The sequence below is a fragment of the Amblyomma maculatum genome, chromosome 2, assembly GCF_055883805.1.
Source record: "Amblyomma maculatum isolate TAMU_Amacu chromosome 2, ASM5588380v1, whole genome shotgun sequence".
NCBI lineage: Eukaryota > Metazoa > Arthropoda > Arachnida > Ixodida > Ixodidae > Amblyomma > Amblyomma maculatum.
Genome location: NC_139345.1, coordinates 117,539,270 through 117,611,358, shown reverse-complemented (window position 1 = coordinate 117,611,358; position 72,089 = coordinate 117,539,270). Strand labels below are relative to the sequence as shown.

The 72,089-nt window shown below is 46.3% G+C and overlaps 2 protein-coding genes across 2 annotated transcripts in view; both read left to right on the top strand.

Moving 5' to 3' along the window:
* The window catches only part of LOC146199662 (disintegrin and metalloproteinase domain-containing protein 10-like), a 7,011-nt gene extending 2,657 nt beyond the window's left edge, over nt 1-4,354 (top strand). Inside the window, exons 2-4 of the mRNA XM_084592169.1 lie at nt 487-698; nt 1,775-1,936; nt 4,298-4,354. Coding sequence (XP_084448295.1) covers nt 487-698; nt 1,775-1,936; nt 4,298-4,354 — 431 coding nt within the window. The remainder of the gene's footprint in view (nt 1-486; nt 699-1,774; nt 1,937-4,297) is intronic.
* Nucleotides 4,355-16,809: 12,455 nt separating this feature from the next.
* Nucleotides 16,810-66,116, top strand: LOC146199661 (solute carrier organic anion transporter family member 74D-like). Its single transcript, XM_084595173.1, has 9 exons — nt 16,810-17,963; nt 44,279-44,365; nt 47,294-47,485; nt 48,258-48,440; nt 48,980-49,181; nt 54,086-54,218; nt 57,665-57,894; nt 58,920-58,984; nt 63,235-66,116. The coding sequence occupies exons 1-9, from the start codon at nt 17,321-17,323 to the stop codon at nt 63,678-63,680; spliced, it is 2,181 nt and encodes a 726-aa protein (XP_084451299.1). The 5' UTR covers nt 16,810-17,320; the 3' UTR covers nt 63,681-66,116.
* Nucleotides 66,117-72,089: the final 5,973 nt, after the last annotated feature.

Below are 72,089 nucleotides of genomic sequence, written 5' to 3'. Positions count from 1 at the left end.
AAGACTATATACAGCAGGCTCACCCGCAATACTTGCATGGAATATTTTTATGCTTTAAGAGTATTATTTTAAGCTATACTAAATTACTAAGCAATCGCCCGTATCTATACATCCATGCACTGAAACTGTATAAGTTTCTCTTTGGCGCTGGGGAAAAGGGGCGCTACAACTACGTGGACACAGTTTCCACTGAAGATGGCATCGTCGATAGTGCCGCGACGCTAACCGTATCATGGCATCGCCCGAAATATAGAGTCTCGCAATCTCTGTCATGTTATGCTACAATTGAAACCTCTACCGTCTAAGTCACTCTGGACAGAGAGGTGGACCCTTTCTCGAATAGGTGCCGCAATCACGATAAACGAGAATGTCATAGGATTCCCTAAGACAAGAGACCAACGTTACTTAGTTTTCCTCTCTCTTGCATTAACATATTACACTCGGGCTTGGGATAAAGGCGCGCTACTCTGGCGTTCCCGTTCGCAGGCTCGTCGCAGTGCAAGGTGGCGTGCGATTTCTCGGAAATGAAGTCTCATTGCGGCGCCAAACTGCAGCCTGGCTCCCCTTGCGACTCCTTGCGTGGATACTGTGACGTCTTCTTCAAATGCCGAAGCGTCAAACAGCAATCATTCTTGACGAGCCCGAGCGGCTTCTTCTTGGGCGGAGAGCCGTTCACTCTTCTCTATGAATTCATCGCGGTACGAATCTGTCGCTGGACTAGCTGGTATTTATACTTAAGGATGTACTTTACCGCCAACTGTGGAACGAACACACAAAACCTACCATGCTTTTCACCGCTACAAAAATGGCAGCCTTTATTTCCACTAAACGTATCGGAAATAAGGTCACTGTCTTTGTGGTATGCACTGTATTTTGCCAAAAACATTTATGCCTTTGTCAACGTATGCATCAGATGAACAAGTTCTCAACAAGGTTGACGACTGGTCGAGCAAGGGTTCTTACTTTGCCATGGTCTCCGAGGATCTTGTTCCTTCTCTTCCGAACCTCACAGTAGAGGAGCAGGGGGTTGCATTCAGAAGAGATCTATTTTACATGAGTAGCTGGGAGAAGAAAGAAAAATCCCATTCAGTGAGTCTCCTGGCCAGTATTAATGTCCGTCTCAGGGCATTCTGCTTCTTTGATGATCGCCAATAGCGCGAAGCCCGCCCACAAAAGGCGTAACCTCCACGCCCTCGCAGGCCTCCTGGCAGCGATGAAGCTAATTTCATATAGTGCTCCTACTATCCCTCATTGATGACAAAATCTCCGACACCGAGTAAGATTATGTGCTTTGATTTATATACACGTGGCAACGCCGGCGGCATTGTTCGGTGCAGTGCAGTTCCTCATCGAGCCCAACACCTTCCATCGTGCTAGCTTATAACTGATAGCAAAGCGAATTCAAGCTTTTGCCGAAACAAATCTGTAAAGGAAAGAAACTGTCGTATACTCAACATACTCAATTTCACTGAACATATAGCAGTTCCCTCAACGATGGACATTGGGTTGCTTTTAAGCTTAATTATCAACATTACATTTTGTTACATAAAATTCTAACCTACGACCCTTTGTCTATTCATATTAACCTCTACCGATTTCCGGAGACGGTGGTTCACAACTTCTCTAAAGTCTAAATTTCGAAATGAACCTTGTTCAAGGTGTAGCCCATTATGCTATGAGGTACAGTGGGCTCACCTGGACCCAAGTTATTCAACTTTAATCTAGCCTATTACAACCATGAATAAGCTCAGCACATGTTTCCGTGCGCTCGCAGCATCACCCTTTTTCGGCCGGCCTCGTGATCTTGGGATCATCGTGGCTGACGCTGTTCGTAATCCGCTGCTTCGCCCTTCACACGCCCAGCAACAACCCAACGAAGAAAGCGGCCCTCAGGCTCAAAGATACTCTCCAGAACCCAATGAAAGCCTTGGTCAATGTAAGACTAACTGCGAATAACGGAATCACTTGCGTGTCCTATGTGGGAACCGTTGCGGGTAGTTTTTTTTTTTTTTTTTTTTTTCGCCAATCTGAACCAGTCCAGGCTATCTTTCAATAATCGTTCGAGATAGGGCTTTAACAATTGGTTTCGCCTCACTCACCTTAGTCTTACCAGGTGTTCATCATTAGGCCATGGCTTAAGTACACAAAATCGATGCCCTTACGTAATAGCTTGTCATTTCAGCAGAGGTAGCTGCATTAGCGCTTTTCCGCTGACACTTCAGCGCCACCGTTATCATTGGTATATTTTTGACTGCTACTGCCTAACTCTACCGCAGTGAGATTCTTGATCAAGAGAATGTCTTCAACGTTGGCTTTGAGCATATGTTTTGTTGTGCAATACGGGCAACGAGGTCTCTTCGATGGGATGTCGTCCCTGACCAAGGTGTCAATAGGAGGCGGCGCACTTGTGGAATAGATGAAAATGGGGGAGGGGAAGCATAGCTGCCACATCTCTGCAACAGAGGCGAAGTCAGGCGAACCTTATTTATTGCACTATTATGGGCTACAACTGGTTCTGCCATCGGAGGAGCATGCATGACGTTTTGTTGCATTAGTATAGATTGTATCATTGTTCTTTTCGAAGCTAAACGGAGCATGGAGAAGAATTGAATTCACCTATAAAATTTGTAATGAAAGATTGGCTACTTTAAATGAAAACCACGCTTTTAAACTCTTTTACAAGAAAGAAAAGGCAAACAAAGTTTATTCATAGAATCCTGTTCTTCAAGTCAGAAGTTTACATTTCGAGTTCCATGAAGTTTCAATTCAGTGGGGGGAACGAAATTTTTCTATTGTAAGTCCACATTGTAACAAAAAATGCGCGTTTTGCTCTCAAGCATAAACATAGCAATAAAGAGCCATGCAACACGTTTTTGCTAACACTAAAATGGGCTGTAGTTGCCTTTATTAATGCTCAAGCATTAGGTAGGTACGTCTGTAGGTTTGTGTCATGACAAGTTTCTTCATACGATTACGTTCGAACGAATGAGTTTATGAGAAAAAGGATCGTTGCATCAGGTATAGAATAAAAATTTCGTACGAACGAACGAAATTTTGCTTAGGGAAGGGAATACAAATAAAATAAAAACAAAAATTGCCGATATAGATAGGACTGTTACACGTGAGAATGAGAAACCACAATAATGATCACAAGTATTGACTATGCCTAATGTTCAGTCACAGTTAAATCTGCCTTAGAGTATGTTAGTCATCAAGTTCTGAGTTGTGCTGCGTTACACTACCTATATGAGTCAGAGCTATATGAGAAGGTTACATTTACCCATTCTATGGTGACTATACAGACGATCTTGCTAACGCTGTGGCACACTACAGCCGCGTAGCGACATCATCAGGATTCCATGTTATTCGACTTTCGTGTTGTAGACACGATCGCTGCCATGCCGTCTGATACCCATGCCGAAATCGTGCTCGTGAGCAGCACCCCGAAGAATGCTGCCCAAGTTGGCAAGAGCGACATAGACGTAAAGCCCCGCTTTAACCAAGCCTATACTAACGTGCCTCCGTGGTCTACGAGTAACCTCTCTGGCTCGGGATCCAAGAGTTACATTGGGTTTGATTCCCACAACAAACGTACATGCTGCCCAAGGCCACCGCCCCGGCGAATTCGGCCAAGGCATATGGTCACGTGGCGTTACACAAAGAGCCAAGTATTCAGTGCCGTGCACTGTCATTTATCAGATGCATGCTTGTGAAGAGTGCCGAACAGAGAGACACGCAAACATGACACATCTGAGCGTGTAGTATATGTCAGAGGACAACAGCACCTGTCTTAGGAATGCTCGCGAGGTTTTGCACAGTCATCCAAGCACGTCGACGTCTTTTTTAATGCTTCGCATTTTATATAAGGTAGCTGAAAACTCGTTTACGGAAACTTTGGCTCTTACGCCAGTGTGCTGGCTGTTCAGAGCCTTTGGAGCATGACGAACGAATACGGCTCTACGAAATTATACGAGATAACATGCCTTCTGGGAATCATATTTCCACAACGATGTCAAATGCAAAAGCCCAAACGAGCATCTAGTGTTTGAGTACGCACTGGTATAAAGGGAACGCTGTCAACGGTTACCGACTGCCTTTGATTTGACTCGCCATTCTTCTCTTTCTTTTTTCCTTCACAGAACTAAGAGAACTGGGCGACTACCTGGCGGAACCAGCATTCACCCGAACTTCTTGTCGGAGTGAAATATTGCTTCTTAATCTGCTTTAAATGAACAGCGAACATGACGGCAAAAGAGTCCCAGTGACTGTGCCCCTTTTCAATACTTGTTGTTTTCAGCAAGCTGCATTTGGCTATAATTTGCCCGTGCTTATAATGGACGTTGCAGATATCTGAGCTACCCGCAGCATCAGCTGACAACCATTTGCGCCGCGTTAAAACATAAAAATACGCAATATACTAGAAGCAATCACGAAAATTAACTCGATGTTTAACTCAGTAGGCATCAACATTCGCGTTAAATGCGTATCCCCTGGTAAAGGTTCTTAGGAAGTTTCTTCGTTTTCTTATTTTCGACTTAGCCTTGCGACGTTCAGTGTGACAGGGAAACGAAGGAGGATGCACTTGGGGGACAACAAACTAAACTAAACTTTAAACAAACAACCAAACAGTACAAAAGCATATATACAAAAGATAACACTTCATATTCAGTTACAAAAACTGAACTGAAGCTCTGCAAAGCTGTACAAACTGGCACACTACGCAACCGTTGAGCTCACAGCTCTCTCATCATAGCTTCTCCAAAGCAGGGGCCTACTTGTCGGGATCTGCCCGCATCCTCTGTGGTAGCCTGACCAGGAAAGGGGGAGATGCTGCCCATGGAAGCATCCATCCAAGGGAAGTAGTAGCCAGGGTGTAAGGTCATTAGACAGCGCTCGCGCCAAGGATACCGTCTACGCACTTATTTGTGCGTTCCTTCTCGCGTTCACGCATCAGTACATACGTGGAGGTGCGGACCACCCACATTGGCTTCGTGTGCGGACGGGCATCATCCGCACGTTCTCTACAGTTCGTGGTGCTTCTGCGCTCGACGGCACCGCCCCTGCGCCCGCAACGCCGCGCTGACAGGCGTGTTGTCTTAAACGAGTGCATTCTTAGAGTAAGTTACTTCTGTCAGCAACTTGACATCAACCGCTGAAGTCCGATTCGAAGCATCTTTCAGTACGGGTCTCGAGTGTTACACGCCGATTAACTGTCAACCCCTGCGACTTCTGCGGTCGTGTTCGTGCTTTCCCGTTAACACGTCTAAGCACTTAAATGTTTCTACCAAACTGGTTGGAAGCTATACTGTCCGCGCGCTACCTCTTCAGGGGTGCGATGACAGAAGAAGGCCGTAACCGTGCAGTGGGACGCGGTAGACTGTTCCCTCTACCCATTTTCCGGAACGTTATCCTGGCTTATAGAATGGTCAGTGTACAGAGCACCTCGCACCCGGGTTGAGGGGGGGGGGGGGGGGGAGGGGGGGGTCTGCGCTGCATTCGTATGCATTCGTCGTTTTCGTCGACGGTCGAGCCGCAACGGCTCTAAAATGGCCACCGCGGCCTTACACGCCCCACAATAAAATGATTGTTGCGATTTCTGCCTAGACAATATTCACATCTCCACGCAATTGATGGTTAAACATGCCTCAAAATATTTTCGTAAATTCAGTACTTTTTCCTGATATCCTAACAGATTTTGATCTCGGATATATTTTTGTAAGTTTCTTTGCCTTCTGAGCAACATATAAAGAAATATAAACGACTTCTGGGAAAATATAAAAAATTATATTTCAAAATTCCACCTATAGGTACCGTCTTCCGTGGTTGTTATTTAAACAAAAATAAAACAAATTCAGGTCAGTTTATTGGATATAGAAGTTTAATGTACTTTAACTCTGCGAAATATGTGTCATAGTGATGCATAAAAAGCATTAGAGTGTTCCTTAAATGTCTCTTAAAAGGAGAAGGGCGAAAACCTAGTCATTTAATGCCTAGTTTTGTAGTCATGATGAGTAATGCTTAGACATTATAGTTATTACCCCTCATAGCTAAACATTTATACTCATTTCCAATCAGTTGCGGTCATTGCAAGCTGTGGCTTCGGTCGTTCGTAGTCGTTAGCATCATGATCAGTCCTGCCTGGTTATTGTAGTCACTATTACTCATCGCTAAGCAGTTTTACTCATTTCCACTCAGTTGCAGTCATACAAGTCTTAGTTTGACATATTGGTCATTATAAGTAATTTTAGTCATTAGAGAGAGAGAGAGAGACTCTTTAATGGAAAAACAAAGAATTTTGCCGGCGTTTAGATTTCGCTGGCATGCTACTCTGTGTGGGTAGGGGAATTCGGGAGGGAAAGATTGAAAAAAGAATGGTGAGGGAATTAATAGAATGGAAGGGGGAAATAAAACACGGCCATTAAATACGGGTTAATGTTCTTCGTGGAGTAATGATACAAAATCAAATAATGAAATGCATGATCCGACAAATGTGCTTATAGAGCTCACAGCTTGCAAAATGCCTGAGGGAAACATGCGAGATGAATTTAGAGTTTGTCATTAGCATTAGTCATTAACTCTATCGATGCCTATAACTTCTATTCATTACCTATCACCGTCAATCGTTTCTTTCTTAATCTCCCTTCTCACAAGCCCGTTATTTGCGAGTGGCGCATCAGCGCACAGATGCGACTCTCAGCTCCAGCGCAGATTTTCGCTCCATAAGCCTAGAAAGCCTTTCGCTTTAAAAGTACTAGTTACAGTTATTGTATGACTGCGTTGGCTACCACCTGTGCACCTGCAAACATGAGATGACGGCCACGGCAAGAAAAATATGTTTCGCGAATTATGAGCTGGGTCAATGTTCTTCACAATGACGCAATAAGCCGTTTATTTGAAAAAAATCGAAGATAGCCGAAAATATATGTCAGTTGGCATGGAATGGCCCATAAAGAGGAGCAGCAGTGGATGCAGGATGTCCTGGTTAGATGTTTTGCATTGCCGGAATAATTAGCTGTGCTATTGAAGAAAGCGTGTCATTAGGGAAGAAAATAAAGGATGCAGTAATAAATATGAATGTAACTGATATAACACATTTATACGCAGTATTGCAAGATCTCCTCCTTCCGTTGGAAGACTCAAAAACTGATGTAGACGTAGCTCCGGTCCACATCTTAATTCCTTCGTTTAATTAACCGTTCATTTAAATGTTTCAATGCTTTAATTATTTCTACTAATTACACGTGTTGATGATCGACAGTTTGTGAGGGCACTTTCGCCGGTACGCTTTCACTTGCAGACTCGCTCCAGCCACCCATGAACCAAATCCGCCTGTGTATGGAATTAAACAAAACAGGTCTGCGTTGTGATCTGATTGCGGTGACCACCGCCGGAAACGCACTCCCTCAGCAGAACCGGATACTAGCTCGTGTAGTAAGTGGCCACCACTTCCTATGTAAATATACTTATTAAACATCCGGCCCTGACTCCCCAGCGGCTTCGGAGCAACTGATGGCAGCGGCGGTCAGACCTGTTACCCAGCGAAAGAACCTAAGACTCTGGCTCAGCACAGACGCCGTTGGGAACTGAACGTGGGAACGTTTATTTTCAGAACTTTATCAACAGTGAGGATAGCCTACCGGTGCTATTCGAAGAACTACGAGTCTTTAAACGGGATACCTTAGTGCTTAGGTTAGGACAAATGAAGCGTATGCTATCATGGGTTAGTTGAAAAGTGAGAACTAGGCATAGCATTCCTGCCAATAATCATATAGCTGGAAATATATAGGGATTCTATAGCATTAGTGAGGTGGGCGCAGGAATCGCGATTGAGATTATTAAGGGCTATAAATTGGTAATGAATACCACGTAGTTGAGAGTTTATATGAAGGCGTAGAATCAGCAATAGTTAATGTGAAAACACAATATACTGTACTATTTGATGACCACAATGCCAGGGTAGGCAAGAAGCAGGCTGGAGCCCAGCCGCTGAGAGACTGTGGCTTCGGCTATAGAAATAGCAGCGGCGAGTTATTACTACAGTTCGCAGAACTAAATAATTTACGAATGATGAATATGTTCTTCAACAAACGAAAGAACCGCAAGTATCTTCAGAACAATATCCGAATATCAAACAGATTTACTCATCAGCTCTATCTCAGGTATCAGCACATGTGGGGGTCATCAGGATGATGCGACTAGGTGAATACAAAAGTTAAAAATGTTAGTTCTCGAAATAGTCTATATTAAGAGAGAAAAGGAGTGAGGATTATGTATACACATATATGGGTTATTTTCTTCCCGTAGTATTCTTTCTTCAGACTTGTCGGTTTACGAAACTTGAGAGAGATCAATGGCAAACTGTTTATGAGCAAGAAATAAATACAAGGAGTTTACAACGACTAGCAATGTCCAAACTTCCTGGTCGCCCCGCGGCCTACCCCCTTTGCTGCAGACAAGTTAAAATTAAGTTTCGAATTAAATTACATCATTAATTACTCTTCCAGAGTAGTAGCAGCAATACATTATAATTACTTCTGTAGAGTGATGCAATTGTTTTTTCAATTGCTTTCTGGTTGCCATTGGTAAAAATAAAATCTGTAAATCTAATAAGAGACAACAACCTCGCTCCAAGTGCGATGCGTGAGTTCTTGCTACTGCATCCCATTGCGTCCCTCGAAGCTATTTATTTCCCTTTTCCTACAACATGAACTCAAGATACCACAACGGCAACAAAACACAAAAAACTGAACGATGGTTGAACGTTCGCCGCTTTCACATGTGTCCAAGGCAGAACGTGTGGCTGCAGCTGATGCTCAAAGGGAGCACTTCAGGTGATGCTCAAAGGAAGTACCTTTGCAAGACAAACTGAACCACCTTTGCAGGCTGCGAGGTTCGAAACTGGGTTGGGGCCCACTGTGGAGGAGGGGCGCGCAGCGAGGTTTACGGAGCTTCTCCCAAACGCACACCCCTAGAAAAGCCGAGTGCCAGGCCGGGGGACGCTTGTACCCATTTTTACCGGTGGGTGTCCGGCGGTGGGTTTCAAACTAACCCCCTCCCGCAGCCGTCTAAAGCTGTTTCCACTGTTTGAAACCCTTGAAGGAATTTTTTATTGTTTCCGTGGTGCCAGGAATCGACCATAGCACCTTGCTGTCACTAATGTTCACGGCATGAATTTTCCGTCCCCCTTCCTCCCTTCCGCCATCACCCTTCCCTTGCTCCATGGCGGTGAGTGTCACCAGGCATCACTGCGCCATAGTCGACGTAGCAGCGAGTACCATTGCGCGCTCATAACTATTTTTGCCCTCCTGCCGTCTTGCATCATCAGTGCCTTCGGCGCCCCCTCGACACCTTTACATCCTGCTTCTTGGGCAATTGTTGAATCTACTCATAGAATAGCCGCACTAAGTGACCTGGCCACACTGTTCGGCTAAATTCAGTCTCCTTTTTGCGATTCGTTACGCTTTCCCAGGCTTGCCGCACGTCGTTCCTGCTTTCACGGCACTCTACAATGTTGTGTTTTGAAACATCAGTGATGAAATTTAGTCAAAGTAATTTCGAAAGTAATTCGTTACTTTTTCTGCAATATTATTGCAAAAAGTAATGTATCACGTTACTAATTTACCAGACCGAAAAAAAGTAATACATTATATTCCAAATTGCCGAAACGTAATTTCATTGCAGTAATTCAATTGCTATTAAAACAAGTCGACAATTAAAAGCAGTGCGATGCGCTTAAATTAGAAAATATCACTCGACCTTTTCTACACATAAACGTAAAATATATAAAACAAGAGCTCTCCGTGGCACCAGTCTGGATATTTCCAATTCGTCAAAACTTATTACAATTGCTTTCAATCTGCTTCGTAATTGCCATTCGATTGCGTATAATCGCGTAGCACACGCACAATACCGACGGTGCGAACATCATTGTACACTTGCCCCTCGATTGCACAGCGTCGCGTAGCCCCGCACCCATGCATAAGGCAGACCATGAGTAATATCAAAAGAGACCTCGAGACAGCCGTCAACGCGAGAGAATTCGAAACCTCCGCCGCTCTCGTTGGCCGAAGCTATTGCTCATTTCCAACCTGGTGTTCTTTGGACACGCCAGAAGAACGCTTTACAAATATTTCCTTCTAGCAAAAAACGAGGTCGTGTTTCATCTCCTGCTCGTGGACAATTCGAAAATAAATTATGAAGAATAAACCAAAAAGATAACAACGCGCTGAACTTTACAGAAGGCAATAAACAAGTCAGGAAAAAGCCCATCAACGAATTAGCGATAAGAGGGAACCTAGAAGAATCCAGGACCTCCCTAAAGAATAGGTGCTCAGTTGTAATCGAGGAATATGACCTTCGTCTAGGAGCAATTAGCTATACCTAGTTTCAGTGATATACACTGAGTGTATACGGTCGAAGTAGGAGGTAGGAATACTTATATATACCGGTAAACTATCTATATAGAAAGATGATGTGGTTAATAAATGCCAAAGCAGGACAGCCTCCAAACCAGCAGACTCGATAGAACTGGTAGAGCTATCAACGCTAGCCAATAAGCTTAAAGTATTAAACATAAATGGAGAAACTTGAGCCTACTCTAAAGGCCAATGGTAGCCTGGAAACGACCTAGTGGAAATTAGGCAAGGGCAGAAATCAGATGTATGCGCTAAGAGACAAGCCGGACAACGTCATTGCAATAAGGGCAGGACTGTCAAAGTAACCGAGGAGCTCTACACTGATCTCTACTGAAGCCGAAGTGACCATAGGACAATACGAGAATAGCCGTAATGCAGAGCAAACAAACGTTCCGACGGTAACGAAGCACGAAAGGAGCATCAGAAGCAAGGAAAAGGATGATCAGATAACTCCTGATTTGTCAAAGGACGGTGTAGAGATTGTGCCAGTGAAATTTGCCATCCTGTATATGCAATGCCTGATTACCACGAGAGTACCGGATTCATAGAATAATGCTAACATTACTTTAATTGATATGGAAGGGGATGACAAGGACTTGAAAAATTACTGACTGGTCAGCTTGCGATTTGTTGTGTACAATGTATTTACTGAAGGACCAGCTAATGGAGTCAGGATATCCTCAGAATTAAATCAGCCTTAGAATCAGGCAGGATTTCAAAAATGAGCTACAATGCATCATATCCACGTAATCGAGCAGGCAAAAGAAAAATATTCGGAATGTAACGAACCCATTCATAGAATAATGAAAAGTGTTTGACTCAATCTAAACTTAGCATGCAGGCATTGTGAAATCAGGGGGTATCTAGATGCATCATATATGAAAGTACTTGAAGATATCTATATCGGTTGCACGGCAATTATAGTCTGATGAAAAACTGATAACATTCCCATAAGAAACAGTGTTAGGCAAGGAAGCACGATCTCTCTGGTAGTATCCATAGTTTGTTTAGAGGAAGTCCGCAGAGATCTGGAATAAGAACAGTTACAAGAGGTCATGCAGAGTACCTCATTAATTTGCGATTCTAGAAAGCTGGTCTGTGAAAAATCTCGCAGCCTGATCGCAGCAATGGCTGCAGGACATGATCCACTTGTCCACATCATGCAGTTGTACGGCAGGTTTAGCAGTGAGATACCTTCTAGAATATTGCTTTTACACAATCTTGTTAAAACTTGAATAGTGTATTAGTAGTGCAGCGGTGGCGTAGCGGTAGAACATCCGCCTCGCATGCAAGAGGACCGGAGTTCAAATCCCGGTGCCGCGCAATTCTCCACCGGATTAAAAAAAAAAAAATCCGCGTGTCTATGGAATTGCATAAACAGGTTTGGGGTGCGACCTGATGCCGGTAAACACCTCCTGCAACGCACTCCCTCACCAGAACAGGAGTTGGCCACCCTGGTGCAGTAATTGACCGCAACCTCTCATGATAAGCTCCATAAAACCCCGGTCCTCAGTCACCAGCGGCTGCGCAACAACTGACCACGGCGGCGGTCAGACCTGTGACGCAGCAGGGGGTGCTAAGAAAGCCTGGCTCCGCTGGACAGGCCGCCATTGGAAACTGACCCTGGCAACGTTTATTGCTAGAACCCTAGCTAGTGAATCTAGCTTAGCAGTGCTGTTAGAGGAACTAGAGGGCATGAAATGGGATGTCATAGGGCTTAGTGAGGCTAGGAGGCCGAATGAGGCATATACTGTACTGAAGGATGGGCATGTACTGTGTTATCGAGGCTTACCAGAGAGGCGACAACTAGGAGTAGGTTTCCTTGTCAATAAGTATATAGCGGGCAATATAGATGAATTCTATAGTATTAATTAGAGGGTTGCAGGCATCGTGATTAGGCTTAATAAGCTGTATAAACTGAAAGTTGTACAGGCCTATGCACCTACATGTAGTTATGATGACCAGGCAGTTGAAAGCTTCTATGAAGATGTAGAATCGGCAATGCGAAAAGTAAAGACGCAGTATACTGTACTAATGGGCGATTTCATTGCCAAGGTAGGGAAAAAACAGGCAGGAGACAAGGCAGTAGGTGACTATGGCATTGGTTCTAGAAATAGAAGGGGGGAGTTACTATTTGAGTTTGCAGAGCGCAATAACTTACGAATCATGAATACCTTCTTCAGCAAACAGAAGAACCGGAAATGGACATGGAAAAGTCCTAACGGAGAGACTAAAAATGAAATCGACTTCATAATGTGTTCAACCCCCGCCATTATGCAAGATGTAGAGGTAATCGGGAAAGTGCGATGCAGTGACCACAGGATGGTGAGGTCCCGAATTAGCCTAAATCTGAAGAAGGAACGCAACAGATTAGTAAGAAAGAAACCTATCAACGAATTAGCGGTGAGGGGGAGGGCAGAAGAGTTCAGGATCTCGCTACAGAATAGGTTTTCAGCTGTAACTGAGGATGGCGACATTACCCTAGAGACAAGGAACAATAATTTCAGAGATATCATTACTGATTGTGCGGTAGAAGTAGGCGGTAGGATATTCAAGAGAGGATACCGGCAAGCTGTCTAATGAGACGAAAGATTTGATTAAGAAACGCCAGAGTATGAAAGCTTCCAATCCAACAGACCAGATCCAATTGGCCGAGCTATCAAAGCTAATCAATAAGCGCAAGGTGGCCGATATAAGGAAGTATAACATGGAGAAAATTGAGCATGCTGTAAAGAACGGGGGAAGCCTTAAAGCGGTAAAGAAGAAATTGGACATAGGCAAAAACCAGATGTATGCGATAAGGGACAAGGCGGGCAACGTCATCACTAATATGGAAAAGATAGTCAAAGTAGCCGAGGAGTTCTATACAGATCTCTACAGTAGCCAAAGTAGTCAGGACCGTAATGAGATTGGCGGTAGGGAAAAACAGTCAGACGTTCCACCAGTGACGAAGGACGAGGTCACGAAAGCACTAGAAACTATGAAAAGGGGGAAATCAGCTGGAGAGGATCAGATAACTACAGATTTGCCAAAGGACGGGTAGGATATCGTGCTAGAAAAACTGGCCACCCTGTATACGCAGTGCCTGGTGTCATCGACGGTACCGGAACCATGCAAGAATGCAAACATTATCCTCATTCACAAGAAAAGGGACTCTAAGGACCTTAAAAATTACAGACCAATCAGCTTGCTGTCTGTTACGTATAAGGTACTTACTAAGGTAATCGCTAATAGAATCAGGACAACCTTAGACTGCAATCAAGCAAAGGATCAAGCAGGTTTTCGGAAACGGTACTCTACTATCGATCATATCCATATCATCAATCAGGTGATAGAAAAATGCTCGGAATATAACCAGCCCTTATACATACCATTCATTGATTACGAAAAAGCATTTGACTCAGTTGAAACCTCGGCGGTGATGCAGGTATTGCGAAATCAGGGGGTAGACGAGCCGTACGTGAAAGTGCTGGAAGATATATATAGTGGCTGCACAGCAACCATAGTTCTGCATAAAGAAAGTAACAAAATTCCCATAAAGAAAGGTGTTAGGCAAGGAGACACAATCTCCCCAGTGCTATTCACAGCTTGTTTAGAGGAAGTATTCAGAGACTTGGAATGGGAGCAGTTAGGGATAAGGGTAGATGAAGAATACCTCAGTAATCTGCGATTTGCTAATGACATTGCCTTGCTAAGCAACTCGGGGGATGAACTGCAAATAATGATTGATGACCTAGACAGGAAAAGTAGAAAGGTAGGCTTGAAAATCACTATGCAGAAGACTAAGGTAATGTTCGACAGCCTCGGGAAGAAACAGCAGTTTTCATTAAGTAGCGAAATACTAGAAGTAGTAGGCGAATATGTCTACTTAGGACAGGTAGTAACCGCAGATCCGGACCACGAAAAGGAAATAACAAGACGAATACGATTGCGATGGAGCGCATTTAGCAAGCACTCGCAGATTATGTCTAGCAGCTTACCGGTATCGCTCAAGAGGAAAGTATACAACAGTTGCATCTTGCCAGTACTCACCTATGGGGCTGAAACGTGGAGGCTAACCAAGAGAGTTCTACTTAAGTTGAGGACAACCCAGAGGGCTATGGAACGAAAACTGGTAGGGGTAACATTAAGAGATAGAAAGCGTGCAGAGTGGGTCAGAGAAATAACTCAAGTTACCGACATTCTAGTAGAAATTAAGAAGAAGAAACGGGCTTGGGCAGGACACGTAGTGCGAAGAGAGGATAACCGATGGTCGCTGAGGGTAACAAACTGGGTTCCAAGGGAAGGAAAGCGTAGCAGGGGGCGGCAGAAAGTTAGGTGGGCGGATGAGATTAAGAAGTTCGCAGGGGTCAAATGGATGCAGCTAGCACAGAACCGGGTTAAGTGGAGAAATATGGGAGAGGCCTTCGCCCTGCAGTGGGTATAATCAGGCTGATGATGATGATGGCATTGCATTGTTAAGCAAGTCAGGGAAGAACTGTAGATAATGATTGCTGATCTAGAAAGGCAAATAACCGTGGTAGGCCTAAAATTAGTATGCAGATGACTAAATGAATGTTCAACACCCTGGGAAAAGAATAGCAGTTTACGACAGGTAGCGAGGCTCGGGAAGTAGTAAAACTAGGATGATCATATTGGGATGAAGCGCGTTTGGCAAAATACCCACGGATCATGACTAACAGCTTACCAGTATTTATCAGCAGGAAAGCATATAACGGCTGTATCTTACCGGTGCTGGCATGTGATGCAGGAACGTAAAGTCTTACGAAAAGTTGTTCTGTTTGAATTGAGTACAACGCAGAGAGCTGTGGAACGGTAAATGGCTCTAGGTCTAACGTTAAAATACAGGAAGCATGCAGAGTGGGTCAGAGAAGCAAGTCATGTTAATGAGATTGTGTTAATTAAAAAGAAATGGGCATAGAGAGAATATGGAATGCGATATCAAGACAACCAATGATCTACAGGGGTGACAGTCTGGATCTAAAGGGAGAGAAAGCGTAACAGGGGAAGGCAGACAGTTACTTGGTTGAATGACAATAAGAAATTTGTAGGGGTCAAGTGAATGCAGCTGGCGCAGGACCGGGTTAATTGAAAGGATGTGGGAGAGACCTTTCCCAGCAGTGGCTGGTGACGATAGTGCCGTCACGCCCGACACAAATTATATGGATCATTTCAGAAACAAACGCCTATATACTATGCCTCAATATAATTTATTTTTGGCCACGTTTATGTATAACCCGGCTATGTCAGTTACAGGCCTAATTAGCAGATCCTGTTGTCCATATTTATTTTCTTCACAGCCATTGCATTTATTTTGCTATAAAAAAAAAAGGCATTGCTTACATACTTGCACGATTGCCTCACGCCTTACTCATTAAAAAGAAGCGATACAAGAAACGGAACGCAATAAAGGCCACGTAAAGCACTGAGGGCTTCTGGCGGAGGAGAAATGTCAGTTTACAACTACGAAACACCTAACAGTATTCTATCGTTAGTAAAGACGATCTGCACCTCTAGATTATCTATTGTTTCTTCTACTATATTGTGTATTAACGGTCCTGAAAGCACCCATGCCTGAAACAAGTGCGCCTGTTCAGCCTTTAATGAAAAGTCTCAGTTCGGGCGAATAAAAACCTTATTCTACTACCCCAATGCGCTGGTTACCGCAGCGATTGCGTATTAGAAAATACCGCATTTTTCCGGATAAAGTAAACAAACAATTTCCAGTATTAATTAAATTAGCCCGCAGAAAACCCACGCTCTGCCGCAGCTTGACACAGAAATAGGGTGTTGTAATGCATCAGTATAGAAAAACTATCCCAGAAAATAATATGTGAACACATGAAAAAAAAAGGCGTTCACAGCGTTAATGTTTGTACGGCAAGCCCTCATTTAGGTGGCTTCAAACAAATAATTTTGCCCCCTCAAACAGAGAACGGAAATAACCTCACATTCCGACCGCTCTCTGGCCGAACACACGCAGCTGGTCTTTTCGCTCTATGGCATTAACAAAAACAATGTCAGTGCCACAGTGATGCCGGATGTACTACAAAACAGCGGCAGTGTTGTCGTGGCATCAGACAACAAAATAAGACTACTCTGCACGAGTGGCACGAAGCCCTTCGCGCGCTGCACTGCGCAGCGAGGGCGGAGGTCGCGTCATAGCGCGAAGGAAGCACGTGCTACAACGTGGGCCCTCGTACGCGACTCGCTAACAAGCAGCCTCTGAATCATCAAAATAAGGACAGCCCCGTTGCGACGCCGCTAAATAAAAAATAAAAAAACAGAGGGAAACGAAGAAAGAGAGAAAAAAACTCGAGAGCGAGTTGGGAAACAGCTGTTCCGTCGGTGCACCTTCCCTGCACTCTCTCTCTCTCTCGCGTGCGATCACGAGACTCGAGGGCGGTCACTGAAACGCCGACGACATCGCTCACACACCCGCGTGTTGCAGCGTTTGAGTTGTGACCGCCAGTAACACTTAGCGTAGATTGGACGGATACCAGCGACCCTGTGATAACGGGATACTAGTCCAAGGAGGCACCCGTGCGTCGTTGTGCCCGATCGCCGCTGGTGAGCTATCGCCTTTGGGAGAGGAGCCGAGAAGGAGAGCAGCGCGCCAGACCCCCGCGCAGGCACTCGGCCAAGTCTACAGCCTTAGAAAGTATTCGCACAGGGAGGGAGGGGTCTTCACTTGGGCGCCGGCAACGGCGGCAGTAAAGGCGCTAGCGTTGCGGCGCTTGGTGGAGTGGCTTGGAAGCTCCAAGCGGCGTCGACGGGTAGGACCGAGCGTTGAGGAGAGTCGCTTCATTTCTCCCAGAAGACTGAACACATCGCTGACCAGCCGTCAACAGCAGCCGACAAGACATCCCTCTGTCGTGATCGGAGTTCATCACGCTGTAGAAACCATGTGTTCCGCACGGCCAGGTGATAACGATCCGGTCAACGACAGCAACGACGATGACGCTAACCAGATGTGCGGCATCGGCCGTTTCAGGCCGCGCGCGCTTCAAATGTTCGCACGGCCGCAGTTGTTCACGCTTCTCTACAGCGCCGTTGGCATCCTGCAGAACGCGCATTTCTACTACTTCTTCGCCATCATGTCGACGCTGCAACGCCGCTATGGCCTCTCCAGCTGGTCCATAACCGTGGTGCTGTTTGCCGACAGCGCGAGTCCCTTCTTCGTTAGCTTCCTGGTGGGCCACTACTCGCGTTCGGTGTCCAAGCCTCTGCTCATCTTCTTCGCCATCTTGGCTCTGGTGATCAGCTGCGGGATGAGCGCATTGCCATTCTTCCTGTACGGACCAGGGCTCGCTCTGAGCGTCGAAGACTCGGAGCTTTCGCGGGATGCGCTGGAGAGCTGCCAGCCGGACTCCGGGCGTGTGCTCGACTCCGGATGCGACGGCCGCGGTTTGCCGGAATCGGTGGTAGTGACCGCTGTGCTGTTCGCAGCCAACTGCTTCTACGGTTCCGCGTACAGCGTGTTGTTCATCGCCGGAAGTACGTATGTGGACGACAGTGTCAAGAAAAAGAATTCTCCTCTGCATTTTGGTGAGTTTCCTGACAGGGAGCACCGCGCTGCTCGGTTTAAAAGGCGTCGAAAGTTTGACGCCAGTAATAATTCACCTAGTAGAGCTTTTTTTGCACACATTGTGTGCCAAGGCGGGGCTTTGTGTCTCCCAGTGAGAGCATAAGAATATGTGCAGGCTGGGTATGTATAAGCAATGAATATTAGGGGATAACACAGACTACTATAAGGGTTAAGTCTGCGCGCTGTCGGCTGGCAGGTATATTTTTTGCTATTTGTTGTGAAAAATGGCCACATCACGCTTTTTATGGCAGTTGCAAATACTCGTTGTGACTGGTGCGCAACGTTAAGAAGCAAAATTATGCTAAGCATCGGAAAATTGGACTATTCTCATTAGTATCTAACTGTCTATAGGTTTTCTCTTTGAGTTTTTATTAAAGGGGAAATTTTTTCTACGCATTGGAGAATTTCGCACTCCATTCATTATGTACACCGCAGTGTCTTACGGTATCAAAGCCTCAAAACTAAAAATGGTGTCTCAGAATGCGGGAACTGTATGTGTTCAGCCAAAGCGAGCTATTCTAGCCCCATAAAAGGGCCTCAGTTCTTTTCCTCTCTTCGAATTAGAGAAAACAACGTTCTACGTGGACTTTTTTTTTTTTTTGTCTTTGCCTATTTAGTACCAGACAGCATCACGAACAGTTTTATGTTTGGTTTGTTTTAAACACATCAATGTTGCGCACTGGCCAACGAAGGCTCAACTGAACGCGCCTTTCAGAGGTATAACATTTTATAGCCTTCACCCTCTTACTAAGTCATAAGATTGATACAATCATGGGATGGGACGGGGTTGACGGAATGAGATGTTTAAAAGTTCCGAGGCTGCTCAGACTATGCGAGACGCCGTAGTGAATAGCTCGATAATAATTTAGAGCTCTTGAGGGTCTTGAATGTAGACTGGCGTTGTACAGCACGCGAACGTCTTATGCGTTTCGCCTCCGCCGAAACGCCACAGCCGCGGCTGGATTCGAGTGAATGCCATAGGCGTGATGGAAGCTGTGGAATGCGGGATACACAAATTATAGCACAAATTATAAGGAGGTAAATTTCACATGTAAACATCAGTTTAGTTAAATCAGTGGAATATGCCACGCTTTTGAGATTGTAGTAAAAATAGACTGTCGATGGCTACTGACTATACAAGGATGTCTTCACTGCCGTCCACCATGCTCCATCTAACGGATTAAACTCTGGCTCCAATCTCTTTCTGAGACGGTGGTATACGCTGGCCCACCGGAACATTGGCGCGTTGTACAAGCCAGGAGCTGCTGCTAACCGAAGAAATAATGGTTCTCCTGGTGTGTAACATAGGTTCCTCTTTTCGACTCATTGGCTGTTTAATAAAATAACGCCCGAATGCGCAGAGACTCTGGACACATATAAGGGCGTTCAAATTTGCAATTTGGAAAAAAGAGGCGATACGAGTTATAAATACGTAATGTTCTGTCCCCACAAAACAAAACGTAACAGGAAGAGAGAATGAAGGGCTTACTTACCAACAATTGAAACAATATTATACTCCCGCAATATGCGTGAAAAGCTTTGTAAGCGTTATTCGGGCCATGATAGAAAGACAGACAAACAGAAGCGCACTTTTTACAGCGCCTCCAATAAATTAAGCCTGTTGTTGCACATAGCTGCATTGTCTAGGCAGAAACAAAACAGCAGGACAGTAATTGTCTACAATTTCCTACTTAAAAAAACAATGAACGAATTCGTCTAAGCAGGTAGCGCGCGTTTTTAAATTGGAAGCTTGGATGATGATGAAAAACATTTCTTTTTTTTTTCCCCTCGAGCGTTTCTGCTAAGCGGGTCATGGCCAGGTTAAATAGCAAAGGGCCGAGGATAGAGCTCTGGGGCACGCCCCTATCCAAGTAAAAGACATCGAAAAGCTACACAGGGCCACTCCTCGCACCATTACTGGGCTTCCTAAGCACACGAGGAATGAAGAGCTGCTTAAGCTGGTCAGCATACCACCCATACAAGACATTATAAGAGAAGCAAAAATAAGAATGCGATCCCGACTAGGAAACAAGACGCAAGGGCAGCAGATCATGGGACAACCTAATCAACACTGCTCCGAGGATGGGAGCAGACACTTCACCCCTTTGGGAGGCGCCGGTAATCGCACTAAGGCCACAACGACCTATTAGTAGACGGAATGTGGTAGCTAGGCAACTTTTAGCACAGAGAACTGCCCTCACAAGACCACTCAATACAATAGACATCTACACTGACACTGCAATTAGAAATGAAAGGGTGAGTGTGGCATGGGTGTGTGTGCCAGCGCCTCAGCACAACGGACAGCACACGTGCCACCTACCTGGAGGAACAATTTTACACGCCGAGTTGCTTGCCATATGGGGAGCCATAAACACCATTACGATAGCTGCAGCCACAAGATAGCTGCAGCCACAAGAGATAATTTCACCCCCGCCGGGGTGGCGCAGTGGTTACGGCGCTCGACTACTGTTCCCAAGGACGCGGAATCGAATCCCGGCCTCGGCGGCCGCTTTTCGATGGAGGCGAAAAGCAAGGCGCCCGTGTGCTGTGCGATGTCAGTGCACGTTAAAGAACCCCTGGTGCTCGAAATTTCCGGAGTCCTCCACTACGGCGTCTCTCATAGCCTGAGTTGCTTTGGGACGTTAAACCCCACAAACCAAACCAAATCAAACCAAACAAGAGATAATTTCAATGAATATCGAATTCTAATCGACTGATACGCAGCGATTGCAGAGCTGGCGGCACAAAGTACAGACGACGCAGTGGGCAACGACATCAGAAAGAGGCTGAAGCGAATGCGGAAAGTTGAAAAAAGAAAGCTAAATTATATGGACACCGGGACATAGCATGGAAGGGGGAAACGCTGCTGCGCGTGCGGTCGCCGCGCAAGCGGGTGGGCTTGCTGACAAGTACAACGTCCCACACCCCAACTCATGCCTAACCCGATAGACTTCAATCCTTACCAAACAATGCTCACTGAAGGCTCCCCTGGCAGAGCGATGATGCACTATGTACTCACCAAAATAAAACCCGACAGCAGGCTTATGTAATATGAAGCAACACTAACGCCAGTGTTTGACGACACGAAAGGGCTCACTCTAGCACAAGAGATACTTCTCAACAAAGTAATAAGAAACACAGCCTACACACCACACATACTTGACGTGGTTTCTCGGCAGACACGAAACAGTCAAACACAACATATAAACCCACTGTCAGGAAGAGTGTACGGCAGACATAAAACGTCTTATATGGCAATGTGCATCGTTTTCAAGAGGAAGAAACAAAATTACGCATATTCCACACGACGACATGCTCCCTAGCAGATCAGATTCTATCAAGCACCGCAATACAACATTCCATTGCTACATACGGCAGTGAGAGTGGCCTGCTTCTAGTAGTGTGAGAGAGGTCATCCTACAGCGCGCAGATCGGCAGCATGGCAAGCAACGAGCAAAAGCTTGAAGAACCTTGAAGACGAAGCTACACTCCCATTCCTCCTAACTCCATAATTACCCAAACAGCGGCCGAGAGCCATCCCTTTATTCAAATAGAGGCTTCATTCATTCATTCATTCATTCATTCATTCATTCATTCATTCATTCATTCATTCATTCATCTTTTTTTTTATATATCTACAGGTAGGCTACGGGAGCGGTCCTAAGGGGCCGCCCCTTACAATAACTCGGAAGCTTGGAGAAAGTCGCAATCCTACAGTACTCCATTTGATATTCAAGTCTAGTTATTAGCACGAGTTTCCTCCGAAACATCTGCATCCACATTTCTTGTTCATACTGCTTAATTACGCATTCAAGGAGGGCGAGATAATGAATCAGTAGTACTTGCGAGCGGGCTAGTTGGCTAGACGACTCCGAAGACCTCTGGCGCTGCATGGTTATACACAAACACAACACACACACAAGAGATTAAAGCAAGACGTTCGTACCGATGATGCGCTCGCTACCAACTGGCTGTTATTTGTGATACGAAAAAGAATGCATTACAAAAAACGTAGGGTTACAATAAGAAGAAGAGAACAGAAGATTGAGAAAAAAATGCGAAGAAATTAAGAAGAAAAAATAAAACGAAAATAATGACAAATTGCGTCATTCCTCCTCCAACCTCCTTCCTGTTGAGCGCCACCAACGGGACAATCACGCATTCCCCTTCTTCCCCCGATATCATCTTGAATGCTTCGATAATCTGTCTTTTAAACCTTTCTTTTGCGCCAGCCAGCACCTTGGTTTCGGTGAACCTTGGTACACAATGGGCATTCCTATGCAGCGCCAGAGGTCTTCGGAGGAGATAATGAATGTTGCATTGTAAAACCCTAAAATTATCTTTAGGCTAGAGGCGTGACATGACAAACGCATGGGAGCAGACAGATGCTATCTGGAACTGTACAAGACGAGATCAGTGGGTAAAATTTAATTGTGACAGTTAAATGAGTGCTTATTACTGTGACAGCTTTAATATCAAAGAAAGGAACATTATTCGATGGCGACAAAAAACGATGTACTTGCTGAGCTTGTTATTAAAGAGAGCTCCTTTGAGTCAAGTATTCATAAGCCCGTGTCCATCTCTTGGTTTAAGTTTGTTCACGATAACCATATGATTCTTCCATCGCATTGACGTCACTGGAGGACATACTACCATAAGCTTCAACCTTTCTATCGTAGCGCCTCTGAGACACTTCCAGTCCCCGTGTCTGTTGCGGGCGATCCGGCAGTCGGCGAGGTGTGCCCGCGTCTTTATCAAGACGCACTCAGCAAAGCGTATTTGCTTGTTGATAGCACGCAGAGCTCGACGTCTTATCTTAATGTCCGGCAGTGCTCTCTGCGGACAATCACGCTTCTTGACGGCGTACGGTAAAGGAGAGTTTTCATTACGACACACAGTCCTGTACATGCTTCGTAAGGGTGGTGAACATGGCGAAAAGGACAAGGGCCAGAAATAGATAAGCAAATGGATTGCTTGAAAAAACAGAGAGGTCGGGCGGAAAGTGGAATATTTCGCCTGCTGCTTTGCGCTGGGAGAAGGGAAGAGGTAAGGGAGGTCTTGATGGGTGACAGTGTGGTGGGAGGCATGAAAATATTACAGACACGTTAACTTGCATCACAATCGCAAGTCGAGTCCAGTGTACGTCGCTCAAGAAACAGGCGAAAGTCCGCATTGCTTGTACAACTTTACAATGTTCTGACCAGGTACCTCGTATAGTAATTAAGGCCTCCTGAGAGAGGCCTGCTGTCAAACGCCCACACGAAGCGGCAAAAGAAGACAGCACTTTGCCAGCTAGGTTGTCTTCTTGTGTTGTGTCATGTCGTGTGTCCTCTTCTTTCGTCCTGGTCTTTTTCGAGCTGTTCGCCACGCTTAGTAGTGTTTTACAAACTATCCCTGCTTGTAATTTTTAAATCCTTGGCTCTTAAACATGCCATGTACAGGCGTCCGGCATGACCGAAGGCTTGATCTGGGTGTTGCAAATAAAGTATTTAATTTTAGTGATTAGTGCTTCACGTTTCCAAGCGATGCATTGCACATTGTCAACAGTTTGTTAGCGGCTCTGGTTGTTTTGACTCCCCTACTCCTTTTTCACGGTCATGTTGGGAACTCAGATTCCCGTGCTGGCTGCAAAAGCCGTTTTGTGCCAAAACCACCAGTAGAAAGGCGCAGCGGTTGGATAAGCGAGTCTCGCTGGGCTGACTACATTAGCCAAAACTCTGCAGTCAGCTGTAACATTTACTGTTGCCTGTACCGACAATAAAAGGAGAGTTTATGGTTCCCCGTGCGTGGTTTCTCGACCTTGGTTGTGTAAGCGAGCGTCCTTATGACCAAAGTGACGGGCGCAATTTCCTTGGTACAATTTCCTTGGGACGAGGCGAAGCTCTCGGTGATTTGAGCACCTAGGCTGATTTCTTAATCACAACGAAACAGCCAGGGCAAGCCCAGAACTCATCATTCAGTACGTTTCAGGAAATAACGAGTATGAGTGCGTGTTTCATGTCTTTATGCTTGTACATATTTGGTGCGAATTTTTGCGAGAATTAAGAGGACATCATGAGAGTGGATATAGACAAGGAGAGGAAAACGAATTGCTAGCTTACGAGGGAGAAAGTGCTGGCGTTAGATTAAGTGCTTTGTGGGAGTGTAAAGGAGAGTTTTTTTTTTTTGTTTATTCAGGAGCTATTTATGTTTACCGGGAACATTGTACTAATTAACATAATCGCCTAAATCTCCACCTTTTTTTACTCTTGTAGCTCCTATAGGAGGCAGAGTTTGTTTTCATTATGGCGCTGCCTTTCAAGTGACCATCGAGGTACCACAGTGCAAGTAAAAGTACCACATCACAAGCAATAATTTGCGACGTTAATGGTTTCTTTGTTTTCTTCTCGAGAACATTTCAAAAGAGAAACACTCGTGTTTATGCTAGCATTAAGAGCCGAAATGTCGGTCCAAAGCGTTCCACAGTGTGCGCCATTACGATGTGGGAGGACTTACCAATGGCTTAAGTGGAAACTGAAGAGTGCTGCAAGAAACGCAATCTTTCGGCAGAACCGTAAAGACTCGTATATACAGATGTTTTGGAACACTACAAAGTCAGCAGTGTCATCGCGACTGACACACTTCCTGCCGTGCACTTAATGTCGTGAATGCTTTATATAGGCAAGCAAATCACTTGAGCCAGGTGCTTAGCTCCAATTTCCTATAGTCTATAAAGCCTGCTGGGATCTTTAAAGCTTCAGACTTATCGCCCCTTTCATTATCGCATTTTTTACTGTTAGATTCTATATAGCACAATATATCGACTCCGCTTTTGAAGTGTTTCAAATATCGTCGCCCACATTGACACGCTACGTCAGCCGCTAGGACCTACAAATTTCCTCCAAAATCAGGGTTTTTTTCAAGATGCAGTGGAGCAAAAACGCGTCTATAAAAAATGTTGTATATGCTTATATGTCCTCTTTTTGTTATTGTCGATCCTTGCTAGTCCTTGTGCAATAACTTTTATACATTCTTTCAAATCCTTGATGCCCCGTTAACGGAAACAAACTCCCTGAAAGTTCAGGTTACAGAAAGCTGCAGGTAAGGGTAGCCTCGGCATTTTAGTGTCGGCCGTTGCACCGCTGTTGTGACGCTTAATAAAGCGTTAAACTACAGATACGCGTCACAGCGTCAAAACAGCGGTCAACGTCACAACACCTCCGAGATACGCGCCTCGCGCTCTTACGCACTGCGGCTTGCGGAGAGCCAAGCCAATTTCAGTTCATTGCGCAAGCAAGCTTATAATAGGATGCACAGAGCGCGTGCATTCTCGACCGGTTGCGAACGGTGCGCTCGCCTTTCGTTAGACTCGTTCTGTCAGACTCACTGCGTGAAGCCGTCTGGGCCCTCATGCAGGATGGCGACACACGCTGAAGAAAGAGCTGTAGACTCGTCATTTTCGCTATAGGTTCACCGTTCTGTACGAAATTACCTACAGACCGGGTAGAGTGCGACACAAAAGCAAGAAGCAACGCTTTGCGTGGTCCCATCTTAATTAACATGGCGCTAGGAAGATGGTGCTGCCATTCGCTCTTTGAAAGACCGGATAGCTGTTTCTTCAAGGTAATTGTCACGCCGCAGCCGGAGTGCGTCGTGGAGAAGGCAGGGCGGGCGGGACTCACGAAAGGCGCTGCCGGGACGCAAGGAGAAGGGGCGCGTCAGCTTGAGAGGGTACTGTAGCTTTTCCCACAAACGGCTTCATTATTAATTTAAACAGAGCGAACAAGAAGACAAAGGACAAGATAAAAGGAAGCCACAGTACAAGCGCTGACTCACAACTATGCCTAAGCCTTTACTCCAAGTCCTAGATAAAAACAAACATGACGAAAACGAAACAATCACGTGAAACAATCCCTGGGTTCACCTGCTGCACAAAAAGTCACTCAAAAAAAAAAAAAAAAAAAAACCATCTGTTTGCTGGAAAGAGCAAGTGGAGTCTTGCTGACACACTTATTGTCCGTTGAAATAAAATATGATTCAACTATCTCGCTCGTCATCTTTTCTTTGTGGCGATACAAAATCCTAACTTGGTCAAACTTAGGAGCGCACTTCATCTTCTCCTTCTTCATTGCTTCACATGAATGGCAATGTGAGACCAGACATGTTTTGTCCTTGCTACTTTCCAAGTTGTTTCGGTGTTCCAGTAGTCTCTTGTTAATACATCGCCCTGTTTGTTCTATATAACAGGCTTCACAAGAGAGTGGAAGCCTGCACACAACACCAGTCTTGCATCTAACAAAAAGGTCTCTATGTTTCACCCCACATTCTTGCTTCTTCGATTCTTTTTCCCTTTGAATAGCCGGGCAGATCCTCTTCATCTTGAGCGGGGCGGTGAATGCGACGTCAACACCGTACCTCTTGCCTACATTTTTGAGGCAACTTTTATATCCACTCATCCCCTTTCCCCAGTGCAGGGTAGCAAACCGGTTGCTTTTACTGGTTAACCTCCTTTCCTTTCCTCCTCATCTTCCTCCTCCTCTTTGAGGCCATATGAAATTCGCTTGTGTGTGTGATGTTGTGTTTTATTGTTCTTTTCTATATGAAGTGTTTAATTCGGGAGAAAATGGCGGGAAAATTGTTCATTTGTTTTGGTGTTGCGAGGGAGTTGTCGTTGGCTAAACAGTAAGTTTTGGCGGGAATTGCTTGAGATCAGGATGCGGGAATGGGAGAGAGGGGCTTTTACTGGACAGCAGCCGCGCACGCCAGTCGTGTGTGACTAGCGGTGGCCCGCGGCCGTAGGTAGGAGACAACGTGAATGAAGTTGAGAGGAAGCTCGTGGCGGTGACCGATAGTAGGCTCAGCGCCATGTAATCTGAATGTAATGAAAAGTGCGTTAGTTCTGCTTGTTTTATTTTGATTTAATAAATGTTTAGTTAGCATCGGACGGAGGTCACTTATTTGATGGACGACATGCGCTCAACTCTGCAGCCGTCAGTCGCAAAGTAGTCCCCAAGGGTCCGGCCCGAAGCCCTCTTCTTGCATCAATCACCATCAACCGAGAGGGGAGTCCTTCCGCCGACTTAAAAACCAGTCAAGGTGGAGGGTGTTCGTATTTGTTGGCATTTAGCTGTAATTGTTTTCGCTTATCGCACTGCCGATATTTTCCCTTTGTCCCCTCTCTGTCTGTTAACCAGACATGTCCTTGATCCCTTCGCCTTAACTGCACACCATCGTTTTTCACGCAGCGCGAGAGGTGGAGGGGGAGGGTGTGCCCTTTCTATATTATCCTAGCTCCATATATCCGTCAGAACCTGCGTGCAGTGCGAATCTGTGCAGCGCTCCTGTGTTTACTCATCATTTATATGGCCTAACTGCTTCTGAATATCGCGATTACTCATTGCGATCTGCAGTCGCTTTTTTCACGACTTGTGTATATGAAAAGGGCCTCTCACATGTTCCAAGTTGTGCACTGCAAAATCAGATTCGTGCCCCGTGTGATCAAATAGCACCCGTTTCTCACGCCCGAGCATTAGATAATTATGGTTGAAGTATGTGTTTTATGCGTCGTATGTATTTGACCCGATGGCGGCTTTAAACACTTCATGACATGTTTCGGACTGTATAGGGGCATAAGCTAGTAGCACATATAAGGAAAAACAGTCTTGCAGGATCAACTTTTCGGCATAAAGCTGCAATGAAGTTACTGTGAAAAGAAAGCAAGGCGAAATAGAAATCGAAACCGCGACTCTTGGGTCCTGAGTGAGACAAGCTGCCCCAAGTACGACGGTATACGGCAGTGGCCGTGTTTTAGAATGGAAAGAAGCTGATTAAGGGAAACTATAAGCGATGGCGTAGAGGTAGAACATCCGCTTCGCATGCAAAAGGATTGTTCTTTGAATTCCGGTGCCGCGCGCAATTCTCCACCGGATTAAAAAAAAATATCCTCGTGTCGATGGAATTGCATACCCAGGTTATGGGTGCGACCAGATGGCGGTGAACACCTCCGGCAATGCACTCCCTCACCAGAGCAGGAGTCGGCCTCCCTGGTGCAGTAATTGGCCACAGCCTCCCATGAATAGTCCTATTAAACCCCGGCCCTCAGTCACCAGCGGCTGCAAGGCAACTGGCCCCGGCGGTGGTCTGACCTATAGGACGCAGCAGGGGGTGCTAAGAATGTCTGGCTCCGCTGGACAGGCCGCCATTGGAACTGACCCTGGGAACGTTTAATGCTAGAACCCTAGCTAGTGAGACTAGTTTGGCAGTGCGGTTAGGGGAACTAGAGGGTATAGAATGGGATATCACGCTAGAGGCCGAATGAGGAATATACTGTACTGAAGGACGGCATGTATACATATTCACACACAGGTGTAAATGTACGAGATAATTTCCTTCCAAAGCAGGCAGTACAAAAAATGAAGAAGAAAAATGAATAGAAGATTAAAAGTAATTGCAAGCCGAGCCATTGAAAGCCCAATTTACATTACTCAATAAATTCTCCCTTCATTAGTTACTTATCCTTAAAGTATGAAAGTCTGAGCCAAGGTTGTGACGCAATGTTTATTTTTATTCCTGATTCCACAGATGAAGCAGATGCATTAAAGCTACCAATTAACAACTATAGTTAAAATTTGATGCAAGAAATTGTGTGCTGCATGCTATACTTCCATAGAAAGCAGGTTAAAGCGTTCTACTCCATGCTGCAAACATGCATATAAAATGACTGATATTTTATCGCTTGTGCCATGTCTACATTGTGACTCTGGCCTGTTTCTCTAGTGGTTGTCACGCTGAAACTGGACATGATTAATGTTGTGGGAGTACTGCAGCAGCCCACGCATTGCTGCCAATACAACCCAGCCGTGCATAAAGCGGGCACATAAAAAAGATGTCAAGGTGTCCTCACACGAGCAAAGGGGACCCTAATGACTGCTCTTGTTCCTACATCAATTTAGGCGAACTGTCATGACCAGTAAATGTATTGAATGTCTCTGGTATGACATTTGACGTCCAAGAGTTCTGAGGCAAACGTGGCAGGGGTGTCAAAAAGTTATGTGCGGATGAGATTAGGAGGTTTCTGGGAAAGGGAGGAGGCGGGGGAAGGGGTTGCAACGTCCACAGGGTTGGATTAATGGGAGGGAAAGAAAACTGCAGTTTTCTATATGCACATCCTCCAATATATTTTTCCTGAGCTCGCGAGCGGCGACCGCCAATTCGATGTCATATATATAACCAATCACATAGCGAACTGTGCGAGCACGCGCGTGCGCACTATGAGTAGCCTGGTGCAGATGTCCTTTGCCAAGCTGTTCCTTGAACCAGACCCCATTCCCGTTCATTTTAAGCACCGTTATCCTCTTCCTCCTCTTTGATTTCTGAACATTAGGATCACGTTGTAAACTAAGATTTGGTTTGCTTTGTAGGGTTTAACGTCCCAAAGCAACTCAGGCTATGAGAGACGCCGTAGCAGAGGACTCCGGAAATTTCGACCATCTGGGGTTCTTCAACGTGCACTGACATCGCACAGCACACGGGCGCCTTGCTTTTCGCCTCCATCGAAAAGCGTGCCGCCGAGGCCGGAATTCGATCCCGCATCCTTGGGAACAGTAGTCGAGCGCCGTAACCACTGCGCCACCACGACGGGGCTCTAAACAAATGATCAAAGAGTACTACTCGAGCTGGATGGAATGCGATATACATCCACCGATTACACTACGTGCGTATCATAACTTTTTTTTTCATTGTTCACGCAGCACTGTGCTGCCACAAAAAGGCATCGTGTCACTGCATGTCCTGCTGATTAGAAACTTACGTCTTATCAGAAACAAAATTTATTGTTTACTCGAGCGCAAAAACTAAAGAACAACAAAGCCTGAATAAGAATTTCTTTGCTTGGACTGGTAAGAAAAGAAGTAAAAGTTAATATAAAACCTGAAGCGTGGTAGCAGCGAAACCTGCTTTGATTATTTCGCTTGTAAATTCAAACTTTCGTCTCCTACATAAAAGGAGAGCGGTATACCATCTTTCGTTTCCTAATCTTTTCTGCGCAGCATGCAGAAAGCGGAAAATTGGATAACGAAGAGAAAAAGCTGATGGGGTTGGTTCGGTTCCCGTAAAAGAGCCTGGCAGAGGAAAGCTGAACCGGACTTTTTCTTTGTGCCCTACCTGTATTCTCGCTGATTTCGCCGCTGTGTTGAGTCATACGACGCTAATTGACTTGACGGTTGACGCTCGTGCGTTCAGGTAAAAAATAAAAGCTGGAAAGGTGTACACTTTGAGGAGGCTTCATTGTAGTGATGGATCTGTAGTTAATTCTTATCAAAGGAGTATTCTGTTTCAATTCTCGTATTTTAGTGGGCTTAGGGAAAATTTCTTCATAGGTTTACAAGTCGACCTGAACCCCTTGGCAACAAGTGGCAGTGCAGGTTTCGTCATATCAATTGCTTTCCCCCTTAATCTTTCCTTTTTTTTTCTTTTTATCGAAGAATGATGTGTAGGCAGTCTCCTTCTGGCGTCCCATAAGCTTCATCTCGACGCCAGCGCATGCCGGCCACCCTGGCAACGAGGAGGTTAATTCCCTAGCCCGAGATCTTACATTCCGAGCGAGAGGACTTGAGCCCCTTCTACAGGCCATGGAGCGCCTGCTCTCCTTCCGTGATATTATCTCGTACTACCGAGACAGACGAAGGGAATATACACCCCCAGCCCCCTCTCTCACCATAGCGCAGGCCGTACACTGGCGAAGCTTGCAGACTCGGACTGCTCTACACCCTACTTCTACATGTCCGATACCCAGACGAGCTTTCCTCATCATGCAGACTCTGCCACGCGACAGGAGTGATGGTGTACCGTCCAAACTCACATCTTGTCGGAGAAAGTGTGACAGATACTGCGGCTTTCCTTTAATGCAAACCATCTATAATTATATGTAACACAGCATGGAACGGTGGTAAGAAGCACACGATGAGAGGTAAAGATAGGAGAGGAAGGGTAGGCTTTCGCCATTCTCCTCTTCTCTGTGTTTCTCTGTATGTTTATTCGTCTGAGCTCACTGGAAGAGGAATGAAAATGTTATCCAGTGGAGGATAAAGGACGAAAAGGAGAAAGTATGAAATGATAAGCAATCCAGCTTGATGCAGTTGGCGGAAATGTATTTTTGTCGTGGATGGCTTCCTGTGCCTCGCATGTGTATCGGCAATTCATTTTGCTAACCGCTGCTTGGTGCAAAAAAAAAAAACGCGTAGTTTTGTGACCTGATCATCGTTTATATTATTGCGCTCTATTGTAGGTTGAGGGATTGGTTCAGTATATTACCTGCTTTAATTTGACACGACGGCTTTGGTGCATGTCGCTGGGCCACAACGCTATTCTCGATCCGAAATTCAAATTGGGCCAGCTGCGGCTGTTTATATTAATTTGGCTTGATATCGTGATTTTGGACTGCAATGCGCAACTTTTAGCGTTTAGGGACCTTATTCTGAGTTGCGTTGTTATCGAAGTGTCGCTACCTGACGTTACCTCGAGTCACCTGCACAAGAATGCTTAATTGGGCGAGTTGGTGCATTCGCATTTTAGGAAACGTAAGCGCTCGTGTGTGTTTCCTTCTTTTTTGTCCTTGTCTTCTTTGCGCTACGTTTCCTTACACTCGAGTCACCTGATTGGTCGAAATGCCGAAACTGGACGTTGCCACTGCGGAACCAGAACTGGTGGCAACACCCAGTTCCGGCGTTTCGACCAATCAGATGACTCGAGGTCACGTGAGATAGCGACACTTCGATAACGATGCAAACTCGGAATACGGGCCTAGGTCTCGTTTTTTCTTTCTGTTTTTTTTTTTTTCTTTTTTTTTTTTTTTTGTAGCGTAAAATATGAAAAAGGTGATTCTGCGTACGTATGTAGCCTTTCTTGTCATTACTGTCATCTCCGCCTGGGAATTAGATTCTGGGGTCTGATTGAAAAAAATGTTTTCAAAGGGCATTCAATATTTTTCTTTTCGATTTTAACTATCTTAAGCGGGCCTTTCTACGTAAGTGTTATATCTGTAACATCTCATGTCATGTTCACCTATTAATCACATATAAGACCGAGCGTGCAATGCGTGCTGTTTGTCTCTTCATTAACTATTGACTATTCCCGTCAGCATATTACATTTTCAAAGGTGCCTTGACTTATGAACTTGAATATTTGAATCGTAGAGCCGGAGAAATCGCATATTTCAAGTTGTCCCAGCAAGTCAAGTTGCTCTTTCTCGTTTCAAATCATTACAGAGTCGACCGTTGCTTCTGTCTGCGTTGATTCAGCAAAGTATTTTACCCTGACACTGCGGCGAAGCATCACCATTCACTTTTTTTCGCCGCCGACCTGAGCCAACACCGCCTAGTCTAGGTGGTGTTGCCTGAGCCCCCTCATATCGTGCCAGCTACACCTCGATATCTCTAACCTGCGCACATGCGCTTCTTTTTCCAGTGGGCCGCCTGTTTATCTCTCAAGGAGTGGTTCTGTCACTCGTGGTTGCGTCACTTTTTTCCCAACCTCGGCTTTAAGATAAGCAAAGGTGACAGCTGAAGCGTGAGGAGAGCGTGTGCACATTTCATATCTTATTACTTGGGTTCTATCTCTTCTGTTCCTCGAACATGTCTTCACGCCGCATTGTCTCGTTCCTGATGACAATATGAAGAAAGTTGCTATGGAATTCACTTGGTGGTGCATGATGCAAGGTGAAACGTTTATTCGGGGTGAATATTGTCACGGGAAAGTAGTAGTATATTAATTGTTACGGGGCAGCTCAAGAAGCTCAAAAACGCCTCTACGACGCCACCACTGTGATGTTCACTATCCTCCAGGATCTCTGGTATTGATCTTGCTCCCGTCCCGCCGTGTGGGGTTCTGTGAAAAACTTCTGCCGCACTACACAGACCCTTATCGTCGGTCACTGGGCGTATTTACATCCAGTGACCGACGTAACCTGTGATATTAAACCGCTCCGCTTAAAGTCGCCGTCCGCTACACCCACTTCAGAAATAGTGCACGTGACCCGCTTCAAGCCGTATTATTCTCACTCCAGTGACCGGTGTAACCTGTGATATTAAACCGCTCCGCTTAAAGTCACCGTCCGCTACACCCACTTCCGAAATAGTACAAGTGACCCGCTTCAAGCCGTATTATTCTCACTCAACACCGCATGCCTAACACGCACCGGGACGTTGCCTTTTGCCGAGAGGGATAGTGTTACCGGAAAACGCGTGACCTACGAAGTGGTGGGCTCGCAGACGACGACGACAGAGGAGCGCGTTAACGATTAAGTGCTGTTCTTGAAGACGATGACGCAAACAGCGTGGATGCTGGGCAGCTATTGAAGTCCATGCGCCGAGTTCCGCCCATATCAGCGCAAGTCTGTGTAAATACTTCTCCGTAGCAATATATGCAATGACGTATGCTTGGTACGGAGCATTAAGGGCCCCAGCTTTACAAGCACTAGGTTAAGTTCCTAGACAGGTGCTGCATTGGCGGTTGCCGCTGCCCGCGCACTCCGCGTTAAGCCCTTTGGGCCTGCGAGTCGCGGCAGCCAAGCAGAGTCGCCTCCCACTCTTCCCGGGAAGAGTTAGGGATGGGAGGAAGGGAGTGTTCTGTTGGCAGGTCCGTGCCATGCGATAGGTGTCAGCCACCTACCCACAGTGCTGGCGCTGCCTAATGAATTGGGGGATCTAAATGTTTAAGCACTGCCGGGCGCAGCATTGTGTTGGTCAAGAGGCGCAAGAGAAGCTTCTCGTTCCCTTTCCCCAGCCATTTTCCAGGATCGGGGTAGGTGCGATGCGACTCTTGGTAAAAGGTTACAATGTGTTTGAATAAGTAGGTCGGATTGTAATCGATGTCCTGAGTCGATTCGAGTCCCAAGGAAGCTCCTCGGAGAGAGAGCGCGCGTCAGCGTCAGCTGTCTTGTTCCTCGCAAGCCACTGCTGGTCAGAAGACCAGACGAATTATCTCTACGTGGGTTTCTTGTCCCTAATACAGTTTTGATCTATTGTGTAGGCTAAGGGGGCGGTCATTTGGACAAACCCTTCGGGAATCAGTTATTATATATATATATATATAGACGTGTGATCTGAGCCGGCGAAATAAATGAATTTGGCCTTGAAAGAACGGCCATCGACTAGCTATGTTGCCGTTGTGAATGACTGCGGCCGTATGTGCCCCACTTCCCCCCATGGTGCGAGCCGGAGGTATCCACGTAAAATAAATTTGATTTGCCGCTATAAAGGGCCAAGGCTTCCTCTTTCCAGGCACCTCCCAATATGGTTGTCTCGTGATAGGCTGGCAGTGTGACGTTTCGAACTTCCCGATTAACGAGATGGTGGTGTCGAAATGGGCACCAGTTTTTCTAAGACCTCACGCGACCACCTCGGAGTTCGCGGCACCAGAACCACCCAAGACGCAGCGGCGTGGTGTCGCATGTCAGCAGCGATGGCAGCAACTACCCCAGTTTGTGTCCGGGGGCACTGTGCAGAGAGGCGCTAACAAATTCTCCGAAGAGCGGACGCGCCGATGTTTGCAAACAGAGCGCCGTGGCGCCTGCGTGTTAGCACCGATGAAAGAGCTTGTCATCTCCCCACCATGCCCCCTTCATGGAGAAGAGCGGTCACCGCATTCCTTTCCCGCGGAGTACTCCCGCGCGAAATACCCGCGTGGGTGGCGCACGGTTCCGACCCTGGGCAGCCAGCAAGCCTCTTTCCGGTCCCCCATTCCTGTCATCTCCTGGTGGAGTCGCCATCGTGTCACAAGAGGGGAAAGGGTGCGCTGGAAGGATGTCTCTGGTGAACGGTTCCCTAAATATGTGCACGTCAGTAACTCGAATGAGATTGGGCTTTGACCTAAAAGAAGAAAATTGGACTTGGGGACAAAAGTGCTTTCTTGTGTGTACCTTCTCAGATGTTCACCATGTAAATAAACCTTCGTTAAGTTCTTTGTAACTCTCGGCCCGTCTCTGCTTGGGCGACCACCACCCAATGTTCAAGTGCCTGCAGCCCGACGTCTGACTCACCTGGCTCGGTCGAATACAGGATTCGACTGGTTGCGAAGGCGTTTGTCACTCGCAAGGCGTCCTCGTATACATTGTAGCCCTCGTGATTGTTTAGACACGCGGCAGACTAAGTGGCCCACCTGGTCCCCTACCGGGCGGAGCTTACCTGGTGTTGAGTGAGAGCATATTTAGTGATGGATGAAAAGACACAATACGCTGATCTCTTTGGATTCATGGATGGGGCCGTTCGCAGGCAAGAGTGAGATTTGTGTGGTGTATCTTGACGAGGGGCGGAGATGCAGAAACTTCGATTTCTGGGGGGACATTTGAAGACCACAGCCCTGGGCGTAGGGATCCACTATGCTTGCCGCTGTTATTTGCAGGCAGGTTTCAATGTCGCCAACACTGCCCTGTGTGACTCAAAGGGTGACGTCGTCTGCAGCGTGTTTTGCATGCCTTTTACCTCGGTTAGCCTGGCCAGCAGATTCATCATAGCAATGTACGTTGGAAATCAGCGGGAACAGAACAGCGCCCTGAGGTGTGCCTTGCGCGCCGAGCTTGAAAGGTTCGTGCTCCTTGTCGTGTATTTTGAGGTAGGACTGTCGGTGCGTACGGAATTATTTCATATAATTGAAAGTATTCGTGCTGCGGTGTGTTTGGCTTAGGTGGGTCAGCATGACCTCCTGTGTTACGATGAATTAATTTTTGGCATTTAATACGTCAGGAATTCGTCAAAATCTGCGGGGCCGCACTTGTTTGCTATATCTGGGGCAAAACGTTAAGGGCTGACCTTTGCATCCCCCGTTAAAGCCATCGCAGTCGGGAAGAATCGCGAGCATGCCTGGGCAGGTACCATTACCAAATGGGTATGACGACCCCTTTGTTAAAACGTCAAGTTGGGCTAGTTGGTAACTTCTTGTTGGAATCATTTTGTAGCGGTAAAACCACGGACACAAAGAACACGAAACACAAGGGACACCCGCTAGACTGCAACGTTTTTACTGTACAAATACATCATATATATACATGACAATCATTAAGCACACGCAGGTGCCTCGTCATTCAAATTAAAAAGGCGGGCGACATGTGTGTTAGCACCCCTTCCCTTGTGTTGGCAAAAACAGAAATTACTTATCTTCGTAATCGCACGCCACAAAGGAAAGAGGGTGGGGAGTGTGTGTGTGTGTGTGTGTGTAAGGGCGGGGGAGGGGGGGGCGGGACCATGTGTGAATGACGAGGCACCTGCGTGTGCTTAATGATTGTCATGTATATATATCATGTATTTGTACAGTAAAAACTAGTTACAGTCTAGCGGGTGTCCCTTGTGTTTCGTGTTCTTTGTGTCCGTGGTTTTACCGCTACAAAATGATTCCGACCCCTTTGAATTCGAAACCTTCACTGTAGGGTGCATCGATGGCTATACTACTGGAAATCCCGTACCATCTGATTCAGCTAAAAAGAAATAACGCGAAATAAGGCTCACAAACGAGAGTTATTGTCTGCTTGTCGCATGCTGTAGAAAAGTACTCCTCACGTGTACATGAGGCCTGAATCTTTTGATCATCGGTGATTTTTATTTGTTCCTAAGAAATCTTGTTTCGCATCTTGAGCTGCACCTCTACACGTTTACGGTGGCCACCTGGGGAAACCAAGGAGGCACTAAAGTGACGAAAGGTTGCCAGCACGCACGAAAAGCGCCACCACGACACCAGAGAGGAGTCGGTCGGATGCCCTGGGCAGCGTGTGGTGTTCGCACCGCGAGCGATGTCGCTCCCCCGCTCCCCCGCTCCCCATCAATCCGCCCTCTCCTGGAGCCTATGTGAGTTTCGCGAGGGCCACGACGACTTCGCTATCGTGTGCTTTGGCGGCTGCGAGGCCGCCAAAGCATTTCATCTTTCCTGGCCGCCGCTTCCGGACGATCAGGGAGCGGAGAATTCTTGCCACCTGCACTGTGGGTCAGAGAGGGGTGGCAGTCCGTCGCAAGGGGGCCAGCTGCACTTCCCTGCATGCGTGTGTTAAAGGTTTTATGGACTACGCTGCGTCCTTGTGGGAAAGAGAGCGATATGCATAGCAAAACCGCGTGTAGTTCCCTGGCGAGATGAATACAATCGGGAGGTTGCTTAAAAGTCAACACCTTCGCGATTTCGCTTCGCTGGCTGTACCAAAGCAAGCTTCTGCTACTCTAGACCTTTCAGCGGCTAATATTATTCGGCCTGATTGATGCCGTAAGCCGCTAATCTTTCTTTATGGTGAGCTAAATTTATCGATGCATGCGGACGTAAGGTGTGCTCATTTCATAATCACGTGAAGATCATGTCCTTCAGGCCTTGTGTGCGGTCTCAACTGTCTGTCCGACTTTCTGATACTCGAATACCTTGAACGGAATATGAGCAGAAATAAGCAGTGCTCTTATCTAAACATTAGAGTGCAAGGTAAGGGTGGCAAAGTTTTAAGATCATGAAAGTCATTTTACTAAATGTAGAAAACGAGCACGAGCAATAGGTATTCCATCAGTAGTCTCCGCAACGTAAGACTTTTTAAACTAGCTTCAGTAGTACCAAAAATATCGATGACCGGAAATGATGCTCCTCCCGTCTCCTTCACTAAAACGAAAAAAAAAATTAAAGCAACGCGTCACGACGGCGCCCCTACTTTGAGTTAATATACTGACAAAAAAGGGGCACGCTGCGCATTCAACTCATGAAGGAATTCCCCCCCCCCCCCCCCCCCCGGGAGGATTCAGTCCTAAAGGCCGCTCGAGCGGGAAAAGGAACAACTGGAGGCAATCCTGAGAAAAACCTACAAATGCGCTCTTGGACTACCGGTCAACACATGGACGGAGAAATTCCTTAAAACTGGGGAGAAACAACACAGCGCAAGACCACACCGAGGCGCACCTTTTCGTGCAGAAAATAAGACTCGTGCAGACCGAAACGGCAGTAATTACGATGAATACATTGGACATGACAGATGCTTGCAGAGAAATGAACAGGACGGAGAGCTTACCGCACGAGATAAGAGGGATCATTAAGGTCAATCCGGTTCCAAAAAACATGCATCCGAAAATACAGAAGGCTAGAAGAGAGGTAAGATCAGAGGCATACTAAAAAGCTTCGCATGGGGAAGACATATATGCAGACGCGCCATCTCACAGAGAACAATAAGTAGCGGTTACCAGCGTGGTTGATCACAAGCTTAGGGAAGTCAACTGCGCCTCGATCAAAAGCAACAACATTATTGAGGCTCAGGAAGCTGCAATCGCTCTCGCTCTCACACACAAGGGCGAGGAAACCACTATGCGAATAATCACGGACTCTGAAGAAGCGTCCAGAAGGTACAGCAGTGGATGCATATCCGCTCTGGCCAACCGGATACTCAAGGCGAGAAAAATAACCTTGTCGAGATGCTTCATAACGGGGAAACTAGGCCATGAAAACCAATGTGCCGACACCAATTCCCGAGCATACGCCAACCGAGAGATAGACGCAGTCACTAGACGATGTATGGAGCTATCGATGAGTACCAAACAGCCCTAAGGAGGACAAAGAGGGCATACCCCCTCCCCACGAAGACCTTCACAGAGAGCAGTCAGTTGCTTGGAGACAACTGCAGACTAAAACATACCCTAATTTGTGCATATACTCAGCACAATCTAGCCGGCAACATATAAGAATAAGTGTCCGCTATGCGGGGGATACCCTACGCTTTACCACGTTACATGGGCATGTCAGAAAACAAAAGTAGCGCTGTTTGTGACTGCCTCTCGCACATTGCGGGAGTCCATTTTTCTGGCCACGCGGGAAGCAACAACTGAAGCGTTATTTTTGGAACATATAAGACGGTAAGCAGCGCCTACGGAAGGAGCGTATTCACTGCAATGTTGTTGGCTGACATTTCCATTTCACCTTGTAGGGGGATGACGTAAATATTCGCGTACTCTCGGCACAAAACGATGTATCAGTCGGACGCGAAAGCCTAAACATTGTGAAAGCGCTGGAGAATATCGTTGTTTGGAGTACATGGAATTATCTAGAGATGATCGCGGTTGCGCGTACGCTCGCTTCCATCCAGAGGCCATGGCGGTCTACCTGAGCGGTATATCTGGCTTACTGTACAGTTTACACTCGCTACACTGACCGCAACGTATCAACGGTACGAAGAGCCGATGTGAGGTCTATTATTGAACTCGCTCACTCATTCAATTCTCATCTTAGTCCCTTGGCACATGCGAACTACTGTTACGCACCTGATGATACGGCTGGTGTGTTTATTTGGACGTATGCGCGTGGCATGAGAATGTGAGCCTTTTAAGCTGGAGCGTGCTATGCGATACTGTAAACAAAGTACCGCCGCGTCGCCTCTTTCATATTTGCGAACATTAAACACCATAAACTTGCCCAAGTGATGTTGTCTCTGTCTCATTCCCGCATTGTTTGGTGTGTTATCTTGCCCCTAGGGGGTGTACATTATGCGTTAGTAAAATGTTCTCGGTAAGTTTCCGCCTCTGTCTTCTCCTGCCTCGGAGAGCTGCCCCACATCCGCCCCACAGCCGGCGCCGGAGATGTTGGTGCCTCTGCCTGACGAACCACCAACCACGTGGTGGGATGAGCCCCCCCCCCCCCCCCAAAAAAAAAAAAAGAAAAAAAAAGAAAAATTAGAATAACGTTGAGTATCGCTAACCGTCCCGAGCGTGAAGTCAAAAACAATCAATGCGAACAATTTGCGATCATACAATGGAACTGCAGGGGGTTGAAGAGCTGGAAGAAGAGGTCGCATCTCCAGCTCTACCTGTTGTGCCAGGCCAGATTTGAATCATTCCGGCAAACCTCTCCGCCTTTCCTTTCAATAAATCCATCTATCTATCTATCTCGGTACTGCACCAGCGATTCTTGCCTTGCAGGAGCTCGGAGCAGACGTTAAAGTCACTGGGTACAGCTCGTTTAAGGGGGGGCCCCACAACGTGCATCCTGGTGAGCTCAACTTGCACATTGTAATTCGTACTTGCTCAATGGGGGAGACGGTTGAGGTATTGAGGACGAGTCCGAAATGTGATTTTATTCACAACCGAACTTTTGACCCAATCCTGACCGGGCGAACTTAAAAAAAAGTGCACAAGCAGTTGCGCTTACCACATGACTCCAAAAACATTACCGAGAACGTTGCGAAACCTCACGTTAGATATAAATCTGAACCCCGAAAGGCTGCTGTTTTACCCGTGTATTAGTAATCGGTGAGTCACTACGTGTGAACCCTGGTGTGAATAAAAATGTTCGTATCGCACGGTGTGATTTGCCTTTAAAATCCTTTCAGAGGTCGAAAGGTTTTCGTTCACAAGCCTTGCGGTCCATATCTCACGCATAGCTTTCGATGTGGAAATTAAAACCTGTCACGAAACTTGTAAACTTCATGTGGGAAGTTTAATCACTAGGGAAGCGACATGTCTGATCCTTTCGGGGCATTGTTTTTAGAACATCATCTAACATCGCGCAGTATATACGCATAATTTGCCTCCACAAAGAAGATACGGCTGTCATGGCCTAGCTCGAACCCGCGACCTTTAGGAGCCTTAGACGAACGCCAAAGCCACTAAGGTACGGTAGTTGATGAGTGGAGGAAGCGCGACTGGCCGTAAAATGCAAAACTGCATCCTGCATTGTAAGAGGAAAGTAATTCAAGTCCCTATTGGTAGCTTCGAGTTTTCTGAGCCTAGGATCCGGCAGTTCAACGCACCACGCCACCTGTGAGTTATGCCATTCGTCGACAGACTGTCAGCGAGACTCCAAATAGCTTTTGTGATACCTGCCTGACTCTAAGAAAATTTCATGCCTGAGTGAAGTGCACCGATCGAATGTTCCCGGTGAACGGCGTAAGCAAATACTCGGGTATTTCGAATGTACTTGTTATATACTAATATAAGCAGTCTGCGTTCCAAATCTCGGCCACCTTACTGCGGGGCATTAATAAAGTTTGGCAATTTGGAAGAGGCATTGATATAGTTAGTTCGGGGACTCCATTTTCTATTGCTGGTGCTCGTTCATGCTTTAGCTGTCTTTCCCTCCTGCTCAAAATAGAAATAGAAAGGAGGATAATTATCTGCAAGCAGAAGGCGCAAAGGAAGCTTCTCTGCTTGCAGAGCATTACCCGCATTTCTGTTTTTCTTTCCAGCTTGAATGTTATGCTCATTTGATTTCTCGTGACATGGTTCGGAAAGGCACAATCTCTCGCTGATCTGAAGAGCGCCGTGTGCGATCGACCTCAGCGTATACGCAGGACCTTGGTGAGGGCCATGGGTTCTGAAGCTGCGGGGTGCAGCAGACTGAGAAGAACCGCACTCCTGAGGCGGCACTCTTGTGCCCTTAGGAACTCTCCACGGTGCTAAGTATTAAGAAGGACCGTCCTCGACAGGCAGTTCTCTTGTGCCGATACGTGGTTTGTGTGTGTGTGTGTGTGTGTGTGTGTGTGTGTGTGTGTGTGTGTGTGTGTGTGTGTGTGTGTGTGTGTGTGTGTGTGTGTGTGTGTGTGTGTGTGTGTGTGTGTGTGTGTGTGTGTGTGTGTGTGTGTGTGTGTGTGTGTGTGTGTGTGTGTGTGTGTGTGTGTGTGTGTGTGTGTGTGTGTGTGTGTGTGTGTGTGTGTGTGTGTGTGTGTGTGTGTGTGTGTGTGTGTGTGTGTGTGCGTGCGTGCGTGCGTGCGTGCGTGTGTGTGTGTGTGTGTGTGTGTGTGTGTGTGTGTGTGTGTGTGTGTGTGTGTGTGTGTGTGTGTGTGTGTGTGTGTGTGTGTGTGTGTGTGTGTGTGTGTGTGTGTGTGTGTGTGTGTGTGTGTGTGTGTGTGTGTGTGTTTCGAGGTGCTAGAGACTGAAAAATTAGAAAATAAAGCAGCCTTATAAAGCAGCCCTCTTTTGACAATGTAGTTTCTGTCTCGGCTAAATTTATATGTGTGCTGGCAATGTGTGCTGGCAACGATCCGTAACCAGAGTCAGGTTTGGAAAGGCGCGCGGTATGTTCTAGGTCTCTAACGGGTAGTGAATCAACAGGTTCAACAAAGAGAATAGTGGTTGGTGGTTTGTGGAATTTAACGTCTCAAAGCGACTCAGACTATGAGAGACGCCGTAGTGGAGGACTCCAGACTCCAGAGCACTGTGCCCATTTCTCACGTTCTTCCAGCCAATTCAGAGCAAAACACCGGAAGCCCACGCATCGACGCGTAACTGCATGTCGACATACATGTACATACATGTAGACCCTGTCGTAAAAGGAAACACGCAAGGCGCTTCTGAACACAATGTTTCTCGAATCAGCCGAAAGTATAAGGAGAAGGAGATAACTTCATTGTCCAACAAAAAGGGCCCCTCCCGTCAACCACCCCTCCCCTCGGCACTAGAACTGGGAGGCAGGAATCACCGCTGTAAATGCTTACTGGTAGATGTCGTGTACCGGCGGCCTTTTCAGCTAGTCGGACGAAGTGGAGCTGGAGCTCAGGGTCCGAACTGCGCCGTAAGATTTCCCAGGATTCTTAATAATCAATATGGACCGGGTTTTACAATGCCGCACGCATTTGTAGGTATGTACGATGCCGCTGCTGGTCACTGCAAGGACGTGCTTTTTTTTTTCTTCCTATACTTCCCTGTTTTTTTATTTCTTTATCCAAATGAAGAAAACCGTTTTCTAGTGTGATTTCAACAATATGTTGCAGTCACGTTGGTACATGCAAGCGGACTATGGTGCAAGCGAACTGTCGAGGCAGCAATGACAATAAACGTGGTTTGAAGCAATGTAAAACATTTCAAGTGGGAAAACGATACGAAAAAAAAAAATACCCTGTTCCCTCCATCAGAAAGGAACACTTTTCTCGCTAATTGTTTTATTGATACTTGCCCAACAGAAGAAACAGCGAAGCAACGCAATTGTCATGAATATACCCGACAAACCTTGACACCTAATTGTCGCGTGCCAACAGACCACTTTCCTTAGATTTATAAGTAGCACACGTGTGCGAAAGTCTGCTTCCCTCCTCCCTTCGCCTGTCTCCCTTTCTCACCAAAGTATTGTGGAAACCTTCGAAGGTGCCCTGTAGACAAGTAGCAGTAGTAGAGCACAGTTAACCCGCGCTTGCTAAGCGCCGTGCAACGCAGGGCATCTTCCTTCTTACAACAAGCTGACTCATCCACTTGTGGCTGCTGTTGGCAGAGGCGTTCAAGAAAGTGCCTCATTGCGTTGCAAGGGCATAGGCTTGCCTTATTTTGCATGCGCTCCTAGCCTTGCGGTTTGTTGTGCAAGCAACGCAAGGGTCATTGTAAGGCACTTTCATTGCCCTGCGTCAATAACTCTGGCATTACTCATACCAATAATTCTTTTCAGTGATTTTTGTTAAAGAGAGAGGAAAGTGGTTTCATTAATAGACAGATGGAGAGGTTCTGCCGTCTCTAGTGTTTGCCTTGCAGTTTCGTTGTCACGAGTGAAATCTTTAACAATACTCTAATATATACGAGGTGTTTCGGAGGCGTTCTAATGTTGTTTTATTATTGTTCAGACAGAATGTGACAGTACTTCCAGGAAAGTGCGAGTGCGAAATTTCTTCAATAATTTCCCATTTCTTTCCAAAAACCCGTGAACTTAGATTCATTGCTAGAACCCTTGCAATAAGACGTACTTTGATGAAATTGGCGTGCCGACTAGAAGAACTTGCTTTTATCTGGCCAGTATTTGCCGGAACGGGAAAGGTCTCTTAATTACCACTTGCCCTTCATGATATATCTTTGCTGTATATCGTTCACAAACTTCGCAAGCGTTTTGCAATATTTGTCTGATTCCTGATTTCTGGTAAGGAATTGCTTTCTTTGGCGTCGCATTCTTGCAGGGTGCACTTTAAAGGGGCGCTTAGGACAAAGAAACGGCTCACCAGTATCCATGAGGTACCGCGTTGTAACCACGCAGAAACGACTTTCATTTGTGGCGCTTCTGTCGGACAGAAAAGACCAAAAAAAATTAATTGGAGGCGTTGCCATCGTCGGCATATTTTGCCAGTAAATCTATGCATCGACGCCGATGTTTCCCGTGGATCTGGGGATTGCGGAAATTTTGTTCTTTTCGTCGACACATGTGTAATCTGCTGGCTAACACACGTTAGCATTGCTATAACAGCCATAGGATCGATTTCAATTCAGATTAATAATTATGCGGCATTGTCATGTGTGCCGGTTAAGGGAACAATTTTCTTGCCATGTAAGAATAGAGATGAGGCGCTCGACGTTCACTTTGCCTGCATTCTATTTTTTTTTTTTTTCAGCCACCTTCGCCATATTGAAGCTGGCCGGGCCAACTCTGGGCTACGCGCTGGGATCGCTGTGCCTGAGATACTACGAGGACCCTCGATGTGAGTCCATGTACGTGGATTTCGCTCTCTATGAAGACCCGAATATCACGAAGTACAGCGAAATTACGTCAAAGGAAACCAAGAGCGCCGTACTGCCGAAAATTCACCCAGGTTTCGACGTTGGGAGCAAAAAGTTACTAGCATGCCGCAGGCAGACGGTACAGTCGCCAAGTCGACCCAACACTGCCTGATCGGCGGTTTGCGAGACGTCACGATACCACGTGACATGTCTTAGTTGGCAGTAGGAGGTAGCAAACGGGAGTCGAACTTGTGACCTTTGGACCCCGAGTCAGAGGCGCTAACGCTATGGACCACACGAACGCTCTATTCTTTTTTTCTTCTAGCGTGGTATTTACTACACGCCTTTATGTAGAGAAGCAGTAACAGAGGAGTAATATCGGTAAATACCTGCCCAGTAGTCAGGGCAAATAATAGCATTAAAATGCGATAACACTAGCGCACTTGCGCGCCGTTCAGACTCGCGTGCAGACTCGTTGACTACGTGGCTGCTATGCGGAAAATACAGCTTACGGCGTTTCAGTAGTTTTATTCTGACCGCGCGGCGCGAAGCAAACGATGACGGCTGGCATAGAACGATACGACGATAGAAAGCACGGCGGGTGCCTTTCGCGCTGTTTCGCGCCACGTAGTTAGCCTGCATATAACAAGGGCACGCACCAATCCTCCCGAAAGAGACTTCTCACTCGTATAGTTTCGGATTTCGGAGGAACGCACGCCCCGAATGTTATGAAGCCTCGAATCTTTCGTGTTTTCTCTCGGGTGATTTGCCGTTCGTCGGTGCAAGCGACTGCCAGCGTGGCCGAGTGAGTAATAGCGTCCGGCGCGCAAACGATGACTAGTGACGTAGAAGGAATGGGACGAGAACCTTTTGCGCTGTTTCTCGCCACATGGGCGAGCGCCACACAGCTCGAACGAGGCGTCTCACTCCGTATAGTTTCGGATTGCGGAGCGATGCACGCGCACGCGCCGAAGAGTTACGAAGCCCACCACCAGGAAGTTTTCTCCTGGGCTGGCTTGCCGCTCGTCGTTGCAAACGACCGCCAGCGCGAGGGAGTGAGCGACTAATAGGGAAATAACGCGTGCGTGGTGAAACGGATGCCGTCAGGCGTGCACGAGCCGCCTCTCGCGACCGGAAATTCTCGCGGCGTGTTCTTATGTCACTCTTACCACTTCCTGCGAAGTGGCCTCATGATCTGTCTGAATAAGCCGCAGGGGGCATGTTTTTATTTATAATAGAACAGGAAGTAGGAGAAAGAGAGGAGCAGCATGCATGTATTCGGAACATTTGTTGTTGTTTTAGCGACAGTTAATACTAGGTTTTCCGCTCCGAAGAGCAGCCAGAGATCCTTTATTAGAAAGCGGTACACACTAAGAAACTAAAACAGAAAAGCAAATAAAGCAACGTAAACTCGATCTTGTAATATAACACTGGGGATGAGAAGGAAGGAATATAATCGATACGTTGCTTTATTTGCTTTTCTGTTTCAGTTTCTTAGTGTGTACCCCTTTCTAATAAAGGATCTCTGGCCGCTCTTCGGAGCGGAAAACCTAGTATTATCTGTCGCTAAAACAACAACAAATGTACCGAATACATGCGTGCTGCTCCTCTCTTTCTCCTACTCTAAACAACTGGATCTCAATGGAAGAAAAGCAAGCCAAAGAGAGCGCGTCTGGTTTTGAACAACGCTATTTACCTATCACTCAGTTTTTCAACAGACAGACTCTTCCTGATTATGTTCGATTAGTGAGGTCCGAGTGCTCCATTTAGGGCTTGGAAGGTCCTCATGCGCTGTGCTCACCAACCTTTTCTTCTGAAGGGAGGAAATTCGAATTTACTGTTTCGTACCCTGTGGGCGAGTACTATACTCATCGTTTACGTAGCGTTGCAGAAACGTAACCTCAGTGCTATGGATTGGTTCAACTCTTGAACAATACATTTTGGAAACCTGAACTGCGAAATTCGCCTCGATTAAGTGGCACAGTTTCTGAGGTCCGCGAATCGCTTCCGTCTTTGCTTTTGTGGAATGCTAAGTTGTACAGCGGAAGTGTGCGTGGGTGCAGTAGGTAGACTGTAAAGGCATTGATTAAAATAACAGTAAATACATATATATATATATATATATATATATGCTTTCGATTTGCATTGAGAGATTACTTCGCTCCAATGGCGAATAAGCTCATTTCACTAAAAACTGGGCTTGCATAGCCTGGACAAAGAACAAGCAATTAAATGCTGGTGTCATCGTCACCGGCCGTTTCCTTAACAAAACTTCGATAACATCGATATATTTTTCGTCGCAGATCTCTGTGACAATGCGACGCTGTCCTTCACTTCAAGCGGTTATCACCGACTTTTCTTTTTGACGTTACGCTTTTGAGTCGAGTGGAGGGCATGAAATTCTCCATCCATAAATGTAACGTTGTGAACAACAGATGCGTCTTTTCGGCCTAAACGAACGTTAATGCAGCATCAAGGAGAACATAATTCGATATTTATTGTGAATAAAAAATTTATGCACTTGTTTTGGCTGTCTTTTTCAAGGATGGCGGAAAATTAACGACGGGTCCTTTACGCGCCTTCTGAAATGAGCTTCGTCTCTGGTACGTCGAATCTGTAAGGGCAGCCGTATTCAAAATGCTCCTAAAACACAATAATTCAGCAAGTGAATTCCTACACGATGAACTCAGCTTTTAGCCTATCCGAATAATCGTGAAGTTTACTTTGTTTTTATGGTCACTCTCATTATTGCTTAAATGGCGAAATTGGGAGAAAGCTCTGTCTTAGTGGGGCTGTACTCCTTCAGGTAATGGTAATTGTCGTTTTTTATTTCACTTTAGTTGACGCTCGTTGTTATCATAGACTGTTTGTTCATCCATACTTTTTGCCCGCACCGCGTGCGCTGACAGTGGCCCCTGTTCTGGAGCGGACCGATCCCCGCTGGGTGGGCGCCTGGTGGCTGGGTTACGTCGTACTAGGAGCGTGCCTGGCTGTCACTGCCCTGCCGATACTCCTCTTTCCGCGCTATCTGTCGACGCCTCCTGCTGCACAGCGCTCTGGCACGAACAGCACCGCCATCGCTCCCGCCAAGAAGACCGATGGTCAGTACAGTGGAACAGTACAAGCTCCACATGAGTAGCTTGCCCGGAAGAGGAGACTACTTGTCTCGGTTTTTTGGCGAGCAGGTTTATGGCAAGCTGATGCTGAAGATGTAGGTTATGGTTCGTTTTTCGGCAATAAGACGTGTAGAGAACAGCTCGCGTAAGAAAAATTAAGCTACCGTCGAGTGGACAAACGAAACTGGTGAAGGGGGTGCAGTTCTGAACAGGATAAGGGAAACATTTGCTTTGAGTGAGCTGTTGCACAAAGAGATGTCGTACTGCTAAAATATAAGTTGAGACAGTAAAGGAACAAAACATGGCACTGAGGATGCAACGGTTGCACGACTTTTACGTGCATTGTGCAGCGCCCTTAATTTGAGCTACGACAGCAACCCTTCAATACTGTGCACTCCTTGAAGTTTTTGTTTGCTCATGTGCCACCTGTGATCAAAATTTGTGACATGCGCAGCTGGTCCTTGATTATAGGATTGCCGTCCAGGAACTCCCAAAGTTTGTTAAGCCAGCGACTGGATGTCGCACGCGGTCTAAATCAACTCGTTCTATTTGATCGTCACCATTAACCTATTGCCACCTATTTCAAGACGGCCATTAGGTCGATATATTGTGCTTACGTGACCTGACAGGAAACATCATTCGGTCCTCACTGAATTTACATGCACTGTATTATTTAAAATGCCGCTTAGGCCTTTATGGGATACATGTTACATAGGAAGGTCAATCAAGAGTCGGTCTTCTGGGGGCTTCTTCGCAGAGCCTGCAGCGAAGAGTGGCTTCTGGCGATCTGTGCGTTCTCTGTTCCGGAACCCGGCGTACGTGTTCCGTCTCGTGTACTGGCTGCTGGTGAGCAACGCCAACCTTGGACATGCCATGATGAGCTCCAAGTACGTCGAAGTCCAGTTCAGGACGTCCGCTTCCCAGGCCAGCTTCCTTATCGGTGCGTTGGGTGGCGCCACGGGGGGGAAATTGCCCGTGTACATGTGAAGTGTGTACTTGCAACCTTCATGACTGCAGGTAGTTTGTAGTTACTGTGCGTGTGTTATTTTTGAGCCTCACAGATTGCTTCATAGCTTAATGAAGCTGCAGAATACCGAAAAGATTAAGCGGTTTAAACTTTCTGCGTAGTTATTTTAAATGAGTTAAGGAGTTATGTGGTGGCATACGGGCTGCGCGATCGCGTCATCGCTGTGCCGATTTACCGCAGCTCCCGATATTTTGCGCGAGATATATGCGATGACCGTTTGAGAATTGTAGAAGATTTCATTTAAAAAGGAATGAGGTACAGAATGCCTGCAACTCATAACCATGGTCGGTACCGTGTAATGGCTAGACAACGTTTTTCCTCGAGCAATTGATTCGAGTTGAACGTGCCACTCAAAAGAGATACTACTGTCGTGCCTCTGGCGAGTCTATTAGCAGATACGACTTGCCTAACTTCCTGCGGTACGTACGAGTAGTCTGTTTCCTTTCCCTCAGGTCCTGTGCTCATGATCACCAACGCGCTGGGACTAGGCATGGGCGGCCTGGCTCTGCACTCGTTCAAGCCTCGTCCCCGGCTTGTCACCCTTTACACGACTCTGTGCGACGTTCTGAGACTGGCTTGCCTCATAGCCTGCGCCTTCATCGGCTGCGAGGCCATACGTCTTGCTGGCACCGTCACCACAGTCTCTGGCCACGGGTAATGCAAATGGTAAACTGAGCTCCACCGCGCTAAACGACGCGTCGACGTTTTGTGATGCGTTGTCAAATTTCTTTGATATGACTTAGGTGGGTTGATATGCCGGTGCGGTCTAACTTTGTGCCTTGAACAATTTGTTATCATATTCTGTTACTGATGGCAGCTGAAAATTACATTCGCATTGCAATTAGAAGGTAACCCATACCCTTTTTTGGGCTAGAAAGGTAATCCTAAAAGCTCGACGGCAAATGTTGCAGGGGACGGCAGAGCAATAGGTGGTCAGACGAATATACGAAGTTAGTGAAGATTAGGTGGTTGCAGCTGGCGCGTGACATGGTTCGTTGAAGTCCAGTCGGGGAGCAGCAGTCAAACTGTTGCTGCCGCTGCTGCTGCTGATGATGACGATGGTGATGATGATGATGATGATAATAAGTCACCTCAATCAAACAGTGCTTGAAAGATTACTTGTTTCGTTGGGCCACAGTGCGTCAGCGAAGGCCTGCAGAGCCAGAAATCCATTGCTTAGGCATCAGAGGCATTTTGTTATTACCCTTTTCACTAGTCACCATGCCTCAATGAAAAGGACCTCTATATAGACGAAAGATGAAAGCATTGCCGATCATAGCAAGAAATATGTACGAATTTATCTTGTCGAAGTTGACATTTCAAAGTTTAAATAGCCTTTTCGCATAAACCTGAAGCCTTCCATTTTTCTCAATTGCACAGAGAGCGACTGGTGCAGCGTTGGGCGGTGGTAATAGAAGCTTGTTATAGAGGTCAATAATAAGGGAGAATTCTTTATGCAGCCTGTAGCACTGGAGCATTGTTCTGAACCCGCGAAGTTCTACAGGTTGTACTAAACAAAAATGGAACAAAATTAAAAAAAAAAAGCACTCAAGGCATTCTTCCTAATGGAAACCAGGCGAATTCGTTAAGAGTTATGTAAAGTGCCAGCTAGAGCTTTAGTTTTTTGTTTCGCCTAATTGATATTTGTTTGGAAATGATTAACTTTTTAAACTCGGTTTTGAACGCTGATGTGTCAATACAGAAGATATCAATTCTCAATAAAATTGTCCGACTCGGGTGGTTCCGCCGTTGCATACTTAGCGCGGTCCTTTATGTTCGGCGAATGATAGCCATGCATTACAGCGCCCCTATTCGTGACTTTGTAAAGTGCTACCAGAGTCTCGTGTCCTGCGCTGCCCTCGACAGAGCATCGTGCCGCTGCTGGTTTCCAGATAAACGTCAGCTACTGCTGACGACGCCGTCTTTGAAATAAAGCTTGTGGTGTCGGTCCCTTAGTGTGTTGGTGACCACTACTGCAGTGGAGGCCCGCCAGGACATTCTGTCGGGCAGAAGTAGGGTACCGTAAGGCGCAAGTTCAAGTAACGTTGCCTAGGTCACATCCCAAGTAGTCACGGCAGGCCGTCGAAAAGCCGTCGAATCTTTGCAGTGAATAGATAGGTCAAATACAGAAGGTGTTCTGACCCGGTTGTCTCGCCGGAGGAAGTGCATGTAAACGCTGCAGAGCCCAAGAGTTCGGTGAGCGGGAAAATGAGAGGAGATACGATAAGTTTAACATTGGCATCGCCCTGCTTCCAGGACAGCGGCAAAGCGCCGCGATCTTAGACTCCACCAGGGTCCTTCATGTCGGAGCAATATTGACGACTGGGACCCCACTTCGTCACCTTTGCGTTGTCATCCTCCACGATGATGGTATGGGCCAACGCCGTGTTTATATAAAAAAAAAAAAAGAAAAATGATGGGGAGGGGGGGAACTCGCGGTCTCCGCAGAGGGCAGGGCGGGGGGGGGGGGGGGGGGGGGGGGGGCTCTATTTAGCGCCCAGAGGGACAAAGGGAAACGAAAATTGCCAATTGCCAACGCACTTTTGTGGTATAGCATTCCGCATATCACACTCGTTCATTAAGAGCAGCTGTGAGCATCTTTGAACATATTGTGAAAATACGAAACGTCATACGGAAACGAATTACGAAAACGTGAAAATACGAAACGTCATTTCAAAAGGTTCCTAAAACACTGTAAAACGTATGGGGATACATTACGATCTATGCAAAACTTTCTTTTTTCGTTAAAATTTGACCAGTGCTTTGAAGAAGAGTGCCAGAAAGTATGCTACGTCATTTAAAAAGCAATCGGCTTTTGAAACGTCGCGTTAGATGAGTGTTGAGAAGCTGGCCATACCTCCATATGAATCACTATCCGCTAAGCAATTTCTCCGATTCGCGCGACCTTCTCGAGCACTCAGACATGCTTCCGCATGTCTTATATATTGTTATTAATACTGTCGTTCAAGCTATATAGCCTAGACAGCATTGAATCTAAGAAGCAGTTCGCTTGTACCACAGCAAGAGAACGGCAAGGAAACAAAACCACTGTGCCATAGCAGACGAAAGCGCAGGCGATGTACCCACCGCCGCCGTCGAGTCTAGTGTCTGCGATCGCTATCAGAGTGTGTGAACACGAAGTGGGTCGTTTGTTCTTGATCTTGCTGTGAGAGGAGTGTCTTCAATGCAAACCCATATATCACCAGAAGGACGATACTTCCGAGGAAATTCGGCGTGAACAGCAAATGGCGGACTACAAGAGAGGCCTACACGATTCTGAGCAGTCCCCTGCGAGTAGTGAGCATTCATACGTCCGTCCAGGCAACATGTTTTAGTGCCCAGCTCTTTGGCGCCAATTCCTGGGTTTCACGGCGTCGGCGTCGTCCCTCGTAACCAGCTCCACTTTCACTCCCGCCTTCCTTCCTTCCCTTACAATGCGATTCAGGTGTCCACAGAAGCGATTGTGACAGATACTGCGCCTTTCATTGTAACCAGCTACACTTTCACTCCCATCTTCCTTCCTTCCCTTACTGCATGATTCAGGTGTCCACAAAAGCAAGTGTGACAGATACTGCGTCTTTCCATTCCTGTGAACCAATTATGAAAGGCACGCTTCAGAGCTCAAGTGCACACATGGTACACACTGCTAAGATAATTGATTTATTGATTAAATGTCCTCTATTGGATGGGACGGCTCATCGCCATGGATGGGGGTAAAGGGGAGTAGACAGAATCTTCATTGTTTAGGTCGTCACTCAAATCATATATCTCTAACAAAGTCACTCAGGGAACCATACTTAGCAAATATCATCTATGTGTTAGCTTTAGTTTCTAGAAGGGAACGGTAGTTCAGGCGGTAGGGTTTGATCTCGGAGCGTCCAGTAGAAAAAGCAGGGCAATCCCAGAGTAGATGAGATATGCTGCCGCGCGTTAGAGTCGTGCAGTGGAGGCACGTAATCATGTTCTCTGTATACTTACGCCAGTGGGCCATAATACGTGGCGTGTAAGCCGCATGGGCGATGAGCTTATTTAAAAAGACTTCTTGACTTCGGGTGAGATGGGTTTTTCGCGTAAAAGGTGGGTCTGGTGTGGCCACCTGCATGCGATGCCATCCTTACTCGACCTTGGGCGGGCAATACACCCCTTCTCTTTCCCTTATGCACTATACTCGGACCAGTCTTTGTAGCTAAGATAATTACTCATGAATAATGCGAGCGCCCACTCCGAACTGCAGGGTAACATGTGCAGTAACCGAGAAGTCACACACTCACAGAAAAAAGCATCATATTTTGATGTAGGCTGGGGGGCAGCGCGCGTCTTTCTCTCCCTCTTGTTTTTCTTTCTATTTTCTCTTCTGTCCGCACGAGGCAGCGGAGGAGGCTCAGCTACATAGTAGCAGGCCCGCACATTTTCTTTTTGATGTAGTTTGCATATATACAGCTAGTTTAATAGTCCGGATCTCTAGCTGATCGTCCCTTGGCTTTCGAGGAAGGCCTGGCCTGGATCTAGCCCGCCTTCATATTCCTTTAAAACATACTGCTAGAAATTCGACGAGACGCTCGCTAACTTTGACTACAGCGTTCTTAAGTCAGTTAAAGATATTTGCGAAGGTTATTTTTTCTCGTCTCCAGCTTGTGGCATTAGTAACTTCACCGCGCAATGTTGCTATGGGCCCACGCGCTGCCTTCCGCGACCTCCCGAAAACTTAATTGCTCTCTTCATTTCTCCGACCACAAAGCTTCCTTCATGACAGTCAAGAACTCTTAGTGGAGCATTTCTTGAAGGAATATGTGTGAAAAATAAAATATATGTCTGTAATAGTACATACATGTCTTGCTCGAAATCTTTGCCTCAATCTATCGAAAAAGGTGAAACAGCTGACAAGCTGCGCTCAAATTCGGCATTACGAAGTATGTAATCGTCGGCAAATTCGGGTCGTTTAAAAAATAAATTTCCTTCTAGATCACGTAGCCTACTTTCTCACTGTATTCTTCAAAGCGCTTGTCATTTTTCGTTGGCTGTCTTTACCTCCTTTGGTGCTTTGTGAAACGATAAACATATTTCGGTAAATTTGGCTTCTGTGGGTTAGCACGGATAGAGCTGCCGATTCGTACATTATATGTCTCACTTTATTTTAAACATACTCCGCCTTCGAAATGACGTTTCACACTTTCGCAACCTGTTCTTTTGTCCGTGTTTAGGCTCTCTGAAATCAGAAATTTGCTTTGGAAGTTTTCGCTTCCATGCGTTCCTGTGAGTGCTAAGCCTACTTTTCACTTCCACTTTGCCCAGCCGGAAGGCAGCAGTGCCACCACATCTTGACTACGTCGCAGATTTTGGTTCATGTAGTTGGTAAAAATCGCGCTTATGTAAACGGCGTCGCAGGTTTGGGCTGATTTTTCTTAGCCCAAACTCCAACTCGAACAATTCCAGCATGATATACGTAAATCGAGAACCGCACTACACCGCGCTATGTGACGCAACACTGACTCATCGAAAAGCCTGTTTTCAGTATAGTTCGCTCCTAATCTTCCTCTTTCTTCTTATTCCACTTTCAGATCGTCTATAAAGCTGCCTTGCAGTGATGGCTGCAACTGTACCACCAGACACTTCCAGCCCATTTGCGACCCTGCCAACCGCACAGTTTTCTTCTCGCCTTGCCATGCGGGATGCACCAAGATGTCTGCTACGGTAAGCATCTGATCTGTTGGACCTCATGCCGGTGAGAGTATAGCTAGTTATATGGAGCTTTATGGCGCAGCTGCAACTGCGTCTATATCATGTGCCAAGGAGAGAGTATAGGGACTGCATTTTGAATGTGAAAGCATTTCTTGGCTCACGACTGGGGTCACCAGAGCTTGCCAAAAAGGTCTGTCACCAGAGCGCACCCTCATGAACTGAAGATTAAAAAATGGCGTCCACGTTAGGAATGTAACCACCATCCTTCCGTGTCCCAGCCGCCGAGCGCGCTAACCACTCCTCTACGGCAACTTCCCGCGAGCGTGTCCGTTATTCTCCTCCTCTAGCTTAAGGACACTGAAGAGCGTTGAGGGAAATTAACAAATTAAACCATTGAGAAGGTAAAAAAAATAATAATGGATTAAAATTGCAAAAATTATCAAATAAGAAACAGTGACGATGCCTCTAGTGTCACAACAACAGCAGCAGCAACATTGACGCTTTCGCATTTCTCCAGTGCACGTGCTGCAGGGCTCTCAATTTTTTTTTCGGCGCTGCACAGCTATGCGTGAACACACTGCCTTTTTTGCAGGCTGCTGTGTTTTCTGCTGGATGAGCCGATAATTGAGTTGTCCAAATTCTAGCTTTGAAAGCCATATCTCACTAGCCAGCTGTCTGCTGATTAACAGAAAGTGTACCTACAACGTCTGAGACGCGGGCGCTGCCGTTTCTCTAGATCCCTGTCTTAAGAGAAAGGCACGGCCATGACTGAGCAAATCCCAGCCGTACAAGTATGGAGTCAAGCGGAACTTCCCGACTGCAAGACACGCATGCTTTAACCAGTTGCACCAAGGACTTTTTCGCCAGCTCAATTTCTGTCTGTAGAATATATCCTCGCAAGCAGTCACGGTGGAATATGCTGGTCCAGTGACCTAAAACTGCACATGGGCTGTAGTAAGAGGCGGTAATGCGAGCGGCTTCACCCTAATTAAGATCAGTAGGAGTTTGGTATTCCTTTGTACTAAAGCGGGACATATTTCTTCCACAAATTCAAGGGCCTTCAGACGGACAATGGCGCACCGAGGTACATTTTTTACGCTAAATGCTATCGATGGAACAGAAAAAGTTTAGTGCATTTCTATATTTCGCGATATAATACGCCTTCTTTCTATTTTATCAGTTTATACAACTGTGGATGCCCCCCGCTGCCCTGGAGCAGTGGCCATGGCGCTCAACTGTTGTAACTAAGAGTGCAGGATTGCACCCTGGAGCTGTGGCTATGGCGCTCAGCTGTTGTACCCAAGGATGCAGCATCGGATATTTCGGACGGTCCTTCAACTAGTGTGATAGCGATCGAATGTGAACTTACGCATATTTGTGATATAATGCAGACGCAAATTAGGCGACTAGTGGCTAAACGAGTAGCAAAGGGCATGAATGTGAACTCGGATCCGCAGGAGGGGCTGCTAGTGGTAGTCATTAACGGTGTCGGCATCACATAGAACTTTGAAGGCGGAGCTAGAGTACCTAACTCCCAACTTGCGCATTTGACCTTAAGCCGAGAAACGCCATAATGGAGAGCTCCAGCAGCTTGGTGTTCCATAACGTGCGCTGATTACGTTAACTAGGTGGGGGATTAAACTGCTTCGCTGGCGTTTGGTTGCTCAGTCTCGCAGTGGATGAGGTGCGTGCCAGTTCGAGTGCGTCAACGCTTCGGTGCAGGCGTCAGGCTAATTTGTATGCATGCTTAACAGAGCTTACGCTGGGATAACTAGGTTCAACTGGAATAAGCCTCTAATTTTTTTCACTGGGAAATTTATAGTGAACAAAAAAAAAAAGATCGTCGGTGCGAAGAAATGCAGACAAGTTGTGACCCGTTATATTATTGACAGTTTTTGTAGTCAGCAACGAGTAGTTAGATGTCTTGCACAAAAGCATGAGCCATGTCGCGACAGTGACTTAGCATGTAGGCCTCGCGCTCTAAAAGGGCGTAAGGAGACTATCATGGTGTGGTGAGCGCAGGGTCGTTCTATGTGCCCAGTTTGGCAGAGGGAAGATGCCGACAACGCCATTTTCCTTGTGGCACCGGACTTGGTTTGAAGAGGGAACCGCGGTGAGAGTGACTGCAACGCTTCGGCACTGGGCGGAGGATGTCCGCTGCGGTGCTAGTTCTGACAGTCGTTTCTTGTGATGACTCAAGTCGTCTGAGCCCCGACAAAAGATCAGGAGCCACGCATAGCGAACACTCTAGCTGTTGTGGACCTTACGACAGAGGCAACATTGTTATTGGTCTCTGGAAACGTGACACGTACCCACAAAAGGAGGAGGGGGTGGATTGGCCAGGTCGAGGCGGCGTATTCAAGGGGTCCCATTGGCGACTGCGAGATTGGCGTAAAATAGTGCAATAATATAAAAGGAGATAATAATAATTGCAGAAAAATTAAAAGCGTACCATTTTTGAAGGAAAAGAAAGACCTTGCAAACTTCTTATACACCAGGCAGAAGTTTGAATATATTTAGCAAGGAAATCTATCACTAGCAATTATGCATTCATGAAAGACGCCACAAATCCTACATAACGAAAATCAGTTGGCGCTCGCATCGAACGATATTAAAACAGGCTATTCTTTTCTTGTTATTGTTGTTGTACTGATAACAGATGACATCTACATATCCACGCAGGAGGATCAGTCAAAGCTTTGGGTGCAGAAATAGTCTTAGATGTATGTTCGTGTGCCTAAAAATAAAATAATTGCAGGAGAAATGAAAACGAAACCAAAAGGTAAAGCACCGAAATAGAACGGAAAAAATAATCACTCACACCGGAGCACACATCTTCGCCTCCTCTACCTGTTCCCCATTTCTACTTCATCTTCTCACTCGCACTGTGTCTACATCAGAACAGTGACTTCCTGAAGCGAAATTCAAATTGCGAGAATTCGAAGGTGAAAACCCGCGCGTTCAATTACTGCAGTTTGTGTATTGCTCTTGTGATTTATTCCGCAGTCCAGAAAAGTAGAAGCTTGTACTGTGGAGAGTTGGCTCCCTGAAGGTACAAGAGGAAAGACATGTGTCCCAGCCTTAACTTTTTTACGTTAATGCCAGTTGTCTCATTCACCCCTTGGTTGCTTTCAAGGCCACAGTGAGCGAGAACTGCTGGGTTCAGTTTCATTTTCCTATGGTTTCTTTTCTATAGTATAGGTACAAGGAGGTTAAAAGCTACGTCAGTAACAAATACTTCGCAACCCCTAACATGTCAGCACACAGTAGTTTGAAAGCATTTATCATTACAATAAGTGTCGTTAACTTAGAGCGTTACCACCACATACAAAATCCTGCTGCTGTACACCCTTCAACAACTATTACACGCTAAATTCATTATAATAAAAAAAAGAAAGCCACGTGGATTCTTGAAACAACGTTGCTGCCAACCACCGCATTTTTTATTTGTCACGCAGGATTCTGGGGAAGTGTCCTTCGACGAGTGCTCGTGCTTGCCCAAGCCGCTTGTCCAACTACAGCAGGGCCAGCAGCAGATGCAACCTTTGCAGGCAGGCCATGGAGCTCCGTACTTGGGGCTGTGCAGCGGGGACACATGCAGCAACGTGCTGACATTCATCGCGCTGTCGTCGTTGGTCGGCTTCATCGCGAGAACCACTACTGTAGGACACACCATCGTCGGACTCAGGTGTGAACTTTAAAACCAGCTGCTTTCTCGCAGATAACCCAGAACCGGAGAAATTGAGGGTTTTCATGCATCGTTGCGCCGAAAATGTGCCCACGTGGACAGTCAGCAATACAGTGAGGAGACGACACCAACATTTATGCCACCGATAATAAAAGTTTTTCTTTTTTTCAGTGAACTGCATCTGTTAAGGTATTAGGCGCTCAAACCAGTGCGACACTGAAGCACTCAAGACGCGAAGTGACGTCATGCACTATGCTATGGGTAATGAGAACCGCGAAACACTCTTTAGTCTTCGCGTTCACTGAAAGGGTGCATTTTTCAAAAGCAGGGCTAGTCTATGGCGCTTCCCCTTTTATGAAGCAACGGTGGTTCAATTTATCTTATAAACAGTCGAGTAGCTATACACAGATTATTATCCACCTTCGTTCCTAAATATAATATTTACAGAGGGCACTTAAGATTACTTATGTTCTGCAAATTAGGAAGCATTGATGGCTTATCGTGAGTTCACTTGCAAGGTTCACTGGCCAAGCGGCATACGTATAAATTCCCGTTTGTTCCCAAACCGTGTCCCGCAGCAAGTAATGGGGCTGTGAAGTCACCGGATATCTAAACGCCATGTTTGCTGGACGGCGTCGGGATTCATATTGTAGATGAGTCATATAATGATTTCGCATTATTAAGCGAATATCCGTTATTATAGCGGCTGTTGTAATTGAGTTCGGCAACACACCGCCGATTCCAACGCGTAAAGGAGCTGCGCGGCGCTCGTTAACGCCGAAAAGGAGCCCTCTAGACTGAATGCGAGGGGCTGGCGCCTCGGCGCACACTTCCAGGATTACTGTCGTGGCAGATTGACAGTAGAAGCAAGCAGATCTCGCGGCCCACCAAAAATATTCAGTATTCTATTTCTTGATATAGCACATCTCCGTCTTATGAAAGCGGCTATTACTTAGGCTACTTAGATCACTCAACCCGTTGGCGAGAACGACTGGCACTCAGAATGATGCTTGTTTTCACTGCAGATGCGTGTCCCGCGAGGAGAAGGCCATGGCGTTGGGCGTCCAGGAAGGACTGAGCAGCGTTTTTAGTGAGTCGAAATCGACGATCTCGTAGTGCTGAGCAGTGTGCCACATTATTAGTTTTCCCGCTAAATTTAGCCGGTTTTTCTACTGCTTAGCGGGTGCAGAGGTTGCATTGATGGAGGCGGAATTTTTAACGGTTTTTAGGTCTTGTTGGGTTTTTTTTGGGCGGTTTTTGTGTTCCTACATAATTTGTTTAGTATAGTCTATGTTCCTTAAAATTATATTCATTTCTCTAGGAAATGTCTCTGGGAGGGCATGATTGGGGTTGTGATCTTAAGGTGACTAATGGCAGAATACGCCGAATATAACTTGAATCGATTTATGCGTTTTTTTTTTTTTTTATTGCAAATGTCGCCTTTCTTGTTGCCTAGAATGAATTATGGCCCTCTGGCACGTGTCCAGCGTGTGGAGAAGCTCAGAAAAGAGTGGCTGCAGGAACCAGAGTTTCGAGATTGAGTATTGGAATTCCCAAATGCGAATGCACGCTCTTTGTGTTTTTTGTAGTTAAAGAATTCTGGGTTGCCCTTATGGAATTCACGACTGCCCCAACAAAAAAATCGCTGCCCTGCAATTGAAATGAATGCAGGCAACTCTCGTCAGCTGGAACAACTGTGGCAGCGCAGTTGTCTCTATTCTGAGACGAAGTCAACAAGTACAGCGATGCTTCCGACAAAAGTTCCTCCTTCGAGCTGGCCGAGTTTACTCGCTCCATGCTGATGCTGCTCTGGTAGAGCGTAGAGGTTGCACGCATGTTCAACAATTAAGTATTATAAAATGCAAACAGGTAACTTTAAAGTAGAGAGAAATGGCGAATGTCATCTTAATTATTGAAGCAGGACTCCGATGGCAGAATGCGTGCTGTTCAAACCATGAACTGCCCACAAATATAGTCCAGCAGATGCGTACTATCTAGAAAGGTGTATGTCGGCACAAGTGCTGGAATCCCGCCTTGAACCAGTGCTGCATGCAGGTAATCGCCCTCAGAGGGCACGAAAAGCGTTGGGATAAAGACGATATGTTCTTGCGAATGAAAGTGCCTGCAGTCAGCAATTTGTGATCGGGAAAGAAAAACTGGCTTTTGCAAATTCAGTTTTGACAGAAGGCAGGCGGATATTCCTGAGAACCGACGCGTTCGTAGTCCGAAGTATCTATAGTTAAAGGAGAAGGATGTGCTTTCTTGTACGTATATGATATTGGTTATCTTGTTTTCAGACCAGTTAACAAAACAATATGCTTAAAAAATGAGCTTTCTGATACAAATGTTGAATTTAGCGGTTTTTCGTTTTTAATTTTCGTTTTTTTTTTGTGTGTGTGTGGGGGGGGGCTTTTCTTTTTCAGGTTTCCCTGTTTCGAAGTTAGCTGTGCTGGCTCAGTTTTAACAGACATGCATTGATGTATTCCATACCTTGTAGGGCCCGTGGCGCGCCGGGCATTCGAAGGCTGCGCCACTTCCCAATTCTCCCTGCGCGCTGCATGTTTCCCTCTCCCTGCTCGTTCGGGGATAACCGGTCCCGCGCGAGGGGGCTACAAAGGAAGGCACGCGCCGCTGTCTCGCCCTCTCTTCGCTCCTCTCTTCGTGGCGCCCAATCGCCCACAACCAGCTATGCCACAACTGGCCCCACGTTGGGCGCCAGTTGTGGGCGATTCCTCTGCCCGAGGGATGCGCACGACAAATACACAGCGGGCCGTGTAACAAACATCTTTAATCTCACAGGGTGTCGTCCAAGGCGGTGCGGGGTCGTCGTCCGGGGGGCTGCAGCCTGTGGGTCGTCTTCCCTGGAGAAGCGCCAGGAGCGAAGAAGCAGGAACGAAGAGAGGAGCGAAGAGAGGGCGAGACGGCGGCGCGTGCCTTCCTTTATAGCCCCCTCGCGCGGGACCGGTTATCCCCGACTGAGCGGGGAGAGGGAAACAGGCAGCGCGCAGGGAGAATTGGGAAGTGACGCGGCCTTCGAATGCGCGGCGCGCCACGGGCCCTACAAATATGTGGCGCAGGGCCCCACAACCTCTCACGACTTCTTGCTTGTAATACCCCCAGAATGAATTGTTAAAGCTTTGTACCCAGGCCAAGCCGCCCGCGGTATGCTTTACTTTCCAAATGAAGAAATTGGTTGTACGGAAATGGGTCTGGCCACTTTGTATAAAACAGAAGACCTTATAGCAGTGTTTCAGGAAAGTGCTGGTCTGAATTTTAAAAACTTTTTGCTGTGTAGACACTGCTTCTGGAGTGCAATATTACTGTGTTGGCTTGCATTAGAAAAATAGGTGAATAATGACAACTAGGAACCTGGTTATTTTTTTAATAATAAGTCTTCTAATTTTACAGTTAGGTGTCTGGATAAAATTAAAGCTTTGCAGCAGGCCATTAGTAACAACAATTGGTTTTTAGAGTTTTTAAAACGCGATTGTCCTCGACCTTGTGGCTAAACATATTTTTGCTCTCTCGCGTAAAATGACGCGCCCTTTCGAAAAAATGCGCTCTAAGCAACAACTCCAGCGCCCTCACTCCACGGTGCAGGTACGACGTGGCCTTCTCCGTCCGGTGCGGATTGGCGTAGCAAATAGCGGTGAACACCGCAGCACAGGCGAGACAGATAAAGTGACATAGACCTGCACCACCGGGTGGCGGCGCTGGGGGCGTGCGTAGAGGCGAGGTTCTTCGAAAGCGCGTGTCGGTTGTTGCTGGATAGCAAAAATATGGTGAGCAACAGCACCGAGGGTAATCGCATTTTAGGAATTCCGCCCACGTTTATGGCTATTACTAACGACTGGCTACAAATTTCTAACTGTCATAAGATGCCTTATTGTAAAGCTAGAACAAATTATCTAACCGGCTTACTATTTAATATTACGCAATGCTTTTTTGATATCCACCAACATGGGTACAGTTGGCCCGCAGAAGTCGTCTTCATAATTTTAAAACGCCTAATAATGAAAAAAATAGTGGTGGGCTTCCTTAAACCACATGGCAGATTTTTATTGCCGCTTCTGCTGAATATAAAAATGATACTTAAATTATTAATACCACCTATAGTGTAGAAGAAAGCTTTATTATTTCCGGATGATGTAGAATCAAAGGCGGTCATCACAACTTATATGCTTGACTTGCTTTGAGAACAGTTGTTGCCCACTGTTACACAGGAAGGGACAAGAGTCTCCCCTATGATGTCGTTCATTACTTGTGCAGTATTGTCGCGGTATTACTGGAAGAAGCAAGGTCTAGGCATGCGCCACCCGCCCAACATGTCGCTTACGGCCCTTTCGCCGGGACGACTGCGAGATGCATGAACAAATCACGCTGTATTTAGTTTAGACTTCGATTGGGATTTGTCTTGAAAACACTTCAGTGTGTCCATGCAGCAGCGCTGTTCATTAAAAGTTTCTTCACTGCACTAGTAAATAGTAATTACATTCATGGTCATTCCAAGAAAATGACTGCGACGATGAGAAGCGATAAATGCTTCTAGCTCGTTTCTGGAACACGTACTACAGGGAGATGTCGATCTGCGACAGCAACGCATGGTTACTTACAAATAACGTGGCTTACAAGTGTTCAAAGGAAGCAGTAAAGAATGCGGCTTCTTTTTAGGTCAGTTTTGAAATCTAGGTTCTGGAAAATAACACGACCCATTTTACCACTACCCGCTCTCTCCGCTCCATACCTCACACAAATGCGCCGATGCTTGGCGCATTAGCCCAGTATTATGCTTCCTGCATGTTTATCTGGAATCTAAGGTAGTTCCTACGGTGCACACAAACATCGTCACGCCAGATTTTCTGGTGCAGCTTCGCACGCTGAAGAAGACAGTCTATGGGGCCGCAATGGTTGTTAGTTTAACAAGTCTTTTTAAACCACGAGAAATTCAGCGGAAATAGTGAGTTCACTTCTGGTAGGGTTTTTATATCGGCTAGCAATGCGCGCAAGCTAGCTCTGTAATAGCAGCGCTCGCCAGAATACTGACATAGCTCAAACGAAGGAGATAGCCATGCGTGCAATTCTCGCTTTTTTTTTTTTAGATGAAGTGTCGAAAGAATAAATATCCAAGCATAAGCTGTCAGAAGTCCGGGAACTTCCGAAAAACCGTACGCAAACTGTAACTTGCTTTAAACAAAGAAAGTATGTCACAGTTGTCTGCATTCTAAATTGCGAATCTCGTTTTTACTGACCCGTACATGATTATGTTAAGATTCACTTTACAGCGCCGTTTTATCTTTTTTTTTTTTTTTTTTTTTTTTTTTTTTTTTTTTTTTTTTACAGCCTACATTCCGTACCCGATACTCTACGGCGCCATCTTTGACTCAGCTTGCCTCGTCTGGGAGGATAAGTGTGGCCGGCCGGGAGTCTGCTGGCTTTACGATGCTGACCGGCTTCGTTACACCTACCATGGCTTGTCTGTGGCCATAATACTCTTCGCGGTACTCTTTGAAGTGGGGCTGGTGTACCACAGCGGCCGCTTGACCGACTTCTACTCTGACACGGCGCCAAAGGCTTCGCAGAAAGACAAGCTTATCGCTACCGAAACAGTTGTCTGTGACTCGGAGGCTGTTTGCCTTGTTGACAGCAGAGCAAATAACAGGCCCGTGAAGAGCGGGAAAATGGAAAAGGGGGAAGGGGAAGATGAAGGCCTGCTCAATGGTGTACAACGTCACGCCACGAGTGGGTGTTGCGCAAGAGATTCTCAAGAGCAAACGTCGGTATGCTAGTGCGGGTGGTGCCATGAGTTGCAAACATGCGCACTTTCTTGCCTTTTTATGCAGCTTTGCCAAAAGGATGGACGGTGACTTAACATGCGCGAGTGCGCCATGGCTCAGCACACCATGCTGCTGCATCACCCATCTGCCATTTATTTTCAGGATTTTCCTGTTATGTGCAGACATCAACATACGGTGTTACAAACCATTTGCTCGTCTGACTACAATGCTGGCGTTTGGGTTGGATGACCACAGTAAATAAGCCTCTGGAGAGACTCCCAGGCACATACGAGCATGTCATACTTAATCTAACAGGCTAATGTCGTGGGTGCCAGTCTGCCATTGCCTTATGTCACATACTGTGAGTGCCATACCTTGGCGCACTATTACCGCACTTTGTTCAGCGTTCCGTCTGCTGAGTTTTTTTTTAATATATTTTAAGTCGCTGGCTGCTATGTGTGTGGGTAGAATGCAATGATCGCCCTAGGCACTTCTGTGTATCTGCTACTCAATAGCTTTGTACATATCCGCACTTCAACTTGGCGCAAGCAGAAAGAAAACTGTTTTAGTCACTCCTGTTTTACAAGAGTTATTATTCGCGTGCTTTAAAGAACTATAGCTTGAACACCTGGTGCACAAGTTAATGTTGATGCTTTATTTCTGATACCTACTGAATCTTAGAGTGACATAAGACCTGCGTAAGAGGGTTCAATCGGGAATAAGAGGGCATATAACAGGATCTGTCGCTCTAGGTTGTGTTATCTTGGTAACAGGAAGGTGTAGATGGGAGGTTTAGCTATTATTATATGGGTTCTACAGCATTGGTAGACCGGCAGTATCAACCGATCGCCCCACAACACAGATGGTGGCCAAATAGAAGTATAGAACATCGGCCGACATGTTGTCCCGTGCTACACGTTAAACACGTTCGCACATCGAGCTCGCCGAGAAGGCAGTCATGAAAATCAGTGGCTGTACGAGTGCAATGTGCTCGGAAAAATATTGAAACTATGAAATATTCATTCCATTAATGCTGTGCGCAACAAGGCTGGTTTTATCACGACCATTGCACATGTACGGCCATTCTGTCGCCGTAAATCACGCATTCCCTTTTATCGCCTTATGACAGAGCTCGTTAAATTAACTGACCTGCTCCTTGAGCAGTCTTACAACTGCTTTTTCCACTCACTTTGTGCCTTAGTGTGCTTGCGAAGAAACTCTGTCGCATTCATTTCACAGTTTCGTGCATATTTAGCTGTCCTATAATGCTGGGAAAGAATGATACATGAGTCTTCGAAAACAGCGAACATCTCACTTTTTGTTGTTGCTGTTTTTTAAAGTGATGATGCCCATGACAGGAATGCAGTGTTTGAAGCTAGGCCTTCAAAAAGGTTAAAGTATGTGGTGTGGATGTGAGGAAAGAACAAACTGAATTTTACTGACGGCCTCATTTTTCTTTATTGCAACGACCAAAGCTGTAAATGGGAAAGATGAACTAAACAGTGAGGTAAATACTTCAGGTGTGACTGCTTGCATGCTTCTTTTTTTTTCGATAAGGCATTAAAAAAAAGCCCCTCTTTGAATAACGAATAGTTTGTATAAAAACTCTTTAGTCGTGCAGCCGGGAGCCGCGATTTCCCAAATGCGAACGTTTTCAAAAGAACATTGTAGCTTCATTTGCCAGCATTCCAGTCAAGCTCGGTGCCAAATACTGGCAAAAAAAAAAAAACATCATTTGCAAATGAGAGGGCCGCTGATTGTTATTGTTTGTAGGAAGCATTCTCACCTACGTTGCATGTGAAGGGTCCATATGTTACTGTTTGCTTCTTCAGACACGGCTTGTACCCCCGAGTGGTCCTTATCTGTGCCAAAGAGCACTTCGTCTACAACGTCTGCAGCCCAAATACTGGTTTGATAAACAGCATCTAGTGTCACTGTCGTTACGACCTAAGCCAACTATTCCGAACCAGTAATGCGTGTTTTCTGAGTAAATCAACGTCGGGCACCATTAAAAGTGTTATATTGTAATAGAAAACTACACAAGATAACTTTTATGTGCGGCGGGAGTCGATTCGAGCTTTATGTACAAAGCTTCTCGGCTTATCATTTTTCATTCCTAAAATTAGCTTTCGTAGTGCAATTACACCGCCCCCCCCCTCCCACCACCACCCCCATCTCAAAATTTTTATTGTCCACATTTTTTTTTTACTTTTTAGGCAACAGATGCCCATGCACTGCACGTATCAATGCAAGCTGATGAACTCTCGTTTGTTGAAATTATTTTATGCTACGACGCCTCTTCCTTTTTTTCTTTCAACCTTCTACTTCATAATTTGCCTCAAATTTTGATTGAGTAACCGACTCTCTGTGTGTGTGTGTGTGTGTGTGTGTGTGTGTGTGTGTGTGTGTGTGTGTGTGTGTGTGTGTGTGTGTGTGTGTGTGTGTGTGTGTGTGTGTGTGTGTGTGTGTGTGTGTGTGTGTGTGTGTGTGTGTGTGTGTGTGTGTGTGTGTGTGTGTGTGTGTGTGTGTGTGTGTGTGTGTGTGTGTGTGTGTGTGTGTGTGTGTGTGTGTGTGTGTGTGTGTGTGTGTGTGTGTGTGTGTGTGTGTGTGTGTGTGTGTGTGTGTGTGTGTGTGAGAGAGAGAGAGAGAGCAAAAATTCATGCTTCTTTCCTTAGCTGACGAACATTTCTTCCTCCTTTTGATCATAGTCAATGTGCTAGGTTTCCATTGTCTCTGCATATATTAATTACCGCAGGAAAATGTGTTATAGTATAGGACGCTCTAGAAAGCTGAATGTTTAATTCACTTTGCTTTTACGGGATGCCTTGATGTGTGTTTATAAGTGAGCGTTATTGCAGCCAGCCTGAAACTCATGTTACGTGTCTGCGCAGCGGTGACATGCGCCTTGAAAGCGTGTGAATTTAGAGCGATGATTGCCAAACCAAAAAGCGGGGACAGTTCATGCCTTTGGCACTTTCAAAGCTTGATTTGCAGCTTTCTGGAGCTTATCGTTTTTATGCTCAAAGCTATGACAAACTGCTGCTGGTTGCAAAGCTGCACATCATTTCTGCCGATGACGAGTATTTCATAAAATATCTGTTAAGCTTATGGCATTTGCAAACGCAAAAAGATATGCTGTATTTAGTTGCACAAAAAAAAAGAGTGGATTGATTGATTTTAACACGCACTAGGGGCCCCTTTCTTCGATGCACTGGCGCCGTGTTGCGTGCTTTGTGTATTAATCTACAGTACGTATGTATGTGTTGAGTATTCAAAAAAGGTCGAAATGCACTGTTCCAAACCTTTTTCTTTTTTTTCAACACCGTTGCGCTGTGATATGCTTGCACGTGCCTGTATTTTCAATAAAGGCCACAGGTTGGTTTCCTTGGTATGCAATCTTTGCATAGCAGGATTTCAAAAAGCAGAGTGTGTGCTATTCTTCTCTTACTGCTTCCCTTAATTCATTTGTTGCACCTATTTCGTTCCGTTTGGCAACTAACACAGTTATATTTCCCATTCCCCCAAACACTCACTTAACACCGCTGAAATTTCACACGAATTTCGAAGTTTGTCCTGTCTACTTACTGGTGCGTTTGGACAAATATGGAATTGTCCCAATTGTTCCTCGTGCTTTCGGGCTGTTTTCGGGCTGCTACTTTCCTACGCACGTTTAAATCTTCGTTCTCTTGGAAAAAAAAAAAATTACTTTGCAAGCCGGCGCTCGCGTTGTGAATTGTCCCCTGCGCGTTCACCCTGTCATAGTGGAGACGCCTTTTTGCCATCTATACAAATTTCTTGAACCTTGTAACTGCTCTTAGGACAATCTTCATAAAGCTTTTCAATTTGACCCGAATTCTCACAGAGACAATATCTACGCAGTGGTTGCATTAGAATACTGACATAAGTGCTGTGTCGAAGCTGAGGGCTCCGGAGTAATTTCGGTCACCTGGGGTTCTTTAACGTGCACTGACATCGCACAACACGGACGCCACTTCGTTTCGCCCCCATCGAAATGCAGCCGCCGGCGGTCGGGTTCGAATCCGGGTACTCCGGCACAGTAGTCGGGCGTCTTACCAATGTACCACCGCGGCGGGGATAAAGGTACAAACATTTTGTACAGTTTGGTGCGGTCGGAGTGAGATGTTCCGTGACGGCGGTACACTTCGCACACATTGGAATGAAAGTGGCTGTACACTGTGCAGAAACTGTGAATGCAACCGTCGTGTCGGCTGGTAGTTTAGACGGAACACTTGTCCTTGCTGAATTTGTTCCACAAATAGACAACGCTGCAGGAAGTTGACAGCGATCCGACCAAGTAAGGTAACTCGCAGCGGCCACTAGCCTTTCCGTACGCCGCGTTTCATCGATACGGCTGCGGTGGGGCTACTGAATCTATTCTAGTACACTCTAGCCTTGCTTGGCGCCTTTGGCGCGATCCATCAATGTCAAATTGGGCGAGTGGTCGTAAGCCACCGTGAAAGGCCTCTAAACATCTCTCGGGAATAGAAAAGAAAAACAGTCAACTATTTATTGCAGGTTACAATTGTACATCGCCAATTGTTATTTCTGGCGTCTTTTGCGTCAGCGCTATGAAGCACAAGCAACTATTTATTATTCCATTTATTGCAGGGTAGATTTCCCAAGGAGCCAGCAAATGCGCTGCCAGATGACCTCTGCTCCGTTACCAAAATTTAGGCATGAGCCACTCTTTGTAGCCAGGCTATAGCATAAATAAGCCCATTCGGCGCACCATTAGCGCAGTGTCAAAATCCAGTGAATTCTTTTATAATGTATCCGGCTCAGATCACTTGTGTACCCTTGTGGATAGAGCCATCTATTCACAGAGGAAAAAGTCGTGCGTAAAGAGAATTATTTGGACACACACACACACACACACACACACACACACACACACACACACACACACACACACACACACACACACACACACACACACACACACACACACACACACACACACACACACACACACACACACACACACACACACACACACACACACACACACACACACACACACACACACACACACACACACACACACACACACACACACACACACACACACACACACACACACACACACACACACACACACACACACACACACACACACACACACACACACACACACACACACACACACACACACACACACACACACACACACACACACACACACACACACACACACACACACACACACACACACACACACACACACACACACACACACACACACACACACACACACACACACACACACACACACACACACACACACACACACACACACACACACACACACACACACACACACACACACACACACACACACACACACACACACACACACACACACACACACACACACACACACACACACACACACACACACACACACACACACACACACACACACACACACACACACACACACACACACACACACACACACACACACGCATGTGCAGTGCACGTTACGAACCCCAGGGGGTCGAAATTTCCGGAGCCCTCCACTACGGCGTCTCTCATAGCCGGAGTCGCTTTGGGACGTAAACCCCACAAACCAACCAACCAAGCAACACATACATACATACATACATACATACATACATACATACATACATACATACATACATACATACATACATACATACATACATACATACATACATACATACATACATACATACATACATACATACATACATACATACATACATACATACATACATACATACATACATACATACATACATACATACATACAAAAACGCACATTACTCACAGACTAAAGCATTATACAAAACACTCACTTGGTTTTCGTGATCCTCAAAATAAGAAAACAAATGCTGCGTCGCGTCTTCTACAACCGAACGTAGGTGTATGAACTGGTTACGGGCATAGTACGTCGGCAAGGTCGAGTGGTCCTTTTTTGCGACGTATAACTCGCAAAGCAATCGCTTTCAGTAACACGCTTTCTGCGTGTCCTTTCATCAGACTCAATCAATGAAATGCAGAACGATGCAGAAGGGTACGCGGCAACAAAGAACGCTGGTTTGATAAAACTGTAGGAGAAACAACGCGTTCTTGTGCTCCCGGAGCACGTATTCAACCGTCTTCTAGAGAGGGAAACGCCATGAGCTGACTCTGCAGCCAACGTTAGCTGCCGCAGCAGTGACAGACTTCATTTGAAATGCCTGAGCACTCTGAACGCCTGCTGCTTCTACCGCTGGCCTCGAGCAGTGTTCTATGCCCGAGTGTTTGGCACCGCACGTGACGCCATCCTTGGGAAGGGAGCAGAAGCTTTAGACAGCGGAGAGCTCTTGTTAAATCTCGATCGGAGTCCGGATGTTCACGTGTCGGTGCCAGGATGAAAGGGTATCGGTGTCTCGATGTTCGCTCTCGATGTTAATTAGCGAACTGTCATGATAAGACTGAATACGAGCATGAACTAGCAGCATGATTTCCCTTCGAAAAGTGATCACAGAACTAAGCGACATGTGGCAAAATACATATAGCTTCTAAAATTCACTCGAAACATGAAGTGATACAACAGAGATTGATTTTATTTTCCGCCTAACATGTTCGCGCTAGCTCATTTGCGCTAGTCGTCATAGCAACATAAGATCAAAAGATTATAGCTCCGTCACGTTTGCGTACTGGGATAATGCGTGCACCACCAATTTTAACTCTCTATCTAATTGCAAGTATGAAATATGGATGCAGAGCAAATAATATGTGAATCACACGCGAAGCCGCCGTGTTCTTGGCTCGCTATCGACCAGCTCGTTCACGCACCTGACCACGATCAAACGTTCCGTGATGCAGCAGGGCACGGGCCTATGAGCGCATGTGCAGGCGTCGCTTATATAATGACACCCCTTAAGATACCTCACAAAAGCACCGACCGACCCGCGCCAGAAGGGAGCTGTCAAGAACGCTCGTTAAGACGCAACATGGTACCGATTCCGCCTGAAGAAGCGTCCAATTTTTCTGCCCCGGATTTCCTCATGCAAGCACTACGGGACCTACGCGGCTACCAGCCTCCCAGTGTCGTCGGTGGCGTCATCGAAGTGAGGCAAGAGTACCGTCTACTGGCTGTCCTCAACGTGCTGCAGGAGGTCCAGATGTCTTTGGACGTGTTGCAGGCCAACCAGGAACTCGCTCTGGACCATCTGGGACACAAGATCGCCTGCCTGGAGCGCGTTATGGAGGAGGTAGTGCTCAGGGAGCACATCGACCGGTGACCCACTGGAGCACTTTATCTAGTCGGTAACTAATCATTCCCTCCGTCAGTCATCATTTCCTGGATGAACGTTCCGGAGAAAGATTGTCCCGCTGCCACTGGCTACGGTGTGCATAAATATTTACACGACTTTGGACATCCTGTGAACACCAGATGCCTGCAATACGCCCCCACGGGTAAGACCCTCATCCCTTTTGGCGTTCACGCTTTATGACAAGGGCTGCAGTAGTAACAGGGTGTCTGTCTTCTTTCCACCTTGTTTTAAACGAAGCGATATATGAAGAAAATCGCTGGATGGATTATCTACGAAATCTTCCTTCGAAACGACTTTTGCGTACTGCGAGTGAATGGTGATTAGAATTGTTTGCTGACTGCTCGTGCTGCATGGCGTATTTTTGGACGCTGTTCTAAAATGGCACAAAAATGGTTTTCATAATGTCTCTTGTTCACAAACTAAGTTGCTTTAGCGGATTTGCATCCTCTAAGTGTCTGTAAGCCTCACTGACTGAACTTCTGCTAATACATGGTGACAGGCGGTTGTGCTTCGCGGACTGTGATACGATTTTGAAGTATGGCGCTATCAGGAAGACTCCGACACAAATGTTGTTTAGCCACTGTAAAGACTCTATTTGGTGATTTTTAGCGAAAGTTGCAGTGGAAATGAGCCGAAATACTCTCCCAGTTATTATTTGTCCAAGTAGATTCATTGTTTCCAGTACTATTTCGCGCATAACGCCAAGCGTGCTTTACTATTTTCAGCGTTATTGCCTGCTTTGTTTCGAAGAGAATGTATTGGGACAGCCAAGCGGTGTGACAAGGTACAATTTTCGTACCGCGATATGACAATACTCGCTGCGCTGGTGCACTTTTTTTCAGCGCAACATCGGGTTGCGTCACATGAACATTGTTCGTCATCTCTTCTTGCCGTTCATCAGTGTTATAACGGCTTCGTTGTGCAAATAATCTGCTGCGCAGTGCAGACATTCTGATATGAGTGCCTTCTGCATTTTCATTGTAGCCCATTTTTGCTATTAGTTTTCTCGCCAGGTTGTCATCTGTACGCACAAGTGTACCTTGCGACTTTTTCCGCTGTTGCGCTCCATTGTCAGCGAAGAATGTTGTTCTTCCCAAGAATAAAGACATTTTAC

What these genes read in the sequence shown, in the direction of transcription:
- LOC146199661 (XM_084595173.1), top strand. Translation starts at nt 17,321, where the DNA reads ATGTGTTCCGCACGGCCAGGTGATAACGATCCGGTCAACGACAGCAAC. An exon ending in GAATTCTCCTCTGCATTTTG is followed by an intron (nt 17,964 to 44,278) that starts GTGAGTTTCCTG and finishes TTTTTTTTTCAG; the next exon opens with CCACCTTCGCCATATTGAAG. An exon ending in CACACCATCGTCGGACTCAG is followed by an intron (nt 57,895 to 58,919) that starts GTGTGAACTTTA and finishes TTTTCACTGCAG; the next exon opens with ATGCGTGTCCCGCGAGGAGA.